A 72,089-nucleotide genomic window follows, 5' to 3' on the forward strand; every position below is an offset into this window, starting at 1 on the left:
TATGAGCCACCTTTTGCAATCCTCAAATTTCTACAGTGGATTTTGCTTCACTTCTTCCCGTGATTTTTCCTGCAAGGGTTTTCCACATAAATCCAAATGTTCTTTATTTGTGACATCCTCGTTTCGACCCAAATTTCAAAAGCAGAAATCGAAGACAAAATTACTATTTGGGATTATGCAAATTGAAGACATTTCAGGGCAAAGTTGTCTTTTCTCCCTCTCTTTTGTTGGCCGCCCAATTGAAGAAGACAAGGCCAAAATGGTCTCCTTCTCTTCTTTTGTTTCTTGCATATTAATGCAATTTATGATAGTTGGGAAACTTAGCTTGCAAGTTCAATTCCTAGCCAAGCAATCAAGCTTGTTGAGCAAGAAGGAATGTGAACCAAGTGTTCTAGCTTGTTTGGGAAGTTTGCTTGAAGCTTGCAATGAAACTTGGAGGAGAAGTTGGCAAGAGGCCTATAAATAGAGAAGCCTCTTTTGCATTTCCAACTTTTGGCTCACAATTTCATCACTCATTTCCCTCAATTTTCACTTTGGTCTCCCTCTCTCTCCTCTCCCCCTTGGTTCGGCCTCCAACACCGCCCATCACCACATCACGCCACCACCTCACCGCATCGCCCTCACGACGCTCACCACTCACCGTTGCGAGCCGTGAGCTGCACCATCGTCGTCTTGCCGTCGCCGCGCTGCCGTCGCCATTAAACCGGTGAGTTAACTACCTAATCGTTGATTTGGCCGTTAATTACGCTTAACGATAGATTATATTAGAAATAAACCTATTTATTGTTAATTAATTAGGATTAGCGCGATAAGTTATTGGGATATGTTATCGGTAATTGCGACAAGTTATCGTTGTATTGTAGATGCAATTTGGTGGTTTTTCCGTTCGGACTCAATTCTTGTTTTGTTCTGGAAAACCCAGATTCGGGTCCTCTCTACCTCTTCATTTTGTTATTTTTGTGGAGAATTTTTTGGACCGAATTTCTAGAAACTTCCTTCTTAAAAGTTGTTCCAAATATCTTTAAATTTAACATATTATAATTTCAGAATTTTTTTGACTTGATATGAGTAGTACGAAAGCTTAGTTTTTGGACCATGTAAAACTGTCAGGAATGGGTATTTCTGTGATGTTTACACTTTTTCGATTTTCTGCAAACTTTTCTGGATCAATTTTGTAAAATATTCCTTCACAAAACTTCTTGAGGACTTCTTTCTCTACAACATACAAAATTTGATAATTTTTAGAGATGTTTTATGTATGTTAAAGAACTGATTTTGTGGAACAACGGTTCTGTTCTAGTGAGCAATTTTTAGTCTATCTTTGGGTTATAAAAAAAGACACTTATAGAAATATTTGGACTTTAATTCCTTCATGAGAAATGTTTATGCAGGTGTATTTTATAACATATCCAAATTTTAGAATTTTCTAAGTGCATCCACTATTTATTTTGAAGGAATTTCCGTTACTGTGCAAAACTGCCTAGATTTACCCAATTTCAAAGATGCACCATTTCTCACGTGAAACCTTGGGAATTTGGACTTGATATCTTCTAGTGATTTAATGTGCACATTCTGAGCTTTCAAATGAGAATGTTAAATTTTGATTGCAAATGTGATTATGCATGTGATGGCAGAATCTGGAATATGGTGTGAAAGTTGCCATGAGTTAGAAGGGTGTCACACTACCATGGGAGAGGAACTCGAGGTTGGCCTAATGCTCAGGCAAGAGCACCGGGGGATCCAAACATGGCGAGAATCCTGAGGGCCCTAGAGAACATCGGAAATATGATCGGGCAGTAGGCCTAGAATCAAGCAGTTGCTACAGCCACTGCCATCCCTAATGAAGTTCCGGCAACCAGAGAGAGGTGTAACGATCAACCAATGCACAAACTGGTCGAGTAGTTTCTGAAGCTGAAGCCACTAAAGTTTACTAGTGCAGGAGATCTGGAGGTAGCAACCCTCTGGGTCAAGGAGTTGGAAAAGACTTTTGCGTTACTAAGGTGCTCTGAGGAAGAAAATGTGATGGTAGCGATTTACCAGCTTTAGGGTAACGCTAGAACTTGGTGGAAAGCCACATAGAGGAGAGTCTTTCCCGAAGGTACGATTCTGGAGTGGAATGCCTTTGTGGAAGCGTTTAATGGGAAATATTTCTCATACTGCGCAAGAGAGCAGAAAATGAATGTGTTCCAACGCCTTCATCAGAATCATTTGTCGGTTGATCAATACGAGGCGAAGTTCGCCGAGCTGTCTAAGTATGTCCCGAGATTGGTCGAAGACCCGATCGACAGGGCAAGGAGATTCAGGGATGGTCTGAAACCGGAAATCAAGGACTAGCTAGTTCCCTTGAACTTGAAAGATTACAATGAGCTGTATGAGCGGGCTCAACTGATTGAGACGAACATGATGGAACGGGTAGCTGCATTTGGGTCGTGGTTTGCGCCGAACAGGGATCAACATCGATTTGGGAAAAAGCTGATGACTGGAGGAAAGTATTCCATCCCTCCGAACCGGAAGAACGACGTGGGAAAGCCAGCGCACAGTAACAATAATGGCTTCTGTGGAAAGTGCCACGGATCAGCCCAATGTCCTACTAGGATGGGAGCCTATTTTAGATGTGGTCAACAGGGCCACCAAGTGAGGAACTGTCCACGCAGGCCGATAGGAGTGCAAGCACTGCCACCACCTTTGTAGATACGAGAACCAATTAGGAATGCTCCGCACAACAACCTGAGTCGGCCTCTTGTGCAAGGAAGAGTATACACTGTCACGAGAAAGGAAGCAGAGGACTCGCAGACTGTGATTATAGGTATGGTATCCTTGCACGATTATACTGCATATGTGTTGTTTGACGTGGGGGCTACACATTCATTTATTGCCGAACAGTTTGTTACGTTGACGGGGTTAGAACCGAAACCGTTGGGAGTTGTCTTTAGTATTACTACCCCGTTTAAGGAGAAAGTATTGACTGCGGTAGGATGTTTAGGTTGTAAGTTAATAATTGGTGGTCGAGAAGAAAGTATAGATTTGATTGTGCTGGAGATGTATGACTTTGATATCATCATTGGGATGGATTGGCTCATCAAACAGCAGGCAGTAATGGATTGTTACCGCCGGGTGATCCGGTTTAATCCACTGGGTCACCCTAGTTTTGAGGTTGTAGGGAACATAGGAGGACCTTCTGACTGGTTGGTCCTATAGGAAGTACTGTAGTGTTGATTTGTAAATATACTAACTTCCTGGGGTAAGGATATAAATGTACAAAAGCATCTTGTTGATATGTTTATGGATGGTTCTTTGCCTGCGCTATCCCTGTCTTTTTTTTAATTGTCGGGAGTTTAGTACACATTTCCCATGCTAATAATTGAAAGATGAAATGAATGGGTTAGCGACGCGTCCTGGGACTTCGCAACATAATGACCGCGATGGAATGTTCGTGTGCCCGTGGGTGCAGGGCGTGACATTATTCTTCTTAGCTTTAATTTTCGTTATTGTTTTCATATGAGTTATAATAGTTTTACTCATAATCAGGAGGCTTCTCAGTCAAATGAAGTTCTGTTGAAGGACATAAGCGGAAGATTGGGGGTGTCACTGAACAAGTTGTGCGCATATGTATGTTGATGAATCGAAGTTAAGTAGTGATTCGAGTTAAAATGGAAGGATGCATAATAGTAGATTGGTGAAGAAGGAGAAATTGTGTTCTAGAAAGCAAACGACAAAAGAAGTCTAAGTCTTCTAGACTTAGAATGCTTGAAAGAGAGCTCAATGCCTATAACGTGTTTGTTCAAATTCCTAAGCCAGTAGCGTGTTTGGTCACGACATGATGCACTAAGAAATTGAAGTATATGTTGATGACATAATTGCCAAGACTAGATATGGAGAGAGCCACGTTGATACCCGTGACATTCTGAATTTCGCATGTGACGTCAGATCATCATCTTAGTGATCAGATGCAATCATCTGACGACAACTTACATACAAGTTTGTAATTCACATGTGACATTTTGAATTTCAACCCAGTTTTGGGATAAATGAAATGTGTATATTCTTCAATGCATTTGTAGTTAAATCTCGCCCGAAACTTATCATTCTTAGGATACTAACATTTAGGGAATGGCTACCTAGGAAAATGTATGTGGACCTAAAAACTCGACCATGGGTCGACCTTCAATGACGATCGAGGTCGCCATGACTTTAGTAACTGCAGGTCAATACGTGTAAACCCTAAAAAGCTGCCCGTTAGTCAGAGATACACTAAAGTCGCATTTGAGTGAAATTGACCGTCATTTGAATCCGGACTTGGATGTATAATTTCTCGAAGTGTCACGACTAATTTATTTGGACGACGTCACATAAGCGTGGCCAACCTTAAGGTTTATCAGATTTGTCAGAAATTTGGAATATGAACCGGGCGTGGAAGATGACCTTTTTACTCCTGGAATTATCTGAATTCATTTGAAAGGTTGAAGGGCAATTTGGACTTTTGGACTTTCCCTCCTTTAGCCAAAATTCATGGACAAGTATGCCCCTCCCCATCTTGCTTATTTATTTTGTGTGCCATTTAGGAATTTTGCGAAAATAATGTGAGGAATTATGTAGACCCTTGGATCTTGACTTGGAGAAGGGGATGAAATATGAGCCCTTGGATGTGTGAGTGGGGGTGGGTGATGGGGTTTTTAGTGGAGTTAGTAGAGAAAAATCTGATGAAGTCTTTTTCTCTCATTCATTCTCTCTCTCTCTTCTTCTTCTTCTTTTCCTTTTGCTTCCTTCGCTGGCTTCTTCTGCTGCTGCTTCCTTCGCTGGCTTCTTCTGCTTCTAGCTTTTGCTGCTGCTTCTTCCATTGGCTTCTGCTCCGCTACTGCTGTTCTAGGCCTTGTGCTGCCCTCCTTGCTTGGATTTGCTTAGGTTTTTTCCTAGTAAGTAGCATTCTAAACCTTGTTTAAGCTAAGGGGTTACCAATGGGCTTATTAGGGGTTGATTAGTGGCTGTGGTTAGTTGGTTTAAGGGCTAGACAAGTTGATTTGCTTGTTGGTTGCGTTCCTGGATTTCGTTACTATTGTGTCGCCGAGTTTTACTATTTTTTCCAAGGCCTGTGTGGGCCGAATCTGGGGTTTTGTCCTTCATGAAAGTTGTTCAAAAAATCTTGAAGTATAACATAATTTAATTTCGGAATTTTCAGAAGTCATTTGAGGCCATTCGGAAGTCCATCTTTGGACCGAAATTAGTCTGCCAGAAACACTGCTCCTCCGACTTTCGGGTCTGTTCGAATTTTTTAAAATTTTTCCAGACCCATTTTCAAAATACTTCCTCACAAAACTTGTTGAGGACATTTGTGGCTATGACATATAAAAATTTCAAAGCTTTCTAAAGAGATTTGGTTACTGTTTGAAATGCATTTTGAAAGCCGAATGGCCAGTCCGAATGAAATATTTTATGTCTGACTTTGGGTGACAAAAAGAGGTGGTTCTAGATAGAACTGAATTTTGTATTCTTCATGAAAAATGTTCATTAGGATGTTGTCTAGGACATATCCGAAATTCATAATTGTTGGAGTTGAATTACTATTTATTTTAAAAGGAATTCCAGAAGTGTGCACTGGTCTAGATTTGCCCCGATTCTGTATATTTGATTTTCTTTGACTCTTGTGGCTGAGTTGTGGTGTTTGGTGGCTGAGTTGAATGTGGTGATGCTTGGTGGCTGAGTCGAATGTTGAGATGTGTGGATTTATACCATTGAGTGTATAGCTTGAATTGTGGATTGAAAGATGTGGGAATGACTGAGTGATATGGTTGAACTACATTGCTGCCCTTATGAATGGATTGGTTGGGCTGAGTTGTTGATTTGGAATTGAGCATGTTTGTGTGTGATTAGGGCATGTGGATGTTGTGTGAAGGGAATGAGATATGTATCGCGTATGATCGCTAATCCCCGAGGCGTATTGACGCGGGGAAAGGCATGAAATTGAATGAGGATATACGTTTGGTTCTATAATCCTTGAGGCGTGTTGACGCGGGGAAAGGCATGAAATTGAATGAGGATGTACGTTTGGTTCTATAATCCCTGAGGCGTGTTGACGCAAGGAAAGGCATGAAATTGAATGAGGTTTGATCCTATAATCCTTGAGGCGTGTTTACGCGAGGAATTGGATTTGTCTTGAGGCGTGTTACGCGAGACAATGCCCAGATAAACCGGAGGACCGCCGACTTGATGCATCTTTACGCGAGTCATGCCGTGGACTTGATGCGTCTTTACGCGAGTCGTGCCATAGACTTGATGCGTGTTACACGAGTTGTTCGATGAGATGGACCTGAGGCGTGTTACGCGAGTCGGTATTGATCGAAGTAGACACATGTGTGTGCCGGAAGTTGAAAGATGTGAGCATGTGTAGAGTTTGAGATTGGAATAGGTTGGAATGTTATTATGAATGCATGTGTAGGAAATTGGTTGTATCTTGGAGTGCATGTGCATTGAGAAGTTGGCTATGTTATTGCGATCCAACTAACGTGCATGGTTATATATGCATCGAGGTAAGGCTAGAGAGTGCCTTTGAATGTTATTGCATTTTGATTGAATGTGTTGGGTCTTATTCTAATTGTCTGGAGGTATGCGTTAGCCTAGGTGGGGTTTAGGGTGCTTGCTTATTAAGACTCGTTGTCATGGTTATTATATAATCATTTCAGGCCCCCGACCCCAACCACGAATGGTCCGTCACAGCGTTTTGGGTTCCCGAGGAAGAGCCGATGGAGCAAGACCCTGAAGAGGAGCCCATGGAGTTGGTGGACCCTTTTTGTATAGCTAGGCTAGCCGACCCGATCACTTGTCCCTTTTGATGATGGTGGTTTTAACCCTAGTGGTCTTTTGTATGTAAGATTGGCTTTTGTAAGTACGTGCTGTTGAATGAAGCATGTGGTTGATTTGTTCAAGTATTCTCCTACTACCCTTGGTCTTTAATCTTGTCTATGTGTTATAATTGCTTCCGCGTGCGTTCTATGCTTGAAGTTTGGTTTGGGTCGGCGATGAGTCCCGGGATGTCGCATTCGAAATATGACCACGAAGGGATGTCGCGGGCTTGGTGGGGTCCGGGGTGTGACAATTCCCTGAAGAAATTATCCAACCGACGTTGAGAATTCAAATTATGCCTCAATCATGCAAAGTGCATATCAGCGACCTCTGCCAAATTATTGGGGTTCATAGTAAAGGCATAGAAGTTGACCATTCGAAAGTTAAGTCTATATGTGAATTACAACCTCCGACGATAGTCAAGGAAGTCCAGACCCTCTTGGGAAGACTGAATTACATAGCACGATTCATCTCCCGGCTTTCTAAAACTGCCTAGACTTTCTTCAAACTTCTCAAGACGAGTGCGCGGATAGGATAGGATGATGATTGTCAAAGGGCATTTGAAAAGTTGAAACAGTTCCTTATGAGCTCTCCAATCCTTGTTCCGCCAATGCCGAGGCAACCCCTATTCCTCAATAGTGAATTGTTGGGAGCCATGCTAGCTCAAAAGAACCTAGATGATGGAAAAGAGAGTACCATTTATTACTTGAGTAAGAAGTTCACTAAGTCGGAGATGAGTTATTCTGAAGCTGAAAAGACTTGTGCCGCATTGGTCTGGGTCTTGCATAGACTGCGCCATTATACATTGCACCATCAAACGATTCTAGTGACTGCTTGATCGGCTAGAGTTGGTAGGAAAGTTGGCAAAATGACAGATCCTAATTTCAAAGTTTGATGTGCAGACTATGCCACAAAAATTAGTCAAAGGCCGAGCCATCGCGGACATGCTAGCGAAGGTCCCGTCGAGATGAATGATGATAATTCCCTAGATGATTGTATTTTATCCGTGGAAGAAAATACATTGACCATTTTCTTTGATGGTTCCATGAATTTAACTGGCTTTGGAACCGGGGCAGTCTTGATATCACTAGATAGATAAAATTCTCCTGTAGCTGCAAAATTGGTGTTCCCGTGCACTAATAACGTAGCTTAATACAAAGCTTGCATCCTTGGCCTTCAAGCTGCTATTGAAATGGAGGTGAACAAGCTGAAAGTGTTAGGAAATTTCGCACTAATGATTCTCCATACCGTTGGAAAATGGAGGACAAGAGATGTCAAACTTGTCCCTTATCATGAATATTTGGAAGAGTTGGTGAAAGAGTTTGACGAAATCTCTTTTGAGTATTTGTCTAAGACCCATAACCAATTACCTGATGCACTTGCAACACTGTCCTCTATGTTGCAAGTCACAGACGAGTTGAAAGTAATTAAAGCCTTTGAAGACTAAGGTCCTTACAAGGCTGGCCTACTGCATGGTTGTGGTTGAAGAATTTGACGAAAAATCATAGTATTACTATATCGTGAATTACATTCAGAAACGTGAGTTCCCTGGAGGAAGTAACCCTACTGATCAGAAATATATAATGAAGATGACATCAAATTCTTTGTCAATGGTTAAAATTTGTACAATAGAAGAGGGTCAACTCCAGGATTCCCGGTAGACCGCACAAAGTAGTAGAAAAACTCGACCTCGCCAACACTTATGTACCTTTATTAATCAAAATACCCAATTAAGACCACATAAAAAGTTAAATCGATCCCTGCATTTTGAAACCAAACTTACTTATAGTACAGTCACATTACTAATTGCCCATTTAAAAAATCAAATCCATCCCTTTGATTCCACATACGATATGACAATACATTAATTTAATAGCTTTAACACGCCTGTTGACACTAAGGTATTTTTAAATTTTGATGACAGGGGTATAATATATTTCCAAAAATAATACCAATCTAGCAAGAACTATTTTTTTTTGTCAGTTTAATTAAAGTAACTAGTAAGGGATAAACGATTGAACGGAAGGTAAGAGTGTCAATGAAAAGTATGTACTTATCAGAACTCGAATACAATGGCAAAATAGAAGAAACATGTGAATATAAAAGGAGAAAAGAGAAAAGATAAGGGTGTATTGATCAGAACTTAGAATTGCTTTCCCTGCCATATACCATGAAGTCAAAACTCTAATATAATGGCAAAATAGAGATGGGCTTGTGAGAATATGCACCATCAGCTTTGAAAAGACAAGTATGTACATATCAAAAGTCAATCATATATACCATCTATGGGGTCACTGGGTTGTACATAGTCTTGTTTTTGTCGCAACCCAATACAAAGTGTCGTCAATTGCAATGTGTGTTAGAAAGTTTAACTCATAAGTTTAAGCTGATAGGTGGAGGGAGACCACATGAATATAAACAACATTTAGGATCTGTTATCAAATGATATGAGACAATATTTCAACACAAGTGAAGAAATCTAATTCAAATCATTGTCACGGGGGGGGGGGGGATGGCATGAAAGAATCCAAACGGAGCCAGTTTCAAGCTTAAATGGAAGTTTACAAAGAAACCCAGGAAGTGTCCCCACTATGTACCGAGACGAAGCAGCTAAGGCAGACAATAGTAAAGGCATTGATTTGTCAATCAAGGAAGAATAATATGAAGATATCAATCAAAATCATGAGATGATTCTTGGAGATGCTAGAATCAAATGATTGACAACTCTTGTAATAAAATGATCTTTTCATTTATTATTTTCCATTGTTGTATTGTTTCCTTACAAAGTGTAACATTTGTAACATCTATATATAACGGAAATCATCTCAACAATGATACGTTGAGATCAAGAATCAAACTCCTTTGTTCTCACATGGTATCAGAACAGATCTTTAGAAGAAATCGATCCTTAACCATGGCTTCCACCAATCCTAAGTATCTGTCATGCCCTGTGCCCCGATCAACCCGAGCCTCGGGCGCGCACTAGCCGCCATGGTCATTTAAATGCGACGTCCCAGGAGGCGCCGCCAACCTGTTATTTTTATCTTACAATTAAGCACATGCGGAAGCGTAAACAACATCACCCAATCAACAACATAGAAGGGATAGCAGGGAAAACACATATACAAAAGCACACTTGATATATATATATATGCATGTTAACAATCGAACATTAGCAAAATACAAACTCGTAACGACGGGCCTTTTTCCTATACAATCAAAAGGGTTGGGGTTAGACCTAACTCCTCTATCCACGAGGGCTAACTCAAAAAGAACACCTCGTCGACCCAAATGGTCGTCATGTACTCCTCGTACAGGACGTCGGTCCCCAGTGCCACTTACTCGACAACCTCCACGTCTTGGTCCACGACACCAAAACGCACAACCTGAGTATTCATACTAGGGGCCTGAAAAGGGGTGAACAACAACAAATGAGTAAAACTTAATAAGCGGAACCGCTAAGCCTCGAGTAGGATGAAACCTCGCTTCGAGAACACGAAGGGTAACTCATCAACTTCGCATGCTACAAAACCATCAATTAATCACGCATACTTCTTATCTCCCGTCGGCACATCAAATTCACGTAACTATTCACACATGAAGTCTCGCTTTCAATCGGCATGCGACAATCATACATATGAATCAAGAACACGTCATGCCACATAATTTATGCACAATATATCCACACGCGTTCCGATTATTATGACGGCTTAGGGCCACGACCAACACTCGCGTTGGTGGTCATCCGGTGTAACTGGACATCGTCCTGCCCCATCGGGCACAACACCATCTCAACCTCACTCGAAGATGGCATTCAATTAAGAGAATCATTCCGAACTCTATCGCGAACGGCAACCGAAATCCATCGGGCATCGTCTCTCGCAATCATACGAGTACGGAACCATTTATGTGATTAAGCAAGCATATCAATCACTCAAGCCACCAATGCAAGAGTGTGTCATGCTCACACACTTAGAACATCTAAATTCCGCACACATAAAGATGTACTAAAATAATCACACGTAAAAAAAAATAGTGCATCTTTGAAATTGGGTAAATCTGGGCAACTTTGCACAGTAACCGAAATTCCTTCAAAATAAATAGTAAATGAACTCCAAAAATTCTAGATTTTGGGTATGTCCCAGAAAACACCTTGATAAACATTTCTTATGAGAGCACAAAACCCAGTTCAATCTATAATCATGTCGTTTTGTCACTCAAAGTCAGACCCGAAATCAGCTCATTAGAACAGACTACTCGATCCTCAAAATATATCTCTTTCAGTACCCAAATCACCTTAAAATGCCTCGAGATTTTTATATGTCATAGAAAGAAAATTATTTAACAACTTTTGTGAAGGAATATTGTTGAAAATAGATCTAGAAAAATTTATAAAAATTCGAAAAGACAAGAAGGTCAAAGAAACAGCATTTCAGGGCAGTTTAAACATGGTTTGAAGATGAGCTTTCGTGCGACCCAAATGACCTCCAAAACTTCCAGATTTAAAATATGTTAAACGTCAAGATGTGAAGAACAACTTTTGTGAAGAACATAACTTCATATTCGGCCCACAAGAGTCTTTACAAAAATAGTAAACCGAAGAGGTATAGTAACAACAAATCTGATTTTCAAACCAAACTTCAAAGATTCAAGCTCTAGTTGATACCCATGAATCTTCAACCCACAAAACTCATTCCAAAAGGTCTAAACCAATATTCAATAGCCACTTGAACATCAAAAACACCCATGATGGAACAAGCTCAAACAAGACTAAACCTAAGTCCGACACGCGTAGAATAGCGCCCTAGCCAAGGTATAGAGGAACTACTTACTAAACTCTTCAAACTACAAGCGTCAACACGGCACGGATGACACGGCAGCGAGCGGTGAGCGGCTCGGCACGACGCGGTACGAACGGCATGGCGGTGACGGTGAGGATGGCGGCTCGGCGGCATAGACAGCTCAGCGTGGCGCGGTGGTGGACGGACGGCAATGATGGTGGCCGGTGATGGTGGCGGCGTGAGAGAGGGAGAGAAGGGAGGGAGAGGAAGAGAGCAATGAGAGAAATGAGAGTGAGTGAGAGTGAGAGAAAATGGGAGAAATGAGAGAGATAACCCTTTAAGTGTTCTTGCAAGAGAGAGAGAGAGAGAGAGAGAGAGAGAGAGAGAGAGAGAGAGAGAGAGAGAGACCAATAATTCACTTGCACTCATGGCTCTAAGCTTAGGCTAGCCTAGCCTTCTTAAAATATCTCCATCAAGTCTCATTAATGTAAGACAAGAGCACATGCTAGAAGCTTAGGAGAAATCAATTCTAGAAGCTAACCTAGTGAGCCCTCTTCTCCCCTCTCTCTTCCAAAAGTGGCGCCGAAGCTTCCCCTAACAAGACCAAATTTTGTCTCATCTCCATCAAGGCTTCTAGAAGTTGCATTTAAATCAAAACTATAGGTTAATCAATCATAGGACACCAATCATGCATATATTGTCTTAATGTGCAATATCCTAAAAATCAATCAAGGTCCAATTGCTAAACGAGACTGAATAATTCCAATAATGCGTAATTAATAGGTGTCGAATTGAGGATGTCACAGTATCCATACCCCTCTTCTTTGAACATTAGCAATTTTATGTCACTGAAAATGACACAAACAAACTATTCTTATTGGAGGGCCCAGATGCTTACACTAATTGAAAGTCAAGATCTGGAAGGATTCATTGATGTCGAATATCAAATGCTGAGTCCAACAATAGTCACCCCCTTCGATTCTGGAAAAGAATCTAGAGTCACAGAGGAATTGACAAATCCAGAATTTTTACAATGGAGAAGGTCAGATCGCCTTCTATGGGGATGGATCATTGCGACGCTCTCCGAAGAAGTTCTTGCTCAAGTAGTAGACTTGAAGACATCTGCTAAGGTGTGGTTAGCTATACAAAATATTTTTTCCAAGGTATCTAACGAACGTGAAGTTTCAATTTTTCTACAAATTCAAAAATTTCATAGAGATAATTTCTCATCTCTTCACGAGTATCTTGGTGTTTTTCAATAATATTTTAATGAGTTATCTGCTATCGGATGTCCCTTTGAAGACAAAAAGAAGGGTCTCTTTGTTTTGAATGGCTTAGATGATCAATATGATTCATTCACAACCTCCATGTTGAAGCCTTCAATGTCGATATTTTCTGACCCGGTTTCACAACTGCAAAGCTTTTAGAGTCGGCTCACAAATAAAAGTTCCCTTGTAAGTCAACATGGGACGGCTTTCTTTGGTCAAAGAAGTGATTTTAATAGCAACAAGAAGGGCAAACAATTCCAACATTCCAACAATAATTATTTTTCTTCGCATGGAAGAGGGTTTTCTCACAATGGTCCAAGAATGAAAATTTTTCAGGCTGATTTTATGCATTCGCAAGGTCACAAGCCACAATTTAATCAAAGCAAGATCGAGAAGCTTGTGAAAGGAATAGACAAAGTTGTTTCCTATCAAATATGTAACAAGCGGGGACATGTCGCTTTAGATTGCTTTAATAGATTTAATCAATCTTTCCTCCCATGAGATGTGCCAAAGGCATTTGCTATGCTTACTATTGGAGATAGTCAGGATTCGAAATAGTTCACTGGTACTGGAGCTTCAAATCACATGACCGGAGATGAAGGTAATATTTTCAACTTACAACCATATATTGTGAAAGATAGCGTTATGGTTGGAAATGGTGATGTCCCATACCAGTGATGCTCAGATTAATTTGGGCCAAAATAGCATTGACTTAAAATATGTTCTACTTGTTCCTCAGATGAAAAAGAATTTATTATCAATGAGCCAATTTACAACTGACTATCCTCTAAATTTTGAATTCTCTGCCACTGGTTTCGTGATAAAGGACAGGAAAATGGGAAAGGTTCTAATAGTTGGAAACCGTGAAGGTGATCTATATACCTTGAAGGCGCCAAAAGAAGCACTGTTTTCGAATCGGTTCAGTAAACTAATGAAAGTTCTTGGCATCAAAGGTTCAGACATCCACAACCAACGACAATCAGTTATTTGCAAAATAAAGGCGATATTACTATCACTAGTTGGAATAAACCTACTACCATATGTAGTAATTGTCAAATGGGTCGAGTATCTAAACTACCTTTTTTGTCTTCCAAATCTAGTACTACTAAGCCTTTTGAAAAGACACATTGTGATTTGTGGCGAAAGGCTCCAATAATCTCATTTCAAAGGTTTCAACATTATGTTTACTTTGTGGATGATTATACGCAATATACTTGCTTGTTTTCATTATGGCAAAAATCTGACTTTTATGTATTTTTCTGAATTTTTAGAAATATTTGGAAAGACAATTTGGAGGGCATATTAAAATATTTCAATTTGATGGAGGAGGAGAGTTCAATTGAGCAGAGTTTTTAATTCATTTGCAAAAGAATGGCATTATCAATCAAGTATCTTGCCCAAATACTCCATAGTAGAATGGAGTTGCCGAGCGAAAACATAAACACATATGTGAAAATGGCTTGACTATACTTCATCAAAGTAGAATTCCTAAAACACTGGGTTGAAGGCTTCCAAATGGCAGTTTTTTTTCTTGAATTGGCTTCTTACAAGGGTGTTAGGTATGAAAGCACCCTATGAATTCTTATTTGGCAGAAAACTAGATTATAATTCTTTGTGAGTATTTGGTTGTAGGTGCTTTCCTTATCTTAGGGACTACACAAAAAATAAGTTCGATGCTCGGTTGTTGCCATGCGTATTTCTCAGCTATAGTAATCGCCATAAGGGATATCGATGTCTTTATCCTCCAAGTGGTCGAATCTATATATATCACGACATGTTGTTGTTTATGAGACAATATCTCCTTATATCGTGCCCAGCTCATTATTTTGGGATCAAAGTGATAAAGCGGAGATATCTTAATTTATAAACTGGCCAAATCATGACAAGACAGCATCGGACTCAGAAATTTCACATTTGTATTTGCAACAAGGTGCATTGTCCGTTAACTCTGATACCATGTGAGAAAATGTGGCTCTTAGAACACTTGTGACTAAGGGTTTGTTTAGTAATGTTTTTGTTCCTAGAAACACTTTCTGTTCATAAATAGTTTTTTCTATTTCTATTCCCTAGACGAGTTTCTGAGAAAAAAACACGTTTAATAACTGAACAAAATTTCTATTCCCAGAATAGGAAAAGAACATAAATGCGTTTGGTAGGACACTAAAAATTTCTACTCCAAATATTTTCATTTAATTATAAAATTATTAGTGGAGACTTAACAATTTATGTTTGGATAAAATTAGACTAGAAATAGAATAAGAATATATTATGATATAGAATTGGATGACCTTAATACAATCATAGAGAAAATTACTCCTTATAGACAAAGCAAATACTGGGCGGTGGTCGAGAAAATTGCAGTTTAAGGGACTTAACAATTCATGTTTAGATAAAATTGGACTAGAAATAGAATAATAATATATTATAATATAGAATTGGATGACCTTAATACAATCATAAAGAAAATTACTCCTTATAGACAAATCAAATATCAGGTGATGGTCGAGGAAATTGCAGTTTAGGGTATAGGATTTTGGGTTAGGGGTTAAGGTTTTAGGATTTTGGTTTTGAGGTTTCAGATTTGGGGTTCTGGGTTTTAGATTTTGGATTTTATGGTTTAGGGTTTGAGGTTTAGGTTTGGGATTTTAGGTTTAGCATTTCGAGTTTCGGGTTTGGAGTTTTAGGGTTTGGGGTTTAATGGTTTAGGGTTTTAGGGATTCGGGTTTTGGGTATTGGGGTTTAGAATAGGAGAATCCCAAATTCCCAATTTGCGACATATATACCATCTATGGAGTAAAGGCACTGATTTATCAATCAAGGAAGAAGAATCTGAATATATCAATAAAAATCACGAGATGATTATTGAAGATGCTAAAATCAAGTGATTGACAACTCTTATAATATAATAATCTTTTCATTTATTATTTTTCATTGTTGTATTGTTTCCTTACGAAGTGTAACATTTGTAATATCTATATATAATGGAAATCATTTCAACAATGCTACGTTGAGATAAAGAATCAAACTCCTTTGTTCTCACAAATACCACAAGCAAAATGCACACACATTTCATCTCAATACCTTGGTTTCTTGAATTAAACATTACCTTTTGCTTTGCCCCTCTCTCTCTCGTCTCTGCTTGCCGATGATCTCCCCGCCTACCCCCCGTCCAACACACAAAATAAATATAATAATATAATTTGTGGGGCCCACTGCTAGAGCTATATCTTCGTACTAGCTATGAATACACTGCAAACTTAAACATGGAAATGAGAGAGTGAGTTTCTCTAAAAGTCTCGGTTCCCATGCTGATGGTAAAAGAATCCTGCAAACGCTGACGCACGTAATGACTTCAAAATTTGACTCATTTAGATATGTTTGGAGTGACTTTTATTTTCTTTTTTAATTCCTTCTTTTCTCGTAGCATTTGGAATTTGACTTTTGGTACGAGTTTTACGCTAGAAAATCATATAAAACATACACAAATTCAACATACATAAAGTCATATAGAATTTTTTGTCCTAATTTTTCACAACCTTGAAGCAAATCACTTTTCGCTGTGAAATTCCCTAGGAACAACAAAAAGTACTTTTCTTACACCAAAATTAACAAGCCCTTAAAATCATGATCACCTAACGTGGAGTTTATATCTATCGATTTTATATTCATTTGATTTAAGCTCCAACTCTAATCTATACTAACTTCTTTTCTTTCCCGTAGCAATACTACCTATTTGGTTAATGTAGGGAATGTTGAATCACAAATTATTTTATCGATTCACCACTAAAAGCTAACAATTTAATATGAAATGCATTAAGTCATTATTCGACATAAATTACTCATCAAATTGTGTAGTTTTTTTTTTTCGTTTTTATGATACATGTTATAATTTTATAGTTTCAAAATACCAAGTGAAGGATGAACACAATTCAAGCCTCGAAGGGATAGACAATATAGAGAAAGCATGACAAAGACGAAGAGGAGAAGAAGGAATAAAGGATAGAGAACTATTAAAGGAAACGACACGCCAATGGACGCAGCTGGTGATAACCTTTGCATTCTAGGTTAGGAAACCATTAAATTCTAAGAACATGATATATAAAGAGAGATAACGCGGAGGGTAAAATCTCTTTTGGCATGTATAACAAGTGCCTTCGGTTCATATAGTGTCTGCTAAGTTGCCTCCTCATTTCATCTAAATAGAGTAGAGACACTTCCCATGTATCCTGGAAATCTTCATTTCAAGCTAGAAACTGGGTTGGTTGAATCCTCTCATTTAATATGGTGTTTTATTTTAAGGTGTTGAGATGCATGTGTGAGTTAAGTTAGAGAAGCCTCACATTGGAGAATTGGTAAGGTGTGAAGCAGTTAATATATTTTAATTGGCCCATAATTTTTTTTTGTCAGGGCTCATAATTCATTAACTTAAATTTTGATGTTATAATTATAATATCAATAATGTGATCCCACATTTAATTTATTATTACTCACATTAATTACTTTCATCGATACTTTATTGAGCGCATTAAGGTGCGTGATAACTATGGTAATTGCCCAATATTAAGGTAACTATCTTGATAGAAGAAGTTATCTATAATGGTATGTTTGGGGATATAAATAGGTCATCTAAGCCAAACCTTCTCATGATCTAATTTTGATTATTTGATTTGAGATATCAGAAAAACACACTATCGACGTTGAGAGGGCAATTGGCTAGAAGTACCTATTGACGATCGTTAGAGCTCTACGTATCAGGTTTTCAATTTCATCAATAGCTGGAGATGGGTATAGAATTCTTTATGTTTCCACACTCGATTTTGATTATGCATGATTTTTGTTTATACATGAATAATTGAAATCTTCAGTCTTTCGCTAAATTGATTCTAATGGAGTGAAGATAAGTCCAACCGGATATATTGACAGGCTCGAACTTAGGCTCTCCCTTGGTGATCTCCCCGGGCGAAAATATTGGGCTTCTCCTACACGCTCCCAACAAATGATATCAAAGCCGTTGCTAGATTGGTGGGCCCCTAATCTATTTTGATGTTTAGTGAATATCTCGAAAAAGGAATTTAGTGACCAACGCGATTTCTAGGCAGTAATGGTGGGCCTTGTGGTGAAGCAACGAGGTCCTGAGGATATACCTAAATTAAGGGAGAACAAACCCAATACTGAGCTCACACATGAAGACGAAATTATTGAGATGCACGTATGAATTGTGTTAGAGAAGTCTAATAGTTAATATAATTGGCTTAAACTTTTAAGTGAAGGTGGGTCCAACTGATATGTTTACGGACTTGGACTTGATCTCTTCCATGGCGATCTTCTCGGGCAAAGGTATTGGGATTTTGTTGCGTGCTCCTAACAACAAGGAACTATTTGTTAATTTTTCAGCTTTAAATTTCCTTGGCTTACACTTCGTATATCAGCAATGTTGGGGATTGTCATAAGCATCTCATCGATAGGGGCATGCAATTCTTCATTAATTTTTAGGTAAATATTACAAGAACGGATGGTTGAATATATTCGATTTCAAATCCAGAAAAACATAAATCAAATAACAAGAAAGTCAATCTCTACAGTGGTGATCATAACATGGTTTTTCCGCATAACGCGATCGAAACATCGATAAAGTCTCTTGATTTAACGGTCCATGTCGATAGGAGACGATGGCTTGTAGATAGACAGGTCAAAGGGTAAGCTCATAAGAGATTTGGTCTTTTGCAAGCTTTCACTTGTACAAGGGACTCTTTACACCCTTGTACTATCTTTTTGTTTCAACTGTTAATACTTTGCACTAATTTTTCACGTTGCCTTGGAAGTGTACAAATGTATTTTCGTCTCAATTTTTTTTTTGAAGAAAATCTCTTTTTTACTCTTCGTTGCTTTAAGCATGAAAAATAAATATAGGAAATGGGAGAAAATTAAATGAACTAAAATGTAATGATAAAATAAAATGAATATCAAAATTTGAGAAACTTCGCCACTTTACTAGAACCTAATAAAATATTTAAGACCACTAAGAAAAAAGATATTTTAAGGAAAAAACATAAATTAAGTTAAAAGGGAAAAGGCCTCAATAATAGAAAGGTCGAAGGACAAAAATTGGTTACTCGATATGCATTTTAAAAATGGTTCATTAATGTAAACAGTTGATATGATCAATTAAATTATTTTGAAAAATCATTAGCAGAGATGATGTTCCCAACTCACAAAAAGAAATTACTAACTGAAATCCAAGGTGATATTTTAGAAAATTTTTTATCAATCAATCATTTTTTGCATTAATTGGCCATTTAAAAATACATAATGTGTATTCAACTTTTTTAATTTGATCTTTTTTCTTATCGAGGCCTTTTTTTCCTTTTTAATTAATTGTGTTTTTTCTTAGAATATGTTGCTTAGTTCTATTAATTTATTCATCATATTTTTATTAGGTAATAATATTATTGATATTTTCTTTTTTATTGTTAATGTCGTGTTTAACTTAGTTTTCTCTATTTTCTTTACTTTTTCATTTTTTATGGAAATCACAGGTAAAAGAGAGATTTCCTTCGGAAAAATGATATGAAAATACACTATTACCTCTTATAAATCACGTTCATTGCACATGCTAACGGAAAAAAATAACGGAAGGGTAATACCTGTAACAAAATAAAACTTTAGGGGAGTAATGTGTACCAATCGAAGTTTAGGGGCAAAAATATACTGTCCACCAAGTTTAAGGGAAGTTTTGAGCAATTTCCCCTATTTCCCTCCTTTCAATCCAAAGCTCCTACGGGCTTCAAATTTATCGTGTTTTAACCAGTGCGTAAGGATGTATACAAGTAGCGGATATCTATAGACTTATGCAACCTTTAAGGTAAAGGGTTTACACTCCATTGCGTCCACCTCCAACTTAACATGCTCAAATTGCCCTTTTACAGGGAGCTGGTCATCCACCCGCATAACACAAACCCAAATAATGTCATGAGATGTATCACAGATGGATTCGTTATATCCTCTGTTATATATATCCACACGGGCATTCAAATTGGAAAGGGGAATACGGTTTTTGGTCGAAAAGTCGTGCGCAGACAAATGAATGTTCTTTCGACCTCGACGAAGAATCTGAGTCAACACAGGATTGCTCACATATCTTCAGCAAGATCAATGACTACATCGGTTGTGGCTTCTTTACAATTGTATGTGAGAATAATATTGCATTTCTGAGATTCCCTCTACAAGTACAGTTCACGCCCCTATGTTGAAGGAAAAGGGCAGCGATGGGTGACTGGCAATGGTGACCCCAAGGTGAACATCCAAGATTGATCAAGTTACCTCGCCCCCGACTTAACCTCTTGACCTTTTGGATGTACGAGGGCACTTCTACCACTGGACCATCCTTGCCGGTTGAAGGAATGAAAGCTGCTAGTGAAGGTTGCATCACCACAAACCAAAAAAATTACATGGCACGATACATAAACCCGCGATACACACCATGCATCGAATATGATTGGCTTAATACATAGTTAGGAAACAGATTTGTGTGTGCTTTGGGCCCTTTTTGAGAGTGTGGAAATTGACCTTGCGGAGCCGCTGGGCTCAGGGGTGAGGATCATGGATTTCACGCAGAGGGTCGACTTCGAGGGCTGGAGGACATATGCTTTCGTTGTGGCAGGAGTGGGCATAGGACCGGTGGTGGATGCATGGGAAGCTGGGGGGCGAAACAGAGTGCGGTCTGCTATCTGTTTTGATAGGCAAACATGTTTCCTTACGATTGTCTATTATGTTGTCAATAGTTTATGTAGATGGGAAGCAAATCGCTGTGCACTAGAATTAGTGTGTAGTGATGGAGGAATCTTTTGCTGGGTCTTTCTTGATCCTCCTCTTGCCTTGCTGTACATTGTCTGGATTAGTGTTGGAATTGTTACCCAAAGGGCATGTCAACTTTTGGCTGTGTTTTCATGTGTGATGTGCATGTACTGTGGTTTGTCAAACAGTTTCATGTTCTGTTTCTAGTGAGGTACTGCCAGCTTCGCTCTCTTTCACCGATTCACCTGGTTTGCCCCGGGGCAAGGGCGTTCTCTCAATCACACCTTAGGAAGCCGATGATGCGAGATCAATTTATCAAACCGAGGTATGGCCAAGTCTATGCGCTAATCGGGCGGGTTCCTCGGTCTTAGGTAGCGGGTACTGTCCAATGTCTAAAAGTTTATCAAGGAGGGCGGTTCGGTCGCATTGCGGTTCTGCCTTCAACTTTAAAAGAAAGACATCAATGTGAAATGTCTCGCAGTGACAACTACTGGCTTAAGTTCTTAAAACAAATAATCGCTTGTTCCTTCAGTCGATACGGGAACTGCATATTTTGTGTTCCTATACATGTCTACTAGGTCATTTTGACGTTGATCGGCATGTCGTCGGTCACATTCTGAGTCCTCTTAAATGCAGAGCGAAGTAATCGGTTTTCAGTAAGATAGTTAGAAATCGCAGTATTTGGGCACAACATCTTCTCATATCTGAGATTCCATCTGTTACAATTGACAGATGACCTGAGCTTGAAATGTAGTGGTAGCTGTTGCTCAGCGGACCTTCCGTGCCTTGCCAAATACATGTCGGTTATTCCGGTAACTCGATGCATGTTCTTCCGATTACATGAATCACGACAAGGCTAAATAACTCGCAAACGAAGTTTTTCTCATAACTTAGCAACAAAACCTTATTCTAGCACCCACTCTTAAACGTGCGGATCTACAGAGGATAGTAATGAATCCATCTACGAAACATCTCGTAACATTCTCTGCGTTTGGATTCTGCAGGCGAGTGACCAGCTCCCTGTACCAATGACGTTAAGAGAGGGACAAAAGCACCATGACACCAAAAAACTACTCTGGGAGAAGGAAGCGGGCGATATCAAAGTCTGAGTTCTTACCTTTATTGTAGCATAAGTCAATCGATATCCGCTGTCTGCATAGTTCCTCGTGTACCTATTAAAACATGGTGAAATTGGAAGCTCTAATATCATGGAGGAGACAAAAAAAAGAATAAGGGAGAACGGAAAAGTAAGTTCAGCCGAAAAGCTTGCATTAGACCGAACTCTCTGTGAGCTTACCCTGCAACTTGGCCATCTACGAACCACGGTCTCCAATCTATATCCACCGTCAAATCAAGCCATTTTATCCACTCTTCGAGACCATTATATGGCATAAACATGTCGTGATCACCGCTGCAAAGAATGAGTAACTCATCACCGGTTCGAACGAAGTAAATTTTCTTTCTGTTGAATTTCACATTCGCCACAATCTTCCCACAATATTGTGATTATGCATTTCAGTAAGTTTTACCCGAAAACTAGAACTTGCATGCCCAGACTGGTGAGATTCTTTTGATAATCGAGAACACTGTTGACATCTTCACTGTAGGCTAAGGAAATATTGCACCTGAAAAATTCGCTGACGGTTCCCTACAAATTGACACGATAAGATACAACTATTTGGTTAGTTCTCTCGAGAGTAAATAAATTTGAGCGGGAAATTCATAGGCAAATTTTGTACATACTGGTCGAACGTGAAGAGCTTCTTGTACACCAGGATAATTACCCCATATATCAGAAAGTAGATATTCGAAATACTGTTACATTCGACGGAAGAATTAGAAAACAGATTTAGAGAGAGAGAGAGAGAGAGAGAGAGAGAGAGAGAGAGAGAGAGAGAGAGAGAGAGAGAGAGAGAGAGAGAGAGAGAGGGAGAGACCGAGCACCAAAAATCGCGAGGTCTCGGTAGTGACACAAGATGATCCTTGGTGAAATCTTGGAGGGACCTCCTGTGCTTCTCTTGGTTTGATATTGCTAATTTGAAAGCTTCTTTCGATTTTGGCGAAATGAAAGTACAAACAGGGTCAAGAACATTTGTTTTGCTGATCAATTCAATTAGCTGGAAATAAGACAGAAAGAACCAAAACATCTCTGCTCAAACTTTATGTTCAATAAATTTCACACCAGAAAAGAGTTTGTAGAGAAAGAAAGAACTAGTCTATTTCCTATGTATCCATCAAGGATGCACATTCTCTAACCTCGTTGTACGTTGCCAGATCCTCTGTGCAGTTCGCGTTTGTCGAATCCACAAAATTCCCACCACAATTTATTTCTAAAGCCTGATAATGAAGGATATAATTTGATCATACACAGGACTCACATATGCTGACCTGGTCTTGTGTCAATGAGTTCACACGTGATTTTCTGCTCATTACCTCATAAAGTGCATTTGAAATGAGGGCCAACCTATGAGCGAACGGAATTCTTGCGTTTGTTTCAAGATTGGTGTCCGTGTGGGGACATGATAGTATCATTCCCTGAAAACGATTCAACAAAGAGAAGAACAGTACATTAACAGAAGACGCAGTTTAAACTCAAATTTTAAGAAGGAAAATTAAGACTAGGAGCACGCTTTTTCATACCTTAAGGTGAACATATGGTTTAAGTCCAGCTTCATTCCCTGCGCAAATTTGCAACAAGGAAAGTGTTTGCTTCAGAGTCCATCAATAGATGTGGAAAGGCGAAAATGTCTATGTTTATTCCATTCAATCGGGTTTATAGAAAAGAATTTATTACCTCGTAGAATTGCTGTTGCAACCATGGGAGAATATACACCGGCATAAGAATCGCTACCAATAAACACCGGGTTGGTCTCGAAACTTGGATGAGCCACTAACCACTGCATCACATATATAAATTAGTGTTCATTTTGCACCCGATTTTTTTTTATATTATGATACAACCATTGTGATCTGTGAAATTTTTCACTCACATTTCTTAAGAAGGTCTGCATCTGTGCAGCATTCAATGAATCTGAGGAATTGTACGCTGATGTCGTCGTCGCATAGGAGAAACCCGCGCCCACTGGTGCATCTATGAATATAATGCTGGCTGTCTGATTATTTTGGGGTGTATAAGGTCAGTAAGAACTCAGTAAGAGGACAAGATTGAAATTGAATCAAAGTTCAGTAATCTGTTAAATTATCCAAAATCGAGGGCAAATTTATTACTTCTCACTTTACCTTAGTCCATGCATCTGGCTCATAGAGCAATGATGGCAAACCCCCAGTGTAATCAGTAATATTGAATTTAAGTGGACCTGCATATCGCTTACATCAAAATACTATATGTTGACACCTACTTGAAGACATTTGCAACATCATAATGATACAGCAGGAGGAATAATGAAGAAGAAGAAACTGACCGATCTGGTACAAGAAGGCATTCAAACCGGAACAACCGGGACCTCCATTCATGAAAAGTAGAAGAGGGTCAGCTCCAGGATTTCCAGTAGACTGCACGAAGTAGTAGAAGAACTCGACCTCACCAACACTTATGTACCTGCGTCAACCAAAACACCAATTTAAGATCACTTAAACAGTCAAATCCATCCCTGCCTTTTGAAACCAAAATCACTTGTTTATAGTCACATTACTAATTGCCCAGTTTCAAGAGCGAACGGAAGCAAACCGGGATAACCTGGCAATTCCTTGGCAATCCAGCAAGAAGATGCAGAGCCAGAAAGGTACAGAAACAGAAAGTGCAAGAATTAAATTTCGTTTTTGTCCAAACGGTGATCATTTAATTCATCTAGCAGAAACTAAAACTATGGAGCATTTTGTCTGTCAGTTTGGTTAAAGTAACTAGGCAGCGATAAAAGAATGAATGGAAGATAGCGTGTTAAAGATATTTGTCCACCAAGAGTAGGCAATGGAAATAGAAGGAGAAAAGAAAATAGGAGGAATGTGCCGATTATAACTAAGATTTTGATCCTAGTGATTGTTTTACCTACCATATACCTGAAGTCAGAAGTCCAATATAGTATGCACCATTTAATCGGGATAATAACACCATAAGTACCGTTACTTTTCTATCGATCATCTAATGACCTTACTTTTCAATCAATCCCTACCACATCGGACTTCCGTCACTTGTGGTGATTTAAAAGTAATGATACTCAAATGATCGAAAAGTTATGATACTTAAGTGTACATCATACGAAAGTTATGGCATTCGAGTGAGCGCTATATAAAAATTATGGTAGTTAAGTAAGCACTATGGCCCTTTGTCGTGTGTTTTTCTCCCATTTAATCCTGATTGCATCTATGGCGCAATCACATATTCCATCTATGGTGCCATTGGGGCACTGTGCCCTTCCGCGGTGGACCATCGTAAATTGACCCTTTTTTGTCGCGGTCCAATAGAAGGGAAAAGTGTCAAAAAAGTCCTAAACTTATTGCCTTTGTGCCAATTTAGTCATAAACCTTTTAATTATGTTAATTTAGTCCCAAACGTTTTGGCCTCATGCCAATTCAATCCTTTCGGCTAATTTTGACTTGATAATGCTAAAGTGGACACCGGCCGACCTACATAGTACCGCCGGCACTAACGTAAATAATTTTTAATAATATTTTAATATTTTAAATATTTCTCTGTTTTTTTTTTTCTGTTTTTTTTCTTTCTTTTCTTTTTTCCTTTCTTCTTCCTTTGTCCGATGATCGGCCACCGACCATGGCCAGGTGGGCTAGCCTCACCTGGACAAGGGTCGCCGTCGCCCAGCACAGGTAAGGGTCGGCCTCGCCCAGCCCAAATCTAAAGAGGCCAACCCTCGCCAAGGCTAGGGTGGCCTCACCAGAGCCCTCGCTTGGCCAGGTCTTGCCTGTGCTGAGTGACGGCAACCCTCGCCTAGGCAAGGCCAACCCACCTAGCCATGGTGGCCAGCCACCTGCAAAAAGAAGAAGAAAGGGAAAAAAAAGGTAATAAAAAAATAAAATTATATTTATATTTTATTAAAAATTGTCAATATCAGTACCGGCGGTGCCACGTAGGCCGGCTGACGTCCACGTTAGCAATTTCCAGCCAAAACTGAATTGGCACAAGGCCAAAAAGTTTAGGATTAAATTGGCATCATTAAAAGGTTTATGACTTTTCGGATTCTTTTCCCTCCAATACAATGTGTCATAATCGCAATACGTGAAGGAAATCTAGTTCAAACAATTGTCGATAGAGAGAGAGAGAGCATGAGAGAATCCAAACTGACCCTGTTTCAAGCTTAAAAGGCAGTCTACCAGGAAACCCAGGAAGAGTCTCCACAACGTACTGAGATGAAGCAGCAGAGGCAGACACAAGCACAGCCAAAATGGACGCCCACTTCTTCTCCATCCCTTGCCTTCCTGAATTCAACAGAGCCTTTCGCCTTGCCACTCTCTCTCTCTCTCTAGTCTCTGCTCTCACACTTTGTTGCCGATGATCCAACCCCGCTCCTCCCACACCCCAAATAAATACAATAACATAGTGCGTGGGGCCCACTGGAAGAGCTCTATCATCGTGCTTGGCTACTAGCTATGACAGCTACTGTTACCCAATTGCCCGTATCTAACAGTCCACCCGATGCACTGCTAACTTGAACGTGGCAAATGAGCGAGCGAATGTCTCTCCCAAGTCTCAGTTCTCCCATGTCGACAGATGACGAAAGAAATCTCGTCGGTTAGAGGCTTGCTTACACGGTGTAATGAGTCCGAAATTCAACTCATTTGGATATGTTTACAGTGACTTTTATTTTTTCTTCTATTTCGTCTTTTCTCGTGGCATTTGGGATTTGAATTTTCATATTAATTTCGCGCCAAAAATCATTCAAAACATACACAAATTCAACATACATAAAGTCATCTAGAATTTTTTTTCTCCTAATTTTTTCCCAACCTTGAAGCATATCACTCTTCCTTTTGAAATTTCCGAGGAACAACAAAAAAAAAAAACGTTTCTTAGGCCAAAACTAACAAGCCCTTAAAATCACGATCATGTGGAGTTTATATCTTATCGATTTTCGATTCATTTGATTTAAGCTTTAACTCTAATCTATACTAACTTTCATTTTTTTCCCATAGCAATACTACCTATATGGTTAATGTAGGTAACGCTGAATCGCGATTAATTTCATCGATTCACCACTAAAAGCTAACAATTCAATATGAAATGCATATATTACTTGAGCGCGTTAATACGAAGATGAAAGAGACAAAGAGAAGGAAAGATGAACAAAGGTTTTCCATGGTTCGGTCGACCAAGAAAAATTCCCTGGAAGCCTACATCCACGGTAGAAATTCCCATATTTATTAGCTTCTTGGGGAAGATTCATTCTCCTTAAATAAAGAAGAGAACATCATAGTTGCTAAACATAGCCTATGATTTTTATGGTAAATACAGCTATTACACATCGGACCTTGATTCTCAATCTTATCATGATTTGGCAAGCTTATCTTGCCAACACTACCCCTCCAAGTTGAGGCAAAGATGTCCTCTAACGTCAACTTGGCCAACATTTGTTGAAATACTCCTTTAGAAATGGGTTTGGTAAACACATCAGCAAGTTGTTCTTCCCTTCGAACATAAGGAGTCTTGATAGTTTTGTCTTGACCTTTCTCTCGAACAAAATGACAATTGACTTCTATATGTTTTATTCTTTCATGGAAGACCGGATTTGATGTAATATGAGTTGCTACTTGATTATCACAAAATAGCTTCATAGGAGCACGAGGTCCTTCAAGACCCAAGTCACTCAATAGCAAGTGAAGCCAGACCAATTCACATGTGGCAGATGCCATATGTGACATCCTCGATTCGGAACCTAATTCGACAAGTGGAGTGGCTTAAACTGTCAATGCTCTAATAGCAGGATTAGACCATGAGTCGATTCACGAATCGTTCATGGGTCAACTATTCGATTAGGAAAGGCAATTGAGGGTTGGACAATGCGATCGACTAGAGTACTCGACCATGGAAATAGCTCGGCCATAAGGATCGATGCGGGATGACATTATGACGTCACGGGTCAAGCAGTGAAAGGTTAGGAATCGATTCGGCGAAAGTATACATAGTCATATTGCGGGTGATTCCGCATGATCATTATACTAAACCCGAACGATCTTAAGTCAATTTCACCAGATCACGTGCCCCGGGTAAATAAGTCAATTCCACACGATTACATGACAACCGAGAATGATCCATGGATTAACGAGAGTCGAATATGGATTGATTGACGAATCAACCATAAGTCCCGCTAGCGACACCCCAAGAGGCCACCTAACTCGAATAGGCCGTATTAGGGACACTTCCCGTTGAAGTTTTGCCACAAGCCTTGATCCGATTATAGGTTTTCGATTAAGGATTGTTCCGAGACTTTCCGGTCCGAGTTAGTTGGGGTAAAACTCGGGAATAGTTTTGGGCCCCGAAATTTTGGACAAAGGAACTAGTGGGCCGAGAATGGAAGCCCACAAGGGAGTGGGCCGAGAAAAAAGGCCCAATGGGCCTCACGCCCAAGACCAAAGCCCAAGGAAAGCCCATTAAGCTTTTCAAGCCCATTTCTCTTCCAAATGGGCCCATTCAAGCCCGAGCCCAAGTTTGCTGGCCCGAGGCCGAGCCCACGTGAATAGTAACCGTGAATAGTCCCAATGGTGAAATTACCAAAATGCCCTTCTTGCATTTATGACAAAGAAACAAAAGAAATTGATGAAGAAGACTTTGGGGGCTTTGCCATCATGAAATTAGACTTTGGTGGCTTCTCTTTATTGAGAAAAATATCTCTCTTAGCCCTCTTCTTCCCCCCATCCGTCCACTTCTCTCTCTCTCTCTCTCTTTCCTTCCCCCCCTCAGTCACGTCCAACTCTCCCTCCTCTTTCTTTGGTTCGGCTGAAGCAGCAAGAACAGCCCCTTGGCTGCTATTTTTGCTGCCGTGGAGCCAACCGTCGAGCGCTGTGACAAGCCGTGACCGCCCCGGAGCCGAACGCCGCTCATCCAAGCCATTTTCGCTGTTAACCGAGCCTCGCCGAGGCAAAACAGCCGCCCCAAAGCTGCTGTCCAGCCGAGACCCAGCCACCGTCGTCGTTCCGTGTCGTTTTCGGACCGTGCAACGCGTAGTCCTCGCCGCCGCCGTCGCGCTCGTGTCATCGGATTCGCTAACGGGTGAGTTATCGCCCTAATCCCTTGCTTAGTAGGTTAAACTTGATTAGAGCGGATTAGTTTAAGTCAATTATGTTTAGTGTTAATTAATTAGGAATTAGTTGTTAAGCTATTAGAATATTATATTAATTTTCGGAAATTAAATAATAATATTTTATTAATTTCGGAATTAAATATATTATTATTTTATTAATATTTTTGTGGAAATTCCGAAATTAAATTGTGTTTATTTTAGGCTTAAATTGTGATGCCTAAGCTAGAATTTGCCTTATATATTGGTTTGTATGCCAAATTGAATTGATTGGTTACGGTGAAATATATAATTACGGGTATTTAATTAATAAACCCTGAGGTGTCGGGTTTATTTGTTAAGTTTTATGTGAGAAATATGTTGTGGATACTTGAATATAAAAGCATGCCAAGTTTGGGAATTTATTGATATGTGCATAATCACGTGTGAATATTTTAGTACATTTTTATGTGTGGAAGTTGCGATATTTCAACGTATTAGCACGGATTATGTTTGCATCGGCTATTGAAAATTATAATGATGGAACCCGAGTGTTGCTATGTGTGCATGATCACCTAAAGGTTCCTTTCGTGCCCGGTTATATCGGAAAACCGTATACCGGATGACCGCCAACCTAGGGTTTGGCCGTGGCCCTAACGGGTGTCCCTAATTTGGTAATTGGAAGCCGTCGTTGGTAGCAGGGGAGACGTAGTCATTCGCGAATCGGATTCGGAATGAACCCATTTATGAGATATGCCGTCATTGTGGTCGGGTGAGACGATGCCGTGCCCGATGGGGCGGGACGATGCCCGGATATACCGGAAGACTGCCAACCTGAGGCGAATATCGCGGGTTGTGCCGTAGCCCCTGGTGTGGCTGTAGTAATTGGAATACGCGTGAAAGATTGTGGTGGCATTGCGCTTGATTATGGGATGAAATTGCTAGGCACGGTATGGGACGGGCCGAAGCGGTTTCACCTTATAATCGGGACACGTGTGGATGCATTGTGCATGGGAAAGTTGTTGCGTATTCTGATTACATTATATGCTTGTTGCATTATGATTGTATATGATGGTTTATAACGTGCAGGGCGTGTGTGCCAAGGTAAGGTAAGAATGTTTGCAATTGTTTAATGGCACGTATGTTTATGTTGGGCTGGGTAGCCTGCTCGTGTGAATAGTTAGGGCAAAGCAGGAGTTGCTTTGCTATTGATCTGTCATCGATAGATTGCTGCATGTTTTAGGTGCATCCGAGATGAGTTGACCTCCTAGTCAAGGCTTAGGTCGTTAACTTACTGAGATTTTATCTCATTCGTTGTTGTTAACCATCTTTTCAGGTGCTCAGGTATGAGTACGCGTTGCGTTTCTTGTGATATGGTTATGTCGAGGGGGAAATACCTGTTGAGGTTGTCCTCGTAGATAGAGGAGCTAGATTAACTCCCTATCCGTTGTTGTTGTAATCGGGAAGGTCGGCGTGGCGGACTGGTAATATATTAATCCTCGATGTACTACTGATGATGTGTATATATATGTTGTATGTTTTCCTGTCTATCCCCGTTGTTGTCTGGAGATATACGCTTCTGTATGTGCATGATCTAAAGTGAAAATGGATGGGTCGACGTTGCGTCCTGGGATGTCGTAATTTCACGATCAAGGAAGGATGTTCGCGCGCTCAAGGGTTCGGGGCATGACACCATAGCTCTGTATTTTGCTTCAGCACTTGAACAAGCATTTACACTATGCTTTTTTGCTTTTCCACGTAACGAGATTACCTCCTATAAGAGTACAAAAACCGGTGGTGGACCTCCTATCAATAAGATTGCTGGCCCAATCAACATCAGCTTTTCCATGTGACCATGTTTCTTCATAAGAATGTCACGTCCTAAACATGACTTCAAACACCTCAATATACGGTCGACAAGCTCCATGTGACCTTCGATTGGAGCACGCATAAATTGACTCACAAAGCTAATGGCATATGAAATGCCCGATCAAGTAATAGTCAGATAAATTAGCTATCCAACTAATCTTTGAAATTGGCCATAATTTTGGAGAGGAGTAGTATTTTTTTATCATTTTGTTCCCAATGGCCAAAATCTGCAGGTTTGGCCCCAATTTTCCTATTTCCTTTAACAGATCCAATACATATTTTCTTTGAGAGAGAAATAAGCCTTTACTGGAAGTGGCAACTTCAATTCCAAGGAAGCATTGCAATCAACCCAAATTCTTGATATCAAACTTCTTACGCAAATAAGTTTTGAGAGTTTCAATCTCTTGTAGATTATCATTAGTAATAACAATATCATCAACATAGATTAACACTACCACAATTCTTTTAAAATTTTTCTTAACAAATAGAGAATGGTCGGATTTACCCATTTTAAATCCAAACGTCACAAGGGTTGTACTCAACTTTCTACACCATACTCGAGGTGACTGCTTGAGACCATAGATTGCCTTTTTGAGTTTGCAAACAAAACCTTGATTTTGTAAGGGGTGACCTGGAGGGAGGTCCATGTACACTTCTTCTTCAAGCTCTCCACGAAGGAATGCATTTCTAACATCCATTTGGAACAAAGACCAACCATAATTGTATTCATCTTTACTACAAGAGCAAATGTTTCTATGTAGTCTACTCTGCATGTTTGGGTGTATTCCTTGGCCACCAATCTAGCTTTGTGCCTTTGAACTGAACCATCACTTTTGTACTTGATTTTATAAATCCATCAATAGCCTATAGAACATTTTCTAATAGGTGATGGAATAATATCCCAAGTCTTATGTTTGTCAAGAGCTTGGAGTTCCTCATCCATGGCCTTTCTCCGCACAAGTGATTGTTGCGCCTCAAGAAAGTTTGTAGGCTCAATGTTTGTATCTATAGTTGATAAGAAAGTACAAAACTCTAGAGAGATGAAATCATAACAAACATAAGCCTATATGGGATAGGCCATAGATGATTAGTATGCGACAAATTCCTCAAGACGAGTTGAGGGCTGAGATGCTCTAGTTGATCGACGAATTGGAGCTATTTACTGGACATGATTAGGAACTAAAGCAACTGTGTCTTGATTAGGAGTGTCTCTCCCATTTCTCTAGTTCTCATCAATCACCAAATCATTAGAAACAACTGGTAAGGGAGCAAATTCCATATTGAATCCACTGTAATCATAGTTGTTACTATTGTCATCACTATTCTCCACCTGAATTTGATCCCTAGAAGGAAAATACATGTGAATTTCATCATACGAAACATCCCGAGAAATAAGCATTTTTTTGGTGGAGTGATCAAAGCATTTATAACCCTTTTTAACACTAGAATATCCCAAAGAAAATGCATTTGTGTGCACGAGAATCTAATTTATTCCCCGATGAAGTGTGAACATAGCACACACTACCAAATACACAGAGATGAGAGAGATTAATCGATTGGCCAAGGAGCACTTCCATAGGAGATTTGTATTGTGACACCTTACTAGGAAGACGATTGATCAAATAGCAACTTGTTAGAATGGCATCCGACCAAAAATGTCAAGATAAGTTTCCTTGAAACAAAAGGGATCAGGTTGTTGGAAAAATGTGTCGCAGGAAATGGAATCGAAATGTAATCGGACTTTGAGGCGTGTAATCACTCTCTTTTAGGATCAATTTGCCCCACGAAATTGCTATAGATTACTGACAAATTTCCTTCAGGATACAACAAAGTCAGGGTGAGAATACTTGATAGCAATTCCAGTAAATCTCCTAAAACCCTTTGAGAAACAATTAAGAAAATGGCTGTCTCGTTTTTCTTTTAAAAAGACAAAAAGTGAAGAAAGTTTAGTACTTGAAAATTGAACAAAATTGTCCTGTTTATAATACAAATAGAACACACCTCTTGGTGTCTAAACTGCCAATGCGGACACACCCATTCATGTCCGAAAAATTGCAATTCGAACATACCATTACGAGTGTGAAAACTGCCATTCGGACACAACTTTCATGTCCGAAAAATTGCAATTCGGCCACAACTCTTCAAGCATGAAAACTGTCTTATTTGGACATGCCTTTTCGTGTCCAAAAACGGACAATTTTGTCCAAACAGTCACAAGTCAAAAAAATAAAAATAAATTAATTGTTGATTAAGGCTTATTTTGGTCCGCGGTGCGCAAAGTGCTAAGTGCGCATAATAATCGCGTTAAAATTGTGCACCTGCGCTCGGGTGTTGTGGGGTCTAGCCCACTCACCCATTTTCTCCATCTACAAAAGTAATTAACACTTTAGCTTATAAAGTGACCAAAACTTTCCTTTCTTTCCTATGTGAGACAAGGAAATTGCTTATTTGTTTGTTACAAACAAACACCAACACGGGTTACCTCGAGGAAATGACAATTTTTCCTCTCCATGACCCCATTTTGTTGGGGAGATTTAACACATGAAGTCTAGTACACAATACCTAGACTTTTGAGAAAAGACTCAAAGGGGTGATTGGTGTATTCAGTCCCATTGTCAGTACGCAACATTTTAATCCGAGCACCATAGTGCGTATCGATCATTCAAGTAAATTCCTTGAACGCTGTCAATACTTCACTTTTAGAGGTAAGCAAATACAACAAGTAGTTCGAGATTTATCGTCTATAAATACCCTAAAGTACTTAAAACCATCTCGAGATTTATTGTTTATAATTGTGCACAAACAAATGAATGTTCTTTCGATGTTGATGAAGAATCTGTTGAGGTTGATGTCTTGTATTATGTTATCCAAGAGATTATGAGGCAGTTCCGAAAGGCCCCTTGACGACTGGACAGCACAGGGGTCCTGCTCCCCGGTGAGCGGGCGGGGGTCCGGGGGGGCCGCCCCGGAGGGGGTCGCTGGGCTAGCACCCTAGGCCGCCAGAGGCGTTTTATGTTCAGTCATAGAAGGATTTATATGGGAAAGCTAAATATTTTAGGCTATGTGGGCAACTTTGTAATTTGTGTCATATAGGGTTTCACTATATATATTTAGGGCGAAATGGGTCTCTAGTATAGAGGCAGGGGGTGAGAAAAAGTGGTTGTACACTTTTCTACGATATTAGTGAAACGGATCTCTTCTCCCCGTGAACGTAGGTAGACGGAACATCTCCCCTGCTGAACCACGTAAATTCTTGTGTTGTGCGAATTTCCATTACTTTCTTGTATTGTTGATAGGATCGAATTTAGATATTCGACAGAATCTGCGCCAACACAGGATTGCTCACATATCTCTAACAAGATCAATCAATGACTACGGGTGTCTTTGGTTATGCATTGAGGAAAAGTCTTTGGAATAATGCAAAGGCCAGAAAAGGTTTTCCATAATGCAAGTACCGTTTGCTAAAGTGTATTTTAAAACACATTGGAAAACAACTTTGGTTTAAATGGTGTTTGGAAAAATTACACTTTGCAAAGCACGTTTGCTTTTTTTTAATAAAAAAAAACTCAAAACCAATGAAGGACTAGCAGCCGACGAGCGTCCAATGAGGCCATATCTGGCATCGTCAACCTCGCTTGGGTTGTGCGACCCCAGGCGGCCGACGCCTAGGTTTGTGTGACCTAGGCTGCATCGCCTGGTTCACAACTTGAGGTCCTGCGACCTCAGGAGCGACCCAAGCGACACTTGACATCGCGGGACCTCAGCCCTTGTTGGTTGGGGTCGCACGTTCCCCAGGCAATGGTCACCAGGGTCATACGACCCTCCAGGCAACAATCGCCGGCCTTCGTCTAGTTCCTCTGTGCAAGCCACAAGGAAGATGAACAGTGCAAGATTGGAATAAAAAAAAATATTAAATCCAAGACTTGCATTTAAAAAATGCAGCATTTTTAAAATACCTCCGGACTTATCTTGGGCCAAAGTTTCGAAGGTTTTTGAAAAAGCAATTGCATATCCTCAAAGCTCCTCAAAAATTTCGCCATACGCCATTTGCATTTGCCCCAGAGCCTTAAGGCTCCAAAGGACTTTGGCAAACCAAACGCACCAAATCGGTTATGGCTTCTTTACAATTGTATTTGAGAATAATATTGAATTTATGAGATTCCCTCTACAAGTACAGTTCATGCCCTTATGTCAAAGGAAAAGGGCGGGGATGGGTGACTGGTAATGGCGACCCCAAGGTGAAAATTATTGGGTCGCAAAATTCGTCGGAAATTTGCGACGAAAGATTTGTCGTCGCTAATTTCCGACGAATTTTGTGACAAAATTTTTTTCAAAAATTCACGACGAATTGTGGCTGCGACGAAAAAAAAAATTTGTCGCTAACGAACTTTCGATACGGAAAATAATTTTTATGATATCCATCCCCACTGATTCTTCATATCCCCCTCAATGTTCTCTCTCCCTCTCTCTTTCGTTTCTCTCGATTTACCTATCTGCGCACGTGCAAATCAATCTCGGTAAAGCTTTTCCGCCGGTAAGTGTCGTGGCTAATTTCATCACTGGATTTGTATTTTTTGGTGTTATTGAAATTTTTTTTTCTCCTCCTTTCTGGTTTGGCCGGTCGCCGGAGACATCGCCGGCCATGGGCGAGGTCCAGCGGATCGGCCCTCGCCGGTCCATCTCGCCGACACCCAGGTGGGCTAGCCTCGCTATGGCCGACGAGCTCGACCCTCGCCGGTGCCGGTGAGGGCTAACCTCGCATGGGGACGGCGACGGCGCCATGGCGGTCGGCCGAGCTCGCCATCGCCATGGCGAGCGGCTGAATCCCCGATGGCGGCCGAGTGGCCATGGCGACCTCGGCGGCGGCCATGGCGGCGGCGGCCGCCCGGGGGCGGCAGCCGGTGCGAGCTCGAGCTCGCCGGCCATGGTGAGCTCGGCCCTTGCCAGTGCCGGCGAGGGCCAGCCTCGCCGCCGGCGAGCTTGAGCTCGCCCAGAACTTGCCCAGGCGAGCTCGATGGCCATGGCGAGCTCGCCGGTCGCCGGTGGCCGGACCGGCGACCGGCCAAGAAGAATGGAAAAAAAATAAAAAGAAAAGGAAAAGAAAAAGAAAGAGAAACAAATAAAAAATAATTAAAAAAGCATCTTAAGTAATTTGTTTTTATTTTAGGTACGTGTCCATTTGAAGGTCTCGCAATCCAAGTGAACGTTGTAATTCTCATCAAATTGATCACTTTCTACTACAAAGATTTCAGTCAAATACTTGGTAAGTCTTCTTGACAGGGTAATTTTTTCATTTTTTTCAATGTGAAAGTAATTGTTTCGTAAAAAATGAAATTTAAATTTTTGAAAATTTATGGTTTTAATTAACAATGTTAAACAATAGATATGATATTTTTAATATTTTACGAAAATTTTTTAATTTTTATACGGACACAATGGAAAGAGACAGGGGTTGGATATATAATAAGAACTTACCTGGACGTCGAGGATTGACCGATGAGTTTCGTATCGGGTTGGAACTATTTTTGGACTTTGCTAGTAGTAAATATGAGTTCATGGATGGAAATAAGTTAAGGTGTCCATGTAAAAAGTGCAGTAATGGAAAATTTCAAGACATTGATAAAGTTAGAGAACATCTTTGTAGATTTGGGTTTACTCCGAACTACTATAATTGGACTTGCCATGGTGAACCATTTATATTTGATGACGGATATAAAAGAAACGACCAATTTTTAGTTGGGGAAGAATGGAGCTATTATGACCAATTGAGCCCATACCAGAGGATGGTGTTTGATGAAGCCGGTCATAATTTTGTTTCATAATCGAATTATGCAAGTACTAGTTTTACTCCTACACTTGAACAAGTGGGAACTAGTGATGCATCACAATTGGAAGAGGTAGGAGTTACAGGTTTTGATGAGAATGTGTGTGATCAAACTTTTCAATCTAATCAGTTCTGGGAAGTGTTGAGATGAACCTTTATGGGCAGGTTGTGACAACCACACGAAGGTATCATTGACAGCAAGACTGTTAAATATCAAGGCATAGTATAATGTGTCTGTGGATTGCTTCAACTCTTTTGTTGAAGTAATGCGAGAAACAATGCCTCGTGATAACATCATGCCAAGTGACTTTTACGATATGAAAAAGCTAGTGGATAACTTAGGTCTTCTAGTTATAAGGATTGATGTATGTAGTAGGGGTTGTATGTTATATTGGAGAGATGATGAAAATGCAGAATCTTGCAAATTCTGTAGCCAACCTAGGTATAAGATTAACAGGAGGCAGGGTCGTAATCAGAAGCGTAGACCATGTAAGCAAATGTTTTACTTGCCCTTAATCCCCAGGTTGCAAAGGCTTTATGCGTCTCAAGCCACTGCTGAACACATGACTTGGCATGCAAATCATGAAACAGAAGAGGGTCTAATGTGTCATCCTTCAAATGCAGAGGCATGGAAACATTTTGATAGAACATACCCCGAGTTTGCGATAGAGCCTCGAAACAACAGGTTAGGTCTGTATGCTGATGGATTTGCCCCATTTGAAAAATCAGGAAAAAGTTATTCATGTTGGCCAGTTATCTTAACTCCGTACAATCTTCCACCCGGTATGTGCATGAAGACACCTTATATGTTTTTGACATTGATCGTTATTGGCTCGCAAAATCCGAAAAAGTTGATAGATGTTTATATGCAACCATTGATTGAAGAGTTACAATGGCTATGGGACGAAGGTGTCCCTACGCATGACGTTTCTACCAATCAAACATTTGTAATGAAGGCTGCTCTTCTTTGGACGATAAATGACTTTCCAGCTTATGGAATGTTATCTGGATGGAGTACAGCTGGGATCTTAGGATGTTTGATATGTATGGAGAGATTGAAGTCATTCGGATTAAAGCACGGTAAGAAGCCCAGCTATTTTGACTGTCATAGGCAATTTTTGCCGCTAAAGCATACATTCAGAAGGAATAAAAAAGAGTTCATCAAGAATAGGATCGAAAGAACACATCCACCATTGAGGTTGACCGGTGATCAAATTTGGGAGCGAGTGCAGGAGTTTCCAACGGTTGTTGAAAACCCCCACGGCACAACTATTAGGTATGGAAGTACACATAAGTGGACTAAACGCAGTATATTTTGGGATCTACCATATTGGAAGGCACATCTTATTCATCATAATCTTGACGTCATGCACATAGAGAAGAACGTTTTTGATAATGTTATAAATACTGTGATGGATGTCACTGGAAAAACAAAAGACAACTTGAACGCAAGAAAAGATATGAATGATATTTGTGATCGGCCAACACTAGATATGGATGCAAGCAGCAGGGGACCAAAACCAAAAGCAGTTTATACATTGGACAAGGAGCAGCGACGGGTCGTTTGTCAATGGTTGAAATCAGTGCGATTTCCTGATGGATATGCTTTGAATCTAGGGAGATGCGTTGATTTGAATGAATGCAAGTTGACAGGTCTGAAGAGTCATGATTGTCACGTATTTATGGAAAGACTCATTCCAATAGCCTTCAAGGAACTTCTACCAAACTTTGTTTGGGGTGCCATTACAGAGTTAAGTAATTTCTCGCATGATATTTGCTCAACAGCGTTGAAAGCATCACACATGAAGAAACTAGAGAGAGATATTCCAATTATTCTTTGCAACTTAGAAAGGATATTTCCTTCATCGTTCTTTGATTCAATGGAGCATCTCTTAGTTCACTTGCCTTATGAGGCCAAAGTTGCAGGTCCCGTCCAATTTCGATGGATGTATCCATTTGAGAGGTAAGTTTTTTGTTAAATAAATTTGAAATTACTTCATTATATATTATGTTCCGATAAATTTTATTCTATTGCAACTTGGTTCTTATATCATTTGAAGAAAAAAGTGAAGAATAAGGCATGTGTCGAAGCTTCAATTTGTAATGCATATATTGTGGAAGAAGTGACAACATTTGCATCATACTATTTTGAGCCGCACGTGCAGTGCAAGAGGTGGAGAGTAGGAAGAAATGATGAGGGCCCCATTGATCCCAATTGCAAATCATTCTCTATTTTCAATTATTTGGATCGACCAAGCGGCGCATGTAAGTTTCGTCACTTAACATGTGAAGAAAAGCAGGCAGGCCTTACATATATTTTACTGAACTGTCCAGAAGTTGAACCATACTTCAAGTAAGTGTACATGTGTAAGTATATATATTGTCTGTCAAACATATGCTAATATATAAATGGTTTTTGTTAATAGGATTTTCCAAAATTCAATGTTTGGACTACCACCAAATGAGTTTGACCGTTTGTGTGAGGAACAATTTGCAACATGGTTCACAACATATGTAAGTTGTATGTGGACGAAATCCAAGTTATTCGAATTTTTTATACATCATATATATTAAAATATATATTATTGACATTGCGTATGTGACCTTAGGTTCACAGTAATCATGATCATGTTGCAGAGCAAGGATTGCTATATCATCTGGCGTAGGGTTCAAAGTCAAGAGTACGAACTTGGCCAGCATATTTCATAAACGGGTACAATTTTCACACTCGAAAATATGGAATGGGAAAAGCCACAATGAATAGTGGTGTGTGTGTTCAGTCATCCAATGGTGGCAGTTCGAAAGATGATTTTTATGGCTTGTTGGATGAAATCATAGAGATAGAGTACCATGGACCATTAATTTTGCGGGTTGTGTTATTTAAGTGCATGTGGTTCGACCCCGTCAAAGGAATGAATGTGCATACGAAATTTAATTTGGTTGAAATAAATCACAAGAAAAGATATATGAAATATGAACCATTTGTCTTGGCACAACAAGCAATTCAAGTATATTATGCTTCATATTCTAGTTTGAAACGTGAGACAGTCGATTGGTGGGCTGTATGTAAAACCATAGCACGAAAAAAAATTGAGGAACACTGGAAGGACACAGCATATCAACAAGATCCATGTGGAGCGATCATCGATGTGGATCCAACTGAAATTCGCGAATCAAATTTTGAAGTTGGTACAGAATTTGATTATGAGACAGAGGATGAAGATGATGCGCATGAAGAAGATGAAGATGAAGACGAAGATGAAGACGAAGACGAAGCTGAAGATGAAAGTGAAGACGAAGATGAAGATGAAGAATATGATTTTTGAGACTTTTTACTATTTATGTGTAATTATTATTATTATTGCGACATGTGTTTTTTTTTCTCATAAATTTTTATTATTGTTGTTGTCGTAATTATTATTGTTGTTGTCGTCGTTGTTGTTATTATTAGAATCCATGGCTAATTAGCCTCAGATTTAGCCACGGAATTGAAATAGTCGGGAAAAATATTAGAATTTTGCCACGAATTTGAAATTCGTGGCAAAATATTGCATTATAGACTATTTTCGTGGCAAAATTCGTGGGAAATTTCCCACGAATTTTCCCACGAAATTCCAATTCTTGGCAAAATATTGCACTATAGACTATTTTCGTGGGAAAATTCGTGGGAAATTTCCCACGAATTTTTCCACGAATTTCAAATTCTTGGCAAAATATTGAACTATAGACTATTTTCGTGGGAAAATTTGTGGGAAATTTCCAACGAATTTAAAATTCGTTGGAAATTTCCCACGAATTTTCCCACGAATTTCAAAAAACTCGGCCAATGGGGGATTTTTTTTTAAATTCGTGGGAAAATTCGCGGGAAATTTCCCACGAAAATAGTCTATAGTGGAAATTTTGCCACGAATTTTAAATTCGCTGGAAAATTCGTGGGAAAATTCTCACAAATTTCAAATTCGTGGCAAAATATTGCACTATAGACTATTTTCGTGGGAAAATTCGTGGGAAATTTCCAACGAATTAAATTCGTTGGAAATTTCCCATGAATTTTCCCACGATTTTCAAAAAACTCGGCCAATGGGGGATTTTTTTAAATTCGTGGGAAAATTTTCCCACGAAAATAGTCTATAGTGGAATATTTTGCCACGAATTTCAAATTCGTGGGAAATTTCCAATGAATTTTAAATTCGTGGGAAATTTTCCACGAATTTCAAAAAATCCTTCATTGGCCGAGTTTTTTGAAATTCGTGGGAAAATTCGTGGGAAATTTCCAACGAATTTTCCCATGAATTGCGAAAAACCCACCATTGGCCGAGGTTTTTTAAATTCGTGGGAACATTCGTGGGAAATTTCCCACGAATTTTCCCACGAAAATAGTCTATAACGCAATATTTTGCCAAGAATTTGAAATTCGTGGGAAAATTCGTGGGGAATTTCCAACGAATTTCAAATTCGTGGGAAAATTCGTGGGAAATCCACGAATTTCAAATTAGCCCGCCATTGCCGAAAATTTGAATTTCGTGGGAAAATTTGTGGTAAATTTCCAACAAATTTTCCCACGAATTGCAAAAAACCCACCATTGGCTGAGTTTTTTGAAATTCGTGGGAAAATAGTCTATAGTGGAATATATTGCCACGAATTTGGAATTCGTTGGAAAATTCGTGGGAAATTTCCCACGAATTTCAAATTCGTTGCAAATATTACACTATAGTCTATTTTCGCCGAGACTTCACTTTTGTTGCAAATACCCTCGCACGAATCTCCTCAGCGCCGTCCTCGTCGCCGTCGCCGCCTTCGCCGTCCACCTCGCCGGCGTCCTCGCCGTCCACCTCGCCGTCGACTTCTCCCAGCGCGGTAGGTAACCCTAAACTATTCCTTGAATAAAATGGTGTCGCGGCCGTGAGGGGGTCACGGGGGTTGCCGTGGACTTGGCCGGAGGGGGGGTGGCGGCAGAGTTGGCCGGTGGGGGGTGGCCGCCGAGTTCGCCGGCGGGGGTGGGTCGCAGCCGAGGGGGCCGGAGGGGGTGGGTCGCCGCCGAGCCGGCCGTTGGGGGGTCGCGGGCGAGCCGGCCGGGGGGGGCGTCGCGGGCGAGCCGGCCGTGGGGGGTCGCCGGCGAGCCGGCCGTGGGGGGTTGCCGGCGAGCTGGCCGCGGAGGGGGTGGTCGCCGCGAGCCGGCCGTGGGGGGGGTTGTCGGCGAGCTGGCCATTGGGGGGGTCGCCGGCGAGCTTGCCGGAGGGGGGGAGGGGGCACGGCCGGCGAGCTGTCCGTGGGGGGGGTAGCCGGCAAGCTCACCGGAGGGGGGGTCGCCGGCGAGCTTGCCGGAGGGTCGCGGCCGTGATTCCGGCACGGTTGTCGATTTTTTTTAATGATTTTTGTGCAAAGATATAAACTTAGGTAAAATGAAGCTTAAAAAGGGAACAAATTAATGGTTGCATTCGTGGCGTATTTGCTTGTTGAACGTAATTTGTGATATTTTTTCTAGGTCTGTACTAGAACTTTGCGAAATAGCATATTTGGGGCATAAATTTGCACAAATGTGGCATCAGAGTTGATACTTGTTGTAATTCGTTCTGCACATTTAATATGCTTCATTTTATTTTTTGTGAAATCTGATGTGGTCCAAATTTAAATAGGTTGCTTCGACGAGGGCCAAAGATTGCTATTTATCAGAAGCGATAGTCGGTTTGTTTCAATTTGTCGAGTTTATTTATTACTATCTGAAACAAAATGGTAAGCAAAATGACTTACGTCATTTTCAGTCCCTAATACATGTTCATATTTTTAAATATATTTGTCTAACCTTCCTACTTGTCAGTTTAAACGTGGAGGTTTCATGCGTGGTGCGGGTTCACAAAGAAGATCAGCCCCTTCAGCTGGCTCGTCCTCGTCCCCGACCCTGTCCTCTTCCCCTGCCCTTTCAGGTAACCCTCAACCACAACATGTTCATGGACAACACGAACACATTGGCTCATCCTCCGACCCTCAACAACATATTAGGGGAGAACCTCAGGATATGCGAATTGAATTTACTTCAGTTCCATCTCCGATTCAATCTCCTTTGGTTCCACTTTTTTCTTCAGTGCAACACTCGAATGATGAAGAAGATATCCGATTCATTATATGCCCATATGGAGATTTGTAAGTAATTCATTTTTTTACGTTTATATAAATTATCAATGTAAACAAAATTGTTCATGTTGCGAATTATCCGTATGCTTCATTGTCTCATTGTCCATATTGTTATAACATGTTTTCAGATTCACGGATTCTACGTATGTTGTGAGGGAACTTAATAAAATAGTCAATAACTGTTGGATGGGCCAGTTTACTACTTTCAGCAGCGCTCCCGCAGAAGTGAAGACTTTGTGGTGGAATGAGTTCAAGGTTAGTGTTGTCTTTCTATTTTCTCACAAACTAAGTTCGGTGTAGCATACTGATGGTTAATAATGAATTTTGTCACGAATTGTCTGGTACATTGTAATGGATATGTGACATGTGACCCTAGTGGATAACTTTCAGTTGCTTTTCTATTAATTGTAGCGTAAGTTCACGTGGGATGAAATGGAAGAGGATGAGGTTAGAAGAATTTTCGAGAAGAAAATCGGTGATCACATGCGATATGTGATAAATAGAGCGAAGAGAACAAAAGAAAAGCCGACCTTTTTTACATCTGACAATTAGACGGAAATTACGAGAACTTGGGAAACTGAGAAGCATAAGCAAAGGTGTGAACAGAACAAGAAGAATCGAGCTTCTAGTTCTAGTGACGGGTCTGCGGCTGCCACATATGCTGGCGGCTCTATCAGCATCGGGGAGCATAAAAGAAGAATGGTAAGCCTGTTTATACATGTTAGTGCATTTAATTCAATGATTACTCATTTATGTTTATATTTTGTAGGCAGATGAATTGGGGACGGAACTCACATTTACAGCTACATTTGAACGCACATTCCAAAAAAAGGATAAGACATGGACTGGCACTCGAGCAAAAGCTATTAAGGTATGTAAGGTTATAGTTCGGACTTTATGGAAACTAGAATGAAAATCATGAATGTTTTTAATATTTATGGTAATATATATGAATTTATTTTATTTCTATCTATAATGTTAATATAGGAAAAATATGATGAACTTTTAATGAGCACTGCTAGTGGTGATGGTGGTGGTGATGATGGTGGTGGTGGTGGTGATGGTGTTGCCGTGTATGAGCCATCGGTTGACAGTATGGCATTATGGGTGGAGGCAGGGGGTGGGATGAAAGGAGGAAAAATATTTGGGATGGGATCCTTGTCAAGGATGTACAAAACGAAGGCTGCTGGAACTTCATCCTCCAATGCGGCTGTTTCAAGGAGGACACGACATGAGGAGCATATGACCCAAGAATTGAGCCAACTGAAACAATTGCTTGTACAGAAGGACGAAGAAATGAAGCATTTACTTGGACAGAAGGACGAACAAATAAGGGTGATGCATCAACAAATGCAAATTATCTTGCGACATCTCGACATCGATCGCAATGAGGTTCCTCCTCTACCTCATATTAATCCAATTGATGATGGGCATAATGCTGAGCCACACAATGATGTGGCGATTGGTGATGATGATGATGATGATGATGCTGATGATTTTATTGTCAGTCCTTCCTAGTTCATTCTCGAGTACCAAAGCTGCCAACGTTTTATGGTTGTCCCGCGTTCTTTCAATGTTTTGAATGTATCACCTGATATTCACTAGTGCTTAGCTGCCTCTTTGTATTATGAGATTGAATATCGAATATCATCATGTGAGACTTTGCAACTTATGCATTGTAGAAATTAATATTGCTAATAATTAGATTTAAATTCGAAATTGTCGCTAAACAAAATTCGTCGCAAACTTAGCGACGAATTTTGTCACGTATAGATTTCGTTGCAAATTACCAACGAAAATTGAAATTTTTTGTCGAAAAAATTCTCGATTTCCCATGATTTTTGCAAATAATAATTAGCGACAAATTTTGCAACGAAATTTCCCACGAATTTTGTTTTCGTCGGAAATTACCAACGAAAATTGTAATTTTTTGTCGGAAAAATTCGCGATTTCCCACGATTTTTCCAACGAATAATCAGGGACGAATTTTTTTTACACGATTTTTCCAACGAATTTACCGACGAATTTAGTTTTCGTCGGAAATTACCAACGAAAATTGTAATTTTTTGTTGGAAAAATTCGCAATTTCCCATGAATTTAGTTTTCGTCGGAAATTACCAACGAAAATTGTAATTTTTTGTCCGAAAAATTCGCGATTTCCCACGAATTTAGTTTTCGTTGGAAATTACCAACGAAAATTGTAATTTTTTGTCCGAAAAATTAAAAAATTTCCCACGAATTTAGTTTTCGTCGGAAATTACCAACGAAAATTGTAATTTTTTGTCGGAAAAATTCGCGATTTCCCACGAATTTAGTTTTCGTCGGAAATTACCAACGAAAATTGTAATTTTTTGTCGGAAAAATTCGCGATTTCCGATGATTTTTCCAACGAATAATCAGGGACGAATTTATATACGATTTTTCCAACGAATTTACCCTCGAATTTAGTTTTCGTCGGAAATTACCAACGAAAAATTCTAATTTTTTGTCGGAAAAATTCGCGATTTCCCACGAATTTAGTTTTCGTCGGAAATTACCAACGAAAATTGTAATTTTTTATCGGAAAAATTTGCGACTTCCCACGATTTTTCCAACGAATAGTTAGCAACGAATTTTTCCAACGAATTATTAGCGACGAATTTTGCCACGAATTGATTTTCGTCGCAAATTACCAACGAAAATTCAAATTTTTTGTTCGTCGCTAATTTCGTTGGAAATATTTTGTTCGTCGCTAATTTCGTTGGAAATTACCAACGAATGTTGCCACGATGTTTCCAACGAATAATTACCAACGAATTTTCCAACAAATTTAGCCACGAATTTATCTACGAATTTTGCAACGAATTTTTTTGTGTCGGACTTTACCAACGAAAAATTAAAATTTTTTGTCACAAAAATTTCCAACGCCGAATTACCGACGAATTTTTTTTCGTCGGAAATTCGTTTTGCCATGAATAATTTCCAATGATTTTTGCCACGATTTTTGCAACGGATAATTACCGATGAATTTTCCAACGAACTTCCAACGAACTTTCCAACGAATTTTCCAACGAATTTTGCCACGAATTTTCCAACGAATTTTCCAACGAATTTTCCGACTAATTTTTCCAACGAATTTTCCAACGAAAAAATTTCGTCGCAAATTACCAACGAAAATTTAAATTTTTTGTCACAAAAATTTGCGACGACGAATTACCAACGAATTTTTTTTTGTCGGAAATTTCGTTGGAAATTCGTTTTCCAACGAATTTTGCCAAATTTTTCGTTGGAAAATTCGTTGGAAAACTCTTGTTTTTTTGTAGTGCTGCTCAAACTTTATGTTCAATAAATCTCAAACCAAACAAGAGTTTGGTGAGAAAAAATAACGAGTCTACTTCATAAGTATCCATTAGGGATGCACATTCTCTGACCTCGTCATACGCTGCCAGATCCTCTGTGCAGGTCACGTTTGTTGAATCCACAAAATTCCCACCGCAATTTACTTCTAAAGCCTGATAATGAATGGATATAAGTTGATCATACCCAGGAATCACAACTGCTCAACTAGTCTTGCATCAATGAGTTCGCACATGATTTGTCATTCATTTACCTCATAAAGTGCATCTGAAACGAGGGCCAACCTATGAGCAAATGGAATTTTTGAGTTTGTTTCGAGATCGGTGAACGTGTGGGGACATGATAGTATCATTCCCTGAAAATGATTCAACAAAGAGAAGATCAGTATATCAACACAAGATACAGCTTATGTCAAATTTCTAGCAGGAAAAATTAAGATGATGAGCAGGCTTTTTCCATACCTTAAGGTGGATATATGGTTTAAGTCCAGCTTCATTCCCTGCAAGTTTGGAGCATGATAGGAAAATGTAACTTCATAACCATCAATAGGTGTGAAAAGGCAATAACGTGTATATTTATCCCATTCAATCAGGTTTATAGAAAAGAATGGATACCTTGTAGAATATCCGTAGCAAGCATGGGAGTGTATATACCAGCATAAGAATCGCTACCAATAAACACTGGATTGGTTTGGAAATTTGGATGTGCCGCCAACCACTGCATCGCATATATATATTAGCATTCATTTCACCCCCGTTTTTTCTTTCGTATGATACAACCACCACGGTCTGTAAGAATTTCACTCACATTTCTTAAGAAGGTCTGCATCTGTGCAGTGTTCAATGTGTCTGTGGATACGTACGCCGATGCTGTCGTTGCATAGGAGAAACCCGCGCCAACTGGTGCATCTATGAATATAATGTTGGCTGTCTGATAATTTTGGAAGGGGAAAAAGTCAGTATTAACTCAATTACTGGACAGGATTTCACATTCAATGCAGTTCGGTAAATTGTTAAATAATCCTAAATCAAGGGCAAAATTTATTGCTTCTCACTTTACCTTATTCCACGCATCTGGCTCGTAGATTAATGTTGGCAAACCCCCAGTGTAATCAGTAATGTTGAATTTAAGAGGACCTGCATATTGGAGACATCAAAATACTATATAAACACCTACTTGAAGACATTTGCAGCATCATCATGATATAGTAATAATATAATAGGAGGAATTACGAAGAATAAGAAACTTACCAATCTGGAACAAGAAGGCGTTCAAACCCGAACACCCGGGACCTCTATTCACATAAAGCAGAAGAGGGTCAGCTCCAGGATTCCCGGTAGACTTCACAAAGTAGTAGAAGAACTCAACATCGCCAACACTTATGTACCTGCATCAACCAACATACCCAATCAAGATCACTGAAAAAGTCGAGTCCATCCCTGCATTTTGAAATCGAAGTACAGTCACATTACTAATTCACCCAGTTTCAAGAGTGAGCAGAACCAAACCAGGATACCCGGTAATTCCTTAGCAATACAGCTAGAAAATGCAGAGCCAGAAAGGTACAGAAACAGAGAGAGAATGCAAAAGCAAGTGGAGTTGAGTTTGTTTGGACTGATGGTAGTCATTGTTAGAGAGTTTATGCTAGCATTCCAATCTTGTTGGGAGGAGCCAAACATAGGTCAGCAAAATTCTTTGAAAGGTTTGTCATCTTGCAGTGGGTGTGGGTGTTGTTGTTATGGAAAGTTAGGAGAACCTGCTGACTAAAGTATTATGGGTAGAGAAAATTTTGGTGCAGCCGATGTATGTTGGATAAGTCCATTAAGATGAGTTGACTAATCTGCCCGTGTAATTTTGGTGGGCTTTCTCATCCGCTAAAGAATATAACTTCACTTGCTTGAAGGAAGAACTCTAATACAAAACATTTCCGACATTAGTGTATATGTACAAGAAGATTGAATGGGTTGTGATTAAACATCGATATCAATTTATCTAATATGTGATGAATTTGTGCACACTAAGGGCCCGTTTGGTAACGTGCCAAACAGTGAAAATTTCTGTTCTTTTGTTCCCAGAAATAGTTTGGGAACAGAAATGCGTTTGGTAAACTTTTTGTTCCCGGGCACATTTTTGCAAAAATTTGTGCCCAGAAACAGTTTTGGAAGTGAAACAAGAAGTAAAAAAAAGTTGCTTCTTGTTTCTCGGCACAATTTTGAGAATACGTTTTTGTCTTCTTTTTCTTTTTTGTCTTTTCTTCTTTGTGTTGCTCTTTCCTGGGTTATGGCCGGTCGCCGGCGACTGGCGGCCGACGACTGGCCACAGCCCAGGGCCGGCGAGGGCGTCACGGCCCTCGCCGGCCACCGGCGGAGGCGAGGGTCCCCCTTGCCGGCGAGGGCGAGGGCTGGACCCTCGCCGCCTGGGCGAGGCGGCTCGCCGTCGGTCATGGCGAGGTCGGCCTCGCCCAGATCGGGCGAGGCCGAGCCTCGCCGTGGGTCGCGACGGCGAGGTCGGCTTCGCCGTGGGTCGCGACGGCGAGGCTCGGCCTCGCCAGATCTGGGCGAGGCCGAGCCTCGCCGTCGCGACCCACGGCGAGGCTCGGCCTCGCCCGATCTGGGCGAGGCCGAACTCGCCATGACCGATGGCGAGCCACCTCGCCTAGGCAGCGAGGGTCCAGCCCTCGCCCTCGCCGGGAAGGGGGACCATTACCTCCGCCGGCGGCTGGCGAGGGCCGTGACGCCCTCGCCGGCCCTGGGCTGTGGCCGGTCGCCGGCGACCTGCCATGGCCAAAAAAGAAAATGGTTAGAAAGAAAAAAAAATTAAACAATTCAAAATATTATTAAAATATTATTAATAAAAAGAAATTTTGTGTAGTTACCAAATGCATTTATGTTCTTTTCTACTCTAGGAATAGAAATTTTGGACAGTTTATCAAACGCTTTCAAATGCTCAGAAATTATTATTATTTTTTTTGGTAAGGTAAGTAGTATATAAACTTTTCAACGCGCGACTTGCAAAGAGAAGCCGAACACAAAAACCTCGAACCAGAAGTGACACAAAGAGGTGTCCCGACGGGTGCAAAAGTGTTGCGACTTTGTCAAAAGGAGAACAAGTGCGCAAATAGCTACGGCCTAAACATTAGGCAACTAAGAGAAAGAGACTAATAACAAGCAAACAACAAGAGATCACTCAAAAATGGAGGACGAGATACCCCAATTGGTTTGGGTCCTTCGATTAATGGGAGAGTCTTGAACCGGCTTGAGAGAAAGGCCTTTGTCCCTAACCACCTTGGCAAGGTGATTGCGGAGGGCCGGCAAGTAGAGGGTCCGGTTCCTAAACAGGATATGATTCCGCTCCGTCCAAATAATGTGGCACAAAGCCCCAAAGGCAAAGCGAGCAATGTAGTGATGAAAGTTTGGACCTCCAATAAATCGAGAAGCCCATCGGAGATTTTGTTGCCATGTACCATTTTGCCAAGAAAGGTTGCAATTAGTAGCCCAAAATTGCGCAAGGGTGCGTGTACGAGGACACTCAAAGAAAAGGTGATTTATAGAATCTGGTCTATTGCGGCAATAAGCACAAACACCTTCAGAGATTCTGTGGTAGTTTGCATCGGCAGCCTATTGAGAGACATCACCCACATCAGAAAACCGTGTCTTGGAGCAATGTTGCGGTCCCAAATGAAGGAACTCCAGTAAAGTACTTGTCCTCTATTCCGGATCAAGTCCCAGGCCGAAGAAACCGAAAAGGTTCCCGAAGAATGACCTTGCCAAAGTAGTCGATCACCCGTTTCCGAGTCAAAAAGAGGGAGAGGTTCTGACCAGGAATGGAAAGATTGGAGCACATTAGATTGGTGCCATTCCGAAAAGAAAAAATCCCATACTGAAGCCGTTCTGGAGATGCCCGAACAATAAATATCCCTATCCGAGAAGAGCTTGTAGAGAGGGCCTTTGGTGTGCCAGTAATCAAACCAGAATGAGATGGACCTTCCATTACCAATCTGCCATTTGAAAAGCTCCTGAAATTCCTGGCGGATATCTAAGAAATTATTTCCGGGCACAGAATAAAAAAAAATCATTTCTGTTCAGAAATAGTTCCCGGGCACAGAATGGTATTCATGCGCACCCTAACTATCAATAACTTTACCTGGTACCCAACATCATCAGAGTTATTTACACATTTTGTTCTTCCACATCATTACTCATGTCGCTTTAATCTTGTTGATTATATCCGTTGAACCATCACCCTCGAAAAGAAAAGTATGTAATTTTGGCATTTACTTTACCGCAAGGTCAGAATTGTACTAAAAAATCTTCTATCAGTTTACATTCCAAGATTAGAAAGGCATGTACTGAATAGAAGAGCTAACGGCATAGCTTTCTAAAGTGGGGAGTCTGGACCGCGGAAGGACTTTATAGATGCAATTAGAAACTCAAGGACCCAGTTGAGATAAGTCATGAATTGTAGGGACCAACTGCAAAGTTCCCTTTAGCTGGTGTCTACATTTTTAAAAAAAGTCAGGGGAAAAGTGCCAAAAAAGTCCTAAACCTTTTGCATTGATGCCAATTTAGTCCTAAACCTTTTGCATTGGTGCCAATTTAGTCTTAAACCTTTTTTTGGCGCCAATTGAATCATAAACCTTTTGCATTTGTGCCAATTCAGTCCTAAACCTTTTGTCTTTGTGCCAATTCAGTCCTTCCGGTCAATTTTGGCTGGATTTTGCTGACGTGGACGTCGACCGGCCGGCGGCCGGTCACCGGCGCTGATGTGGACAACTTTAATAATATTTTAATATTTTTTTTGAATTTTTATTAATTTTTTTCTTTTCTTTTTTTTTCTTTCCCCTCCCTCCAGCCGGTCGCCGGACCAGCAACCGGCCAAAGGCCAGAGGCCAATGCTGGCAAGGCTCGCCCACGCCGGCCACTGGCGAGGGCGGCCTCCCGCTAGGCGAGGCTTGTGCTCGCCAGCGATGGCGAAGGCGAGCTTCGCTCAGCCACCGGCGAGGCTTGACCTCGCTAGCTGGCGAGGTTGAGCCTCGCCGGCAGTTGGGCGAGGCACAACCTCATCAGATCTGGTGAGGTCGGGCCTCACCTAGCCATGGCAAGGCTCGCCTTCACCTTTGCTAGCGAGGGCGAGCCTCGCCGGCGGCTGGGCAAGGCACGACCTCGCCGGATTTGGCGAGGTCGGGCCTCGCCCAGCGCGAGGCCCCCCTCTCCAGTGGCCGGCTAGGGCGAGCCTTGCTAGTAGCCGGCGTGGGCGAGCCTCGCTAGCGCCGGCCTCTGACCACCCGCCGGTCCGGCGACCGGCTAGAAGGAGAGGAGAGAAAAAAAAAAGGAAAGAAAAAAAAATTCAAAAAAATTCAAAAAAATATTAAAATATTATTAAAGTTGTCCACGTCAACGCTGGTGACCGGCTGCCGGTCGATTGGCATCCACGTTAGCAAAATCCGGCTAAAATTGACCGGAAGGACTGAATTGGCACAAAGACAAAAGGTTTAGGACTTAATTGGCACCAATGCAAAAGGTTTAGGACTCAATTGGCACCAAAAAAAGGTTAAGGTCTAAATTGGCACCAATGCAAAAGGTTTAGGACTGAATTGTATCAAAAAAAGATTTAAGACTAAATTAGCACCAATGCAAAAGGTTTAGGATTTTTTTGACACTTTTCCCAAAAAGTCAGCAATCTCAGCACCATCATGCATCACCAAATGCTAGAAACAAAGAAATGCTGGTGAGAAAGCAATCAGATATTCCATGTATGGTGCCGCCGGGACACCGTGCCTCCGGTCGCAGACCCTCCTAGATCGCCTCATTTTCATCGCGGTCCGATACAAAGCGTCGCAAAATCAGAACTAACGAAGGAACTCTACTTTCAAATCATCGTGAGAGAGAGAGAGAGAGAGATGACATGAAAGAATCCAAACTGACCCGGTTTCCAGCTTGAAAGGAAGTGTTCCAGGGAACCCAGGAAGTGTCTCCATAATGTACTGAGATGAAGCAGCTAAGGCAGACACCAGCACAAGCAAAATGCACACCCATTTCTTCTCAATATCTTGGCTTCTTGAATTGACCATTGCCTTTTGCCTCGCCATTCTCTCTCTCTCTCTCTCTCTCTCTCTCTCTCTCTCTCTCTCTCTCTCTCTCTCTCTCTCTCTCTCTCTCTCTCTCTCTCTCCCTCGTGCTAATGATACCCCCTAAAACAAGAGGGATAGAGGGGGTTCAAACTAAGATTGAAGAAAAAACGGAAATCTTAAATGGAGCGCATGGATGGGGGGTGCTCTATGCCCGTGTCCGTGGGTTTCTTCTTAAAGAACGTTAGGTGGGAGGCCTGTGAGATGAGTGATGGGGGGTGTATCACAAATCGAATCAGAAGGATCACGCAGAGAATAGAAGAAAATTAAATGATGCACGAGTTTACCCAAGTTCATCCAAGAATAGGGTTACGTCCTGCAAATGGATTCCACTATAATTTAGGTTTACAACCACAGCCACTCATTACAATGATCTCTCATACGAGTAAAATATATATAGAACTTAAAATGGGCCCAAACCCCAAAACCTATCCGAATCCCTTTAATCTCACAACAAACGAGCCAGCAAAACCGATGTTGTTTCGAGGGCGCTGCCCCTGAACCCCTGCCCGCTCACCGGCGAGCGAGGCCGCCGTCCGCTCACCGGGGAGCGGAACCCCCTCTCACTATCCGGTCAACAGGACCCCCGTGTCGGGGGCGCTGCCCCCGAACCCTCGCATTCCGTGCGCAGGGGTTACATGTTGTCGAATCATACTTCGATTTTCCTAAGCTCATGTGGGCGTGCCCGGTATGAGAAATAAGAGTCCTTGAAGTATTCGCCAACTCCAACAATGAGCTAGTCTAACTCCCTTTCAACTCTCCATATTTCTCAGTTTAGCATGCATGAATGTTCAAAATCCAAGCATATGGTTCTAGTTTATGTGACATTGTCAACCATATAATCATATCATCCAATGTGTGTGGAGCTTTTCTAAGCAAAAATTTGCATGCTCACGATACATGCGAGCCCGAACCATATCGACTGTAGTATAACGTGTTGGCGAGATCGACCCGATCCATGTGCTCCGACTAAGTTCGATGACCTTTCGTGTTTGATGGCACTTCTGATGAAAATTATTTCAAGAAGAGTTTTGACAAGGGATGATTGTTCAAAATGTCCTAAACGTTATTATACAGCGACCGATTCAATCCTAAACCTTTCAGTTATGACAATTTAGTCCTAAATCTTTTGAAATTTTGTCAATTTTGTCTCAACTTATTATTTGGATAATTGACCAAAAGGACTATATTAACAAATCGTCAAAATATTTAAAATTAAATTGGCACAATTTAAAGGATTAGAACTGGATTGGCTAACGTACAAAAGGCTTAGGACTTTTTGGATAATTTTCCCATTTTGACAATGTTAAGAATGAGCCCAAGCTAATTTTAACAGAGTGTCCGGTCTCTTTGAACGATTGATCAATCTCCCACCGGGGTGCAACAATCACCTATCCCAAGCTGGCTGACTTCTCTTTGAACGTTTGATCAATCTCCCATCAGGTGCAACAATCACCCATCCCAAGCCGCCCCGACTAATTGTTGAGGATCTAATTCCGTCCTCCTCCACGAGGCGCTCCGAGAGAATGCACGAGGGCGGCGATTCGAACACAGGTCCTGAGCCAAGAAAATCAAGATTCAATTGCCAGTCTCGGGTCATATCTGATGTGAATTCTCCCATCAATCCTACCGGTCTTTGCCTTTATGTTGCATCTGTTCCGCCGCTTCGTTGCCCGTGTGGTCCTTTCCCTAATTTTAGTTTCTTTTAATTAATTATCATTCTAAATTTTGTTACTTTTTCCCCACTTGAAATGTAATAGTAACGTTCCGACCACAAAAAAAATAAAACATGTAATAATAACACAATTTGTGGGGGCCCATTGGTAAAGTTACATATTATAATATTGGCAAAAGGACACTATAAGTGCCATAACTTGTGTACGGAGATCACTTTGGTGCCATAACTTTTTTTTGGATCACTTTGGTATCAAGTCGGAGGAAAAACGATCACTTAAGTGTCATAAGTTTTTTTTCGATCACTTCAGTGCTAAAATTTTTGAAAAACGATAACTTAAGTGCTAAAATTTTTTAAAAACGATCATTTAAGTGCTAAAATTTTTGAAAAACGATCACTTAAGTGCCAATCTCCGGCAAGCCACGTCAGCTTCAGAAATTAATAAAAAAATGCCACGTCGGATTTTCGGCGAAAAATTGTGTACGGCACCGGAGTTGGCACTTAAGTGATCGTTTTTCAAAAATTTTAGCACTAAAGTGATCCAAAAAAAACTTATGGCACCAAAGTGAGCGCCGTACACAAGTTATGGCACTTGTAGTGTTCTTTTGCCTTATAATATTATAACACGTGCTAGCTATGAAATCCGACAATCTTTATATCTAACATTCCACCTAATTACACTTCAAATTTAAAACGTGGAATTGGTAGAGCGGCTTTTATTTTTCAAAATTTTCTTTTCTCTTAGCATTTGGAAAAGTTCACTTTTGATATGAGTTTTACAACAAAAATAATTTAAAACATACACAAATTCGACATACATAAAGTCATCAAGAATTTTTTTGTCCTGATTTCTCAAACCCACGGTCTGTATCGCCTTGCATTTTGATATTTCTGAGGAACAACCGAAAGTACTTTTCTTAAACGAAATATCTAACGAGCCCTTTTAAAATCACAATCACGTCACGAGTTATATGTACACTTCGATTTTTTATTCATTTGATTCAAGATATAACTCTAAACTATACTAACTTCTTTTCTTTCCCATAGCGACACTACATATTTGGTTCACCACTAATAATTCAACATGAAATGCATCACGTTGCAATTTGACATATATTATAGGTGGTTTTTTTTATCGTTTTTATCGATATATGTTACATTTTTAGAGCCCATTGAATGCATAGAATTTTTGTCTGTACGTTTGAATATGATATGCATTGAGAACAATAATGTATCTCCATATCATTTTATTGAGAAATTAAAGCATGGTGGCCAAAATGTGCCACCTAAGTTTTTTTAGGTGGTGGCAAATTACCTAACGGTATTTTGGTTTTTAAACCTAAGCTGAGCATAATTCTGTTCAAATCGCCGTAATATGATTTGGAGAGGTGATTTAAAATTATGTCCACCGCACCATATTGAAATTTAATGGTTTGGTTCGGGGTAGATTTTTTCCCGAACCAAACTAAACTGCAAATTGAATTAATCTTTGTATAGTATAATTCGAATTTTTATTTTTATAGTAGGGGAGATATAAGTAGGTGAGGAAAAACAAGGAAAGGCAGAGAGGGAAAGACTCCAAAAGGGGAAGAAGAAAACTGAAAGAAAGAGACGCGAGTAGGTGAGAAAAATCATATTATTGCAGTGGGTTTCAATTTTTCATGCGAGCCGAACCGTGCTCGCACCTTGGCAACGCGATATGGGGTTGCTTTTGGGCGATAGCAGCATTGTTGCTTCGCTGCCGGCCATCCACATTCGTCGCCCCTCTCTCTAGTCAATTTCTTTTTTTTTTTAATTTCCTGTCCTAAATTGCATTAAGACATGTTATCATATTTGACTACAAAATTAATCATTCTTACCACCTATTTTTGTACATACTATATGTCACACCCCGAAATCTACCAGGATGGGAATGACACGACCGTCCTACCCGAAAGACGCAGCCTCAAACCACCCAAAAGTCCCCACGACAACGCTCTCACTCTATAGGCTACTAACCTGAAATGATTGGGAAAAGAGAGGAGTGAGCAACCACAGCTCAGTAAGCAGTGCGTATCTCTTCTAAGCAGATCGAGCAACCACTATGCATAAAGCCATACCAGAATTTCAAGAGCCAAACTCAAGATATCAAATACATATAGAATCACATAAGAGTTGTTTCATTTCATCAAAGCTTTGTACACGTCACAAATACACATTTTAATCCACCATCACAATTCAAACTATCAATGGTCAAGTCCATTGATCAATCTCTATAAAAACCACGTCAATGGTCCATTCCATTGACTAATCTCAAATCACACATCAATGGTCTATTCCATTGATAAATCTCATATCACATCACATGTCGATAGTCCATTCCATCGACCAATCTATTGCTCAATATCTTACTATGGTCACGATACAAAACCTTGTGACAAGGCTACCAAGATTCCCCCCTTTGCAAGGTCTCCACCTACAAAGCCGGTGGCTCGACCCAGAAGGATATCCTAAACTGGTATGCATACCCCCAAACTCCTCAATGGGTTCACAAGCATATTAAGCATCAAACAATCATCATCCAATATCATAAATCCAATCCAGAATACAATCTCATAAACCAAACAATTAACTTTTCACAACATAGATCATTCACCATTTCTCAAATCATTCATAAACCAATTTCACAAACCAAGTATATGACATTTCACAACTCAACTCAATCACCAAAAATCCTTTTTTTAAAGTATTTCTCAAATCATTTGAGAACTCATTTCTCAAACCATAATACATTTCCAATACCCATTTCAAATCAATATATATACCTCGTTTCGCAACGTCATTCCCAAAACATATCTAAAACCTTTTACAAATACCAAAATATAGTAAATGCTCGATCCATACTTTTATGCAACAAATATGTTCTTTCACAGTTCATATATATCGAGTCTATTTCGCTTTCAAGACATGAGTTTCGAAATTTATAGAAGAGATAACACCACTCACCTGGAATCCCCAAAAATCAAATAACAACGCTCACTTGAACCGACGATTTCGTAATCCTATCAATTAAACGAGAATCGATGTCAAAACCAAGTAAAATACTATGATAACTACGAAATGGCTAAACAATGCTTAAACGCTAACAAGACAACTCAAAGGCGCCCACAAACTGCTCATCCAAAGCGATTATCCAAACTGTCCGCAACGCGGAACTTGAGCGCGAAATTTGATCGCACCATAAATTCCTCCACCGAACCCCGTTTCAAGCGAGCTTATAGTCAATAGAAAGCCCATTGAGAGCACTACAAGAACCCCAACTTGGCTGTCCCAAAATCAAGCCGAAAACCGACGAAAAACGGCCTAAAAGCCACTGGTCGCTCACTGTTCACCTTGCGCGGCCTACTTCAAAAATTCATATTGGGCAAACCGTAAGTTCAAATCAAGATCAATAAAATCTCATGGCTCCACGACACTCTAAACTACCAATTCTATATATATACGCAGCTCAACAACTCAAAAATTGGATTAGGCGGCTTGAATATTACCCAATTCCGAAATTTGAGTCCTAACCCGAAAAATACTCCGATAGAACGAGCGAGAGGCTCGAATACTTACCGGATGTTGCGATACGAAGTAACTCCGGCTTGGCGAGACTCACGTGGCGAGTACGCATCTCTTTCTTCTTCTTCTTCTCTTCTTTCTTTCCTCTCTTTCTTTCCCGATTGTCCTGTAAGCTCTCGATCTTCTCTCTCTCTCTCTAAGCTGTTTTTCCTTTATATAGCTGAAGTCCACTTCTTCTTCTTCTTTTTTTATTCTTTTTGACTTGTCAACTCTTCTTTTCTTTTGTTTTTTTCTTATTTTTGGATAAAAAGTCCAAATATTACACTATACGTTTTTTATGACTGGTTTGTCCTCAAAAAACCAGCAGCGCAGTCTGAACTTGCAGCAAAACTTGGCCAAAGTCGATGTAGGGGCACGTTACAACCGATTTCAAGATGACAAGGGGCAACGTAAAATATAACGGAAACTTCGGGGGGCAAATTACAATCCCAGAAACTTAGAGGACATAATATAAAATGCGCCTGTGCATGGACTTGACATTTGCATCGTACTTAAAAACATCTTTGGAATATGTGTTATTTAATTTCTGGCGGCATTTCGGGTCGATTCTCAGGTTTCCATCCATAAGCTTGATATTTCGACTTGCCATATTCTTTTCTCAATCTAACAATTACGATCTCACACGGTTGAATGAGTTTTAATTTCTTTGACAACAAAGTTAAGCTTGCTGTTGGAATTTAGAAGAGTAAGGTGAATCGATGAACCTATCTTAAAGACTGTGATTTCCTTGACAGAATTCGTGAGCCAATGCAATTAGCTCCGATGTGGACAACTTGTGGATCATCACGTTAACGATTTCCGGCAGCAATTGACTGAAAAGACTACATTGGAATTTTGCGCAAAGGTATTAAGACTACATTGGAATTCCGGACAAGGCTTTAAGACTACATCGACAAAATTGGAAAGTTTAAGACCGATTTAGTAATTTTCCCATAGGTTTGGCATTAGAACAATTAATATGAAATCTCATGTTGAATATGACCACTCTTACAACAATACACCTCATGCTTGGAATTAATGTTTTTGCATTCGGTTTTGACTATAAAGAATTAGCCATGAAAACCGTACGATAAAAAACAATGCTACTTACCATAACATAAAATCCAAAAAATTTGATAGTTACACCAAACAAAACCTGTCTGCACTTCCTCCTCCTCCGTTCAATAATCCGAACGTTAGGTTCGGCTGGCGGATTGAGCCACCGGTGACTCCACCCTACTTTCTCAGCCGCCGGAAGAGCCTGTTTTTCCCACAGGATTTTATATCAATATCACAAAGATAAAAAGAGAATCAGAAAGGAACATGGATGAATCCCCGTGCTGGAAATTGAAGGGCGTTGGAGGATTTGAGAGAAGCAGCAGCCCTCGTTTGACTGCCGGGGGAAAGCATTCAAGAAGTAATTGCACAATGGATAAGAAGTAATTGCACATTGGGGTTGGGGCTCCTCAAATACTAAATGTCCTTACTCGTCTCTCCACTGTCGAAAGAACTTAATTACAAGTAGACCTATCAAAATGGATCATAAGCCTATTTCTTAACTTATATATGACGGGCGGAGTTGTTGAATGTGTTAGTTATATTTAAGAAATTGGTCATAAATGAGTTTAAACATAATATAGGTGTTAAATAAGTCATAAATGGGTTTATAACTTACTTAAACCCAACTCACTTTTATAACTCTCTCTTCATTCTCCCTCGCCCTCACTCTATCCCGCGCTCGCTCACTCCGTTCTCATCTCAGTTTGATATGAGTTTTTCTAGATTTTGTTAAATATGGAAGTCTTTTAACAATATAGGTCGGGTCGGGTCGGGTCGGGTTGAGTATTGGTCGGCCGGATTGGATATGGATCGTTAGATTTGTATTGCATAGAAACTGGTCGGAGCGGGTTAAATAGATCTATTTGGATCGAATCATTTTCGACCTGATCTACCCATTTGAGGGATCTGATTATAAAAGAGCTTGCCAACAAGAAAATAGAAGACGTAATCAAAACAACTATGAAAGACAGACTTGACGCAAAATTAGATAGGAACTTGATAAGACTAAGAGAGTTCTAAACATATAGAGCAAAGAAGAAAAAAAAATCAAATACCCAAAAGCCATTGAATGCTGAAAACAGATGATTGGTGTTGAAGGTGGGTTAGAGGCCAACTGACCCCACACCTAACTTTCTTATCCAGTATGAACAACACCCGTGTGCTCCATTCATGGTCTGTCCCTTTCCTTCTTTGCCTTTTCACTGGGCTTTGGACACTCATCAACTCCTCATCTTCTTCTTCTTTTGGGAAGGTTTGGTACAAGGAAAAAAGAAACAAGACAAAGCCACTATTGAATTCAACGAAGTCACCCTGCTATGGGAAAGCACTAGAAGTGGGTCTGCTCCTTTCTATGTACTGTTTGTGTCTGCTTCATGATCAGTTTAGGCAGGCATATGCTCTTGAAATTATTCCTAAGTTTCTCTCGGCAGATTTAGCGCTGGCGCATAAACATGAGCAGTGAATTATTTGCGTTTCGCATGCACATAAGCTCAAGATATAAGGGAAATTTGTCCAATTAGTCATAGACTTACTGTATGTATACTAATTCAGTCCTAAACTTTTCGATTTTGCCAATTTACTCCTAGACCTTTGCGTGAAAGTACTATGCAGTGATAACTGAACCGTCATGTTAGCCATTTCTGGCAAAAATTGACCGGAAGAACCACATTGAAGTTTCATGCAAAGGTTTAGGACTTAAATTGGCAAAATTGAAAAATTTATGACTGGCTAAATAATTTTTCCCAAGATATGCCGCTCAAAACAACAAAAAGGAAAAAACTGAAGATATGAAAGAATATGTTAATAGTAAAAATTAAACATCTCAAGAAAATTAAGTGGTGCAACTATAAAATTAAATATCTCCCTTCAACTGTAGTAAAAATTAAACATCAACCAATTTCGATCAAAGGAACCAAGCTAAACCGATTCACTCACCACAAGGAACCCAAAACAACTTGCTATATTCCCAAATGAAAACATCAAAAATCAATGAACTTTGGCTGATCAATCCCGAGAAAGCCATAAAGGACCCGGTTGCCGAAACCCAAAACGCAATCTGCCTGAATCAAAACATCAAACAGACCTGTTCACGAGGCCAGGCAGATTCAACAACACATGTCGTCGTCGTCTTCCTCCGCCGGGCACTGCTCGTTGTCGTCTAGCACAAATCTTCAACCGCTTTGCTCGTCGGCGAGCTGGGGGTGTTGGCACCGAGCTGCAAGGGAGACCGAGATAGCCGGCGTGGAAGTGACGCCCGAATTGGGCTCGGAATCGCAATTTGACTTTGGGCCTGAACTAAAAGCCCAAAACTGGAGGCCCAAAAGGTCATGAGAATAATATTTATGTAAAATTCGAAAGAAAAAAAAAAGAAAAATCAGATGATCGAAGAATAAAAGTAGACGACAAAACAATAGTAGAAAATACGGAGAATCTCTTAATTATTTTTAACAGTAAATCTCAACTATAATAAATTGCGATTATTTTTAGGGATTTAACTGAAGTGCCGAAGACGATGGGATACAAAGCCAAATCTGTTTTACATAAAAGGAGGAGGGGGGCTTCACTTCACTGGGGGGCCCCAAAAATCGTGAGTGAGAGCTGAGAAGGGGCCACACAATTGAACATACACGTCCATTAGAGTGAGAGGAAGCGGGAATTCAATTCTACAAGTGTGACGGCCCAAGCCAAGCGGCGGTGCGTCTGCACCACTACCCCGGACGTGCGCAGGGAAATGGGGTACCTCTCTTGTCCCGGCTTGGGGTTCTACATCTGTGTAACGTGTTTTAAAGTTGTGAGGGTCAGTGGGCTCAAAGCGAATAATATTACACAGTATAGATGCGCGGTGTTACAACAAGCATACTAGAGAGGAACACGTGTGAGGGAGAGGGAGAGGCCTCGGCTGAAGTTTTCTTGCGGCCGAGAGCCCGACCTACACTGTGCTCTTGACCCGTGCTGTTCTTTGCTCGCACTTCCCGATCGATGAAGCCACCTACTGCTGCTCTCGGCTTGATTCACCTGTGTTCTCTAAATTAGCAACGCAAGTGTACGTATCGAACAAGTAATAAAGTGATGAATTAAAGTATCGTTCCCACAGAGATTGTAGACAAATCAATCAAATTACTTACTAAAGGTGAACAATTCTCAACTTTATCTAACCAATTAAAGATTTAATAAAACAATCGAAATTCTAGAGAAAACTAATTTAACCTATTACGATTGAAATTTCCGAAAGCTAAATTAACCAAGGCAGCAAACCAAAATCGAAAATAGAAATTCACAAACTAAACCTAGAAATTTCGAACATAAAGAAGCAAGAAGCAAAAGACTTTGATCAAGAATTAAAAACGTTAGAGCATCCGATTTCACTTAACCAATCAAGATTAATGAACCAAGCTCGTCATGCAATCAAATTGAAATCATAGTGTGATGGTAGAACTTCCTAATTTAAATTACTATCCTTGGTCCGATATAGCAACCCTACTTAGATTTAGCAACCCACACTTGGTCCATGTGAATTTAAGTAAACCTAAGTGCATTAAAATCTATGAATGTTCCCGGATTCAATAAACCACCCTTGATTTACTTACTACCGAAACCACACAAACAACCTAGTATATCTCTATCTAAGTTAAATTCATGGCTATATATCATAAAGCACTCGCATAGAATCTCCTTTCGGTTTCATCATGCAATAAAAATCATTCAAGTGGTGATCAAGCACTTCAAAGCATTAAGAACATGATATATAACTCACACATATGAGATCTAGAATTGTATAAACAAGTCTTGAAAATTAATCAATCATAGTTAAGCTACATTGTAGCTCTAACAACAAGTAGTCTAGAACATAATGAACAATAAACTAAAAACAATAACTAAACTAAACATGATGAAGAACTAGAACAGATTCATCAAGAATAATCCAATGCTTGATTTTTTTGTCGCCTTCTCCTCCTTCTTCTTCTTCTTTTTTTCTCCCTCCTAAATCTCGTGTAATGTCTTTTTTTTTTATAGACCTCCTCTTGCTTTCCAAGAAACCTTAATCACAATAGGATTGCAATTAAAGGTTCTTCCAAATTAGGACTCCTCCAAAAAATAAAATTCCTTTTTTAGCTTGGACTTTGATTTTCTTCCCAAAATAGGCTTGATTCTTCTTGATTGCAGATTTGCATGGCTTTGATCTCCAATTTGGGAAGCTTCTACACGATTTAGGAACAATTGGATTGTTTCGGATACTTTTGCGTGTGGAAAGCCGGCAAATTACAGAATTAGTCCCCAAGCTCCCTTTAACTTCAATTACCTACAAAAATTAATTAAAATAAATAAAGTAGACATCAAATTCAATTAAAACTAAGCAAATATTAAGTCTAAAATAATAAATAAACTCTATATAAAATAAAGTTATCAAATACCCCCAAACTTAACATTTTGCTAGTCCTCGAGCAAAAGTAAGATATAAAACATACTCAAGCTAACAACCCCCTACATGACTTCCTTCCATAATTGCTCGAAATCACAATTCAAAGACAAACAAAAATTTCATCCAAACATTGAAATAGATTCATAAGTTAAAACCAATTCTAACTATGTGATCCAAGTGTGTGTGTGAGTCCTCATCTTTTCGAATTATATGCAATCCAGATAAGTTCACATTGGTATACAACCTCTCAAAAACTCTTTATAATTATAACCAAATCTCATAGGTTTGCTTTTCATTCCTCTCTCCACTAATGTAAACTAATCATCCAACTAAAAATCAATAGGACTTTCGTCAGGTTGTAATGTAAGGCTGGGCTAACGGTGAGATAATGGTAAATTTAAGCTCAAATCACCCATGGACACATTGATTTCTAGGATCTAATTGGAGCATATGCCACTATCCCCAATTTCACATCTTCAAAATAATCTTTCTGCCACCACGTATCATCATGCTTTCTCCTTTGTTTTTTTCATTGCTTTATGGTGGAGTTCCTCCCTAAGTCCCTCCTAATATAACGTGAACATTCCCAACCCATTGAATATCCGAAAGGCTCACTCAATTGAAAGTTGGATAGGGAACCATAAAAGCAATTTTTTTTCTTTTTTTTTCTTTTTTTTTTTAAACGATACACCCCAAACAACCATAGCAATCAAATTATTTCCATGCTCCACCCTTCCTCCCAAATAAACTTTTATCCTAAAAAATTAACATGTTCATGGGGTGTGGGACAATGATATAATTTGGCAAAAGGTAAGCTAAAAAAATGCGGGTGCCAATAAAAGATTGGATAATAATTAAGGCTCAACGGGGGTGACTATGGATAAATAAACAGGGTGGGCTTGAAAGGCTCAATCGATCCAAAAATTGCCTAAATCATTTTCTCAGTTAGATGTAGCCTAGGATTTCGCCTCAAGAGAAAATCAAACAAATTATAAGATTTGGGTGAGATCTAAGAAAAGCACATACTTCACGTGAATGTTCTCTAGATGTACACACTACTCAAAAATTAAGGACTTTTAGTGCTCAGTAAGTGGATCAACATAATCAGAATCAAAATTAACTCACATATCATTTGCAAGTTTGAACAAAATTTAAATTTTCCTAAGAATCGCAACAATTCACAACAAGGAATGCAATCATAAAAATTTAGCAAAAATTTTGTCTCCCCCCCAAACTTGAATAAAGCATTGTCCTCAATGTGAAAAACAAAAGAAACAAAAGAAAAATAGGAACAAGAAAACTCCCCTTGCTGTAGGATGTGTCCACGGATGGTCTTGATGACTAAACTCCAAAAGGTGATCCTTCAAGAAAGAAAATTAACCTGGATAAAAGAAAAAAAAAATTAATCATCTTTTTTTTTTTTTTGAAAAAAAACTGAACATAAAAATTAATGAAGAAACATAATAAAAATGCTTGGGTTGCCTCCCAAGAAGCGCTTGCTTTATAGTTTGCAGCCAAACTCTTCCAACTCTTTTAGGCAGGCGAAAGCAAAGCAATGGTGGCTGTCTGTGAGTCGAAACCACCTCCAAAGTAGGGCTTGAGACGTTGACTGTTCACTTTAAAGGTTTCCTCCTTATCATTAACAACTTCAACTGTTCCATAAGGGAAGATCTTGGTGACAGTGAAAGGTCCAGACCATCTTGACTTCAACTTACCTGGAAAAAGACAAAGACGTAATAAAACTTTTTGACCTATATGAAACTCCTTTCTTAAGATGTGTCTATCATGCCATCTCTTCGTCCTCTCCTTATAGTTCTTGGCATTCTCATATGCTTCATTGCGGAACTCATCCAACTCATTCAATTGCAACAATCTCTTCTCACCAGCTACCTGCATATCGAAGTTAAGAAAACATACTGCCTAATATGCTTTATGCTCTAACTCAACAGGCAAATGACATGCTTTTCCATAAACAAGTCGAAAAGGTGACATACCAATAGGAGTTTTATAAGCAGTTCTATAAGCCCACAATGCATCATCAAGTTTAATTGCCCAATCCTTCCTAATAGGAGTTTTATAAGCAGTTCTATAAGCCCACAATGCATCATCAAGTTTAATTGCCCAATCCTTCCTATTAGAATTCACTGTCTTTTCCAATATTCTCTTTATCTCCCTATTAGAAATTTTAGCTTGACCACTAGTTTGAGGGTGATAAGCAGCAGCTACTTTATGTGTCACACCATATTTATGCAAAAGTGATTCAAATTGCTTATTCAAAAAGTGTGTACCTTGATCACTTATAATAGCCCTAGGCGTGCCAAACCTGGTGAAGATATTCTTTTTCAAAAATTTAATCACAACTCTAGCATCATTAGAAGGCAAAGCTACGGCCTCAATCCATTTAGAAACATATTCCACAGCAACCAAGATATAAGTATTACCATATGAAGGTGGAAAGGGTCCCATGAAATCCATACCCCAAACATCAAACAATTCACAGATTAAGATATTGTTTAAAGGCATTTCATGTCTTCTAGATATATTACCAGTTCTTTGACACTTATCACATGCACCAACATAAGAATACGCATCTCTAAATAGTGTAGGCCAATAAAAACCAGACTGTAAAACCTTAGCTGCAGTCTTGGAGGCACCGAAGTGACCACCTGCCTGTCCATCATGGCAATGAAAAAGAATGTTAGGTATTTCTTCATTGGGAACACATCGCCTAATAACTTGATCAGCACATACCTTAAACAAGAAAGGATCCTCCCAAAAATAGTGTTTAACATCAGAAAAAAATTTCTTCCTTTGTTGATAAGTCAATTCAGAAGGGAGAACCTTACTTACCAAGAAATTAACGTAATCAGCATACCAAGGGGTTTCGGTTTTGACAGAGAAAAGTGCCTCACCAGGAAATTCATCTAGGATTGGTCTTTCTTCCACAGGGGCATTCGGCAATCTAGAGAGATGGTTGGCACTAAGTTTTCTTTCCCTTTCTTGTCTTTGATTTCCAAGTCAAACTCTTGCAGCAGTAAGATCCACCTAATCAACCTAGGTTTTGAATCTTTCTTTTCAAGCAAATACTTAAGAGCAGAGTGGTCAGTGTAAACAATGACTTTGGAACCAATCAAATAAGAGCGAAATTTATCAAAAGCAAACACTACCGCCAAAAGCTCCTTTTCAGTTGTGGCATAATTCAATTGAGCTCCAGATAGGGTGCGACTTGCATAGTTTATGGTTTGAAAAATTCCATCCTTTCTTTGTCCAAGTACGGCTCCAACAGCCGAGTCACTAGCATCACACATCAACTCGAAAGGCAAATCCCAAGTAGGCGCAGTCATGATAGGGGCCGAAATTAACTTCTCCTTCAATGTGTTGAATGCCTGCAAACAATCATCAGAGAAGTCAAATTTAGAATCTTTTTCCAACAATTTAGAAAGGGGTCTAGCAATCTTAGAAAAATCTTTAATGAAACGCCTATAAAATCCTGCATGTCCCAAAAATCCTCGAACAAGCTTCACAGAGGTAGGAGGCGGCAGTTTTGAAATAACTTCAATCTTAGCTCGGTCCACCTCAATTCCTCTTATAGAGATCTTATGGCCTAGCACAATCGCTTCCTGCACCATAAAGTGACACTTCTCCCAATTCAAGACAAGGTTAGTCTCCTCACATCTTTGTAACACCAAAGCTAAATTATTCAAGCATAAATCAAAAGATGAGTCAAAAACAGAAAAATCATCCATAAATATCTCAATATATTTTTTCATCATGTCAGAAAAAATAGCCATCATGCATCTTTGAAAAGTAGCAGCCGCATTACAAAGACCAAAAGGCATCCTCCTATAGGCAAAAGTACCATATGGACAAGTAAAAGTAGTTTTTTCTTGATCCTCAGGTGCAATAGGGATTTGATTATAACCAGAATAACCATCTAAAAAGCAGTAAAACTCATGCCCTGCAAGTCTCTCCAATAATTGATCAATAAAAGGTAAAGGAAAGTGATCTTTACGGGTGGCATCATTCAATTTTCTATAATCCATGCAAACACGCCATCCAGTAACTGTTCTAGTAGGAATCAATTCATTATCATCATTAGGTTGAACAGTCATACCTCCTTTTTTGGGAACAACTTGCACAGGACTTACCCAAGCACTATCAGAGATAGGATAGATGATCCCTGCATCAAGTAGCTTAATTACCTCAGCCTTCACCACCTCCTGCATTTTTTGATTGAGCCTCCTTTGGGGTTGGATGATCGGTTTGAATTGCTCTTCCATCAATATTTTATGCATGCATATCGAGGGGCTTATTCCTTTAATATCTGCAATGGTCCATCCTATTGCTCCTTTATGATCTCTCAGGACTCGGAGTAACTTTTCCTCCATCACACCTGTCAAAGAAGAAGAAATAATTACTGGAAGAGAGGACACTCCATCAAGAAAAGCATATTTAAGATGAGATGGTAAAGATTTGAGTTCTAGAATTGGTGGTTCTTCAATAGAGGGTTTCGGTTTCTTCAAATTCGATCCCAATTCTTCGAATTTCGGTGGTCTAAATCTCGGAAGAGGTGGATTTGCTTCCAAAAATTTCGTGTACTGCTCGACCTCTACAACTTTGGCTTCTTCTTTGCTTGGCCAAACCAAGCATGCCTCCAACGAGTCTTCAATTGTGGCTTTACTAAAAATTGATTCCACAAGCCTATCAACTGCATCGACTCTCAAACATTCATTCGGCTCAGCAGGATATTTCATGGCTTTGAACACATCAAAGGTGACTCGGTCATCTTGAACTCTAAGAATTAATTTTCCTTGTTGCACATCAATTAGAGCTCTCCCTGTTGCTAGAAAAGGTCGGCCTAGGATGATCGGGACCTCGAAATCCTCCTCCAATCTCTAAGACAATGAAATCTGCAGGAAAAATAAACTTGTCAACCTTAACTAGAACATCCTCCACTATGCCTCTTGGGTATTTGATCGATCGATCGGCTAACTGAAGAGATACGGTGGTAGCTTTTGCTTCCCCCAAACCTAATTTCCTAAAAACAGAATAAGGCATTAGATTAATACTTGCACCTAAATCACACAATGCCTTATCAAAATAAGAATTACCAATAGTACAAGGAATAGTAAAACTCCCTGGATCTTTCAACTTTGGTGGTAACTTATTCTATAAAATAGCTGAACATTCCTCATTAAGCTTCACAGTCTCATAATCTTCCAATTTCCGTTTGTTTGCCAAAATTTCCTTCAAAAATTTCGCATAACTAGGCATCTGGGCTAAGGCATTTGCAAAAGGAATATTAATGTGCAATTTCTTAAAAACATCAAGGAATTTAGAGAACTGCTTATCTATTTTGTGTTGCTGAAGTCTTTCCGGGTATGGAACTGGCGGCACATATGGCTTTGGATTGTCCGGAAATAACTTCCTTCGAGGTGGATCAGCTTTGGAGGGTTCAATTTCGGGTGCGTCGGCTCCGGGTGATTCGATTTCTTTCTTCTTTCTTGCTGCTTCATTAGACAAATTTTTGCTAACTTCTTTTCCACTCCTCAAGGTGATTGCTTTTGCATTCTCAACTGGATTCTTCTCAGTGTTGCTCTGAAGGGTACCATACGGTCTTTCAGACAAATGGTTAGCTAACTGGCCAACCTGCTTCTCCAGATTTCGAATGAATGCCTCCTGATTTTGGAACCTCACATAAGCACTTTTAATGAAGTCTTGAGTTGTTTGAGCTAGCTTAGTAACCATCTCCTCAAGGTGATTGTGCTGTTTCTCCTCAGGCGGCCTAAATGATGGTGGTGGTGGTCTCGGCCCTTGCTGATTTTGGTTGCTCCAGGAGAAATTCGGGTGGTTTCGCCATCCAGGATTATAGGTGTTTGAATATGGATTGTTCTGGGGAGGCCTGCTAAAATTTCGAACAAAGTTAGTATTTTCAGGAGGATGTGTGAAAGGATTACCTACCTGACATTCAGTGCTAGCATGGCTTCCATTGCAAAATTCACAAGTCGGGCCTTGAATCTTCAACACTGAGTCGATCTTTTTGTTTAAAGCAGCAAACTCTGCGGCAATGGTAGTATTGACACCGACTTCATGAATTCCACTCGACTTTCTAGCAGATAGCCTCTCAATCGGCCATTGGTAGCTATTAGCCGCCATCTCCTCCAAAAGATCAAAGGCTTCCTCGGGCGATTTATTGTTCAACGTCCCTCCAGCTGCGGCATCAATGGTAGACCTCAAATTCGGCATCACTCCATTGTAGAATGTATGCACTTGCATCCAAACTGGTAGGCCATGGTGCGGACAACGCCTTAGTAATTCTTTAAACCTCTCCCATGCTTCGTACAGAGATTCACCATCCATCTGTACAAAAGAAGTAATATCGTTACGCATCTTGGTAGACTTAGCAGGAGGAAAGTGTCACGCCCCGAACCCCATCGGGCACGCGACACCCTTACCTGGTCGATTTGCGCGACATCCCAGGAATGTCGCCGACCTCAAATAACCATCAGAGATTTAAAGCCACAGCGGAATTCACAATTAATCCCTGACAAATAAAACTTGGGAGAATAGGGAGAATACACATATTTCTTTACATTACCAACTTATAAAATAATCACAACTTACCACCGCCAGACTTTACCACCATCGCGTATACTTGCACCCCGTGTTACAAACCATCGATATACCAAAAAGATCGATGACCTGACTTTCTATCCCAAAAATGTTACTTTCCAAAAACCTATTAAGAACCCTTGAACTAACCCCTAACGCCCCTTGCTAGGCGTCCATTCCGAGTCTGACTCCTCATCTTCTGACTTCGAACTCTCCTGAGCAGACTGCTCCTCTGAGGGCTCTGACTCTGCTTCGATCACAATCGGGTGATTGATGTTGCCCGACTCAGCTGGAGCTGCGTTCTGATACTCCTCAGCCAAGAAATCGAAGAAATTATACTCAGGCACGTAATTGGGATCCATGTATTCCTCAAAAGGGAGTATATACTCCGGGTCTCCTACAGGCTCTTCAGACTCGCCAGGTTCGTCCTCGGGTTCCACCTCAGGTTCTTCCTCGGCCTCTGCTTCCTCTGGTTCTTCCTCGGGGATCGGTTCCAAATCGATGTCCATCGGATCTTCTTCAGCTTGCGACGCTTCGGGCTCGGGTTCATGCTCAGCCTCTGAAGATCCCTGAGCTGTGGCCGCTGAATGCAAACCCGACTGAGCTAAACTAGTATCCACACTAGTCAACTCTCCGTCTATCGAGGGTACGGCCGTCGGGTCCCAATCCCCTACTAAATCAAATGGAACGTCGAAGCCTCTAACGGGCCCGAACTCATCCCCGGCTTGATCCCGGAAGAACCAGGCGGTGTACTTCTGTTCCTCCAACAAGGGCAAACCTATATCTACGAAAACGGTAGTAGTGTGCCTAATCCAGGTCATCCCATCTCCCATTGGAAACTCTGCAACGACCAACTCGGTGTGCACGGGTACCCCAAAACGCTCTAGTGGCTGCGGTGGAGGGTTCATGGTTCTTGACGAGGTTCTAAAATGTTGGTTGAGACAACCATGAGAACACTTCTCAGCAAGTTCACCCCTAAACCCCACCTAGGCTATTACGTACCTCCAGACAATCACACAGACACACATGCATTCGTACACATCAAGTCATCACATCGCAGGCACCTCAAATAATATAGTCAAACTCAAACATGCGTACACCCGTACTCAATCACAATCACGCCGTATGCAACACACACATGTACCAATTCTCATTCCACTATTCCTTCCATTCTCATTTCCTCTTTCTCATTCCTCGTTAGTGACCCGCATTGAAGTACACGCCTCAGGTACACTGCGACCACTTATCACTTCCCACACCACTCGCCAGTGTCCCGTGTCACGCCCCGAACCCCCGTCGAGCCCGCGACATCTCGCCTCCGGTCGAACAGAGTGCGACGTCCCAGGAATAACGTCGCCGACCCAACGATCCATCAGAGTTAACTCGCGGCGGAAGCAATAAAAAATCCCGGACATTAAAATTGGAGAACACCAGGAAGGAACAAATCGTCAAACCACCAAGCATATATTACACTTCCAAATATTTACATCATCCGCCAATACAAACCACAAAATAATTTATAAGCACACCGAACTATAAACTCCAAACCACCAAAATATCAAGATCAGCTCTCTAGGTCAGCACTATCCAAAAATGGGGCGCATCCTCCTCCCAGAACTATCCCCTACGCCCTCTCGAAGGCGTCCGCTCCGACTCACCGTCCTCGGCATCACCACCTCAATCCTCCGCATGTATCGCTCACTGACGACTCCGAGTCGACCTCAATCTCGACATTCAGGCAGGGGCTCTGAAATGGTTTGGTTGAAACAACCATGAGATCACATCTCAATAAGTCACAACCTAAGCCCCACCTAGGCTATCACGTAATTCCAGACACATCCAAACGCGCAACCAAACAACCACACAACCAGCAATCGAACATTCACACATACCTGGACTCTCTGCATACGCACCATGCACGTTAGCCCACAATCCCAACATACAATTCTTGCACACATGCCATCACACACTTTCCACATATCAATACACACGCCAATCATACCACAGCAGTACATCACAGCCGCACGCGTGCCTCGATTATAAAGCAAAACCTACTTGGGCACGTCCCATACCATGCCTAGCAGATTTTACCCCATAATTGCGCATTGCATCACGCGATACAAACACACTCGCACACTAACTCACACCATGCATCACTTTCACAATCCTCACATGTCAAGCCAAATCCCGCTCATTCTCAACCTTTCCACCACTACCGCGCCCGCGTAAAACGCATCAGGCCAACGGTCTTCTGACCTCGTCAGGCATTGTCACCCCGTCGGGCCGGGCATCGTCACCTCGTCAGGGACGGCATCGTCCCGCGTAAACGAACACGCCTCAGGACGGAATCCTACACACATTTTCCTTCTACCGCGCCCGCGTAAAACGCATCAGGCCAACGGTCTTCTGACCACGTCAGGCATCGTCACCCCGTCGGGCCGGGCATCGTCACCTCGTCAGGGACGGTATCGTCCCGCGTAAACGAACACGCCTCAGGACGGACCTTACCCCGCGTAAACGAACACGCCTCAGGGTCTCACTTTTCAAACCAATCATATATTCCAGTACCTTCGTTCCACTCAAACC

The 72,089-nt window shown here is 40.5% G+C and overlaps 1 protein-coding gene, 2 long non-coding RNA genes, 1 other non-coding gene and 1 pseudogene across 4 annotated transcripts; 1 reads left to right on the top strand and 4 right to left on the bottom strand.

The window, feature by feature from the left end:
• Positions 1-21,370: 21,370 nt before the first annotated feature.
• LOC115693668 (serine carboxypeptidase-like 18) lies at positions 21,371-47,229 on the bottom strand. The gene is made up of 21 exons (XM_056303282.1): positions 47,205-47,229; positions 47,088-47,164; positions 46,836-46,958; positions 46,643-46,745; positions 46,490-46,527; positions 46,282-46,383; positions 46,103-46,183; positions 25,939-26,240; positions 24,103-24,239; positions 23,921-23,997; positions 23,671-23,793; positions 23,475-23,577; positions 23,321-23,358; positions 23,114-23,215; positions 22,937-23,017; positions 22,618-22,797; positions 22,424-22,495; positions 22,210-22,328; positions 21,978-22,091; positions 21,798-21,852; positions 21,371-21,700 (listed from the first exon to the last, which is right to left on the bottom strand). The coding sequence occupies exons 1-21, from the start codon at positions 47,227-47,229 to the stop codon at positions 21,617-21,619; spliced, it is 2,136 nt and encodes a 711-aa protein (XP_056159257.1). The 3' UTR covers positions 21,371-21,616.
• A 140-nt stretch (positions 47,230-47,369) lies between these two features.
• LOC130135126 (uncharacterized) lies at positions 47,370-48,043 on the bottom strand. Its single transcript, XR_008814608.1, has 2 exons — positions 47,501-48,043; positions 47,370-47,415 (listed from the first exon to the last, which is right to left on the bottom strand). It is a non-coding gene; the product is annotated as an uncharacterized LOC130135126 (long non-coding RNA).
• A 7,296-nt stretch (positions 48,044-55,339) lies between these two features.
• Positions 55,340-57,561, bottom strand: LOC130135125 (uncharacterized). The gene is made up of 3 exons (XR_008814607.1): positions 57,471-57,561; positions 56,816-56,871; positions 55,340-55,828 (listed from the first exon to the last, which is right to left on the bottom strand). It is a non-coding gene; the product is annotated as an uncharacterized LOC130135125 (long non-coding RNA).
• A 6,863-nt stretch (positions 57,562-64,424) lies between these two features.
• On the bottom strand, positions 64,425-70,411 carry LOC130135046 (uncharacterized; annotated as a pseudogene).
• Positions 69,178-69,284, top strand: LOC115666080 (small nucleolar RNA R71). Its single transcript, XR_004003834.1, has one exon. It is a non-coding gene; the product is annotated as a small nucleolar RNA R71 (small nucleolar RNA).
• Positions 70,412-72,089: the final 1,678 nt, after the last annotated feature.

The sequence above is a fragment of the Syzygium oleosum genome, unplaced genomic scaffold (genome assembly GCF_021117445.2).
Source record: "Syzygium oleosum isolate NSW1041296 unplaced genomic scaffold, Sole_v2.1 Sole_v2.27, whole genome shotgun sequence".
NCBI lineage: Eukaryota > Viridiplantae > Streptophyta > Magnoliopsida > Myrtales > Myrtaceae > Syzygium > Syzygium oleosum.

Excerpts from the sequence above, each read along its gene's own strand:
- LOC115693668 (XM_056303282.1), bottom strand. The coding sequence starts at position 47,229 with ATGATGATGCTGCAAATGTCTTCAA. Across the intron at positions 46,746-46,835 it reads TGCAGACCTTCTTAAGAAAT|TGGTTGGCGGCACATCCAAA; the intron begins GTGAGTGAAATT and ends TATGCGATGCAG. Across the intron at positions 23,018-23,113 it reads TTTCAAATGCACTTTATGAG|GCTTTAGAAATAAATTGTGG; the intron begins GTAATGAGCAGA and ends CTTCATTATCAG.